At 40.7% G+C, this 72089-nt stretch overlaps 1 non-coding gene across 1 annotated transcript; it reads left to right on the plus strand.

Moving 5' to 3' along the window:
• The first annotated feature begins 35634 nt into the window (after positions 1-35634).
• Positions 35635-35797, plus strand: LOC119815983. Its single transcript, XR_005285652.1, has one exon. It is a non-coding gene; the product is annotated as a U1 spliceosomal RNA (small nuclear RNA).
• The last annotated feature ends 36292 nt before the right edge of the window (positions 35798-72089 follow it).

Consider the following 72089-nt stretch of genomic DNA (forward strand, 5'->3'; position numbering starts at 1 on the left):
ATATTTCATAGGTTATAGCAAGTAGGTAACTGAACTGCATGGATACTCTAAGATAGCTGATAAAGAGGATTCCCCTTGAGGCATAGATGTGGGAAGAACACGTCTGATTCTTATTGAGCTTGTTGTGATGGGAGAGTATTGCCTTGTGAACCAGGAGACGTTGATACTGGTAAAACTTATGCCATTGTCAAAGTCCATTTCTATGACAAATCAGGAGTTGTACTAGTTGACCAATCTGGTCACCGATTCAGTAGCAGAAAATCCCAAAGGAATGATCTGAATTGCTGATATATGAATAACCCAGGGCAGCTGGTAAAAAATGCAGACTGTGAGATGCACATGGAGATTCTATTGAACTCAGTGAAGGTGGGAACAGGGAAACTATTTTTAATATCTACTCCAGGAGTCTTAAGAAGCTTTTTGAAAATGTGTTCCTCTTTGAGATCTGTCAGATTAAAGTGCCAACACTCATTTATTTGTCTGCCCTCAGAAGAGAAATTTGCAAACTTCTGTAGTCTGATTTGCAGCTTCTTCAGGCAAAATCAAAAGGAAGAGTTTATAAAGAAAATATCATATAAATAGCAAAATGTTTAGCCTACTAAAGAAGAAGGGTCAACAGAATGATCCCAGGTAATTGCAGAAGTCACTTTGTATGCAGGCAGCGCTGTTAAACAGGGAAGGCGCTAATTACAAATTATTCTTATCTCACCTGCAAAGCCTTTTTCAATGTTCAGACATGAATTCTAGACATCACACGGCTCAGCACCCAAACACCAGGTATACACCAGGAAAAAATCAAGGTGATAACTATTTCATTTGTGGTTTTACAAATATGGGACCAGGGAGAGATACTCCCAAGGGAACTCTGACAAATGAGGCTCACCTAAATGTCAAGTAGGAGTGAAGCTGTCCACCTGATTATACACACACACACACACACACACACACACACACACACACACACTTAGCTTCCCTTTCTCTCTGGTTCCATTGGTTGCTGCTTCCATTACCTTTCACCGAGAGCACATACACATCATATCACAAGCTTAACCTTAATACAACCGCGTGTAGCATGCATGGTCTTGAAGATGCAGGAAGCCACCCTCACTAATGTGGGCAATGTCATACAGGTAGTGAAGGAGCTGTGGTCTCAGACTCTGGGTCACTATTATCTTACACCACATTCTTTATGCATCTGCAATGATTCCATTTTCTTCTGTTGATGACAGTTTCCTCTTCAGATTGTTTTTATTTATTTGGCTGACAGATTTGTTTCCCATTGACAAGAGAGCCAGCCTCTACTGGCACGCGGTGATATGACAGGGACATTGCCAGCTAGCTTTGGGGCCTTGTGTCATTCACCTGTCATAGAAACAGAATAAACTAGATTGTATAGATTGTATTATTATTGCCACTCAACTCACAACAGCAGAAGCAAGAACAATCATAAGAAAACTTATCTGCAGAGAATTTTGCTCTTTAAGTTATTGAGCTCACAACTCTTGAGTCTCGATTTGAACTCAAGTCTTCCAGTTATGAAGCTTAAGCATGGGCTGTTATGCTTAACACGCAAGGAAGGGGAAAAAAAACCACGTAAACTCTTATTACACTGCCCTGTATAGAACAGAGATTAAAGCAAAATAAAACAACCATAAAACAACAACAAAAATATCTGTGGATCATCTAGCAGGAGGCCAAGAGGCAGACATAACTTTATGTTCATTTCCTTCTTCACCTACTGTACAGATAGCATATGCTTCCTCTCCAGATGCATGAGTTACCTTCTTGTTGCTATGAACAAACAACTTAAGGAAGGGAGGGCTTATTTCAGCTCACAGTTTGGAGGTACTTAATGGCAGGGGGTGAAATGCACACATGGCAGGAGGTGTTGGCCAGATGCCATCAACACTCAAGAGACAGCGAAAGCAAATGCTAATGCTCAACTCACTTTCTCCATTTCATTCCTTCTAGGACCCCAGACCATGGAATTTTACAATCTTTGGTGTGGGAGGCCTTTCTGTCTATGTGTTGCTTTTATTGGTTAACGAATAAAGAACTGCTTTGAGCCTATGGCAGGGAAGAACAGAACTAGGTGGGGAAAGCTAGACTGTATGCTGGGAGGAAGAAGGGCAGAGTCAGAGAGACACCATGGAGCCACCACCAGAAATAGTCATGCTGAAACTTTGCTGGTAGGCCATGACCTCGTGGTGATATACAGATAAAGAGAAATGGGTTAAATTATATGTAAGAGTTAGCCAATAAGAAGCTAAAGCAAATGGGTCAAGCAGTGACTTAATTAATGTGATTATTTCAGGCTAAGCAGCTGAGAACCAAAACGTGGTTCCCTCCCTCCAACATATCTGCTTTTGGGGTAGGTCTTTTCAGTTTGAGTTGGGGTCTTTGATGTATTTTGAGTTGATTTTTGTGCAGGGTGAGAGATATGGATCTAGTTTCATTTTTTTTTATGTGTAGCTCTCCAGTTTGACTGGCACCACTTCAGTTTATTTTCTGAGTCAGAGTCTGTTACTGAACCAGCAATCACCTAGGTCTGCTTGTCCTTAAGTATCCTCCATGCCCATAGCCACCAGTGAGCCCCCATGCTGTGGGTGCAGAACACACTGCGCAGGTTTTCATGTGGGTGCAAGGGATCCAAACCCAGTTCTTCATGCTTGCACAAGTACTTTGCCTACTGAACCGTGTCTCCAACTCAAGAGAATCTGTTACTTTTACACTCGCTTATACTCAAGGAGGGGTAAACTATTCATTGTAAGTGCGTTTTAATTTTCACACAAGTTTATGACTTCTGCTTTGGTTAAGCCAATCTTAACTGTGGTCCTCTGTAGCCTCCCGCTTATTCACAATTGTGGGTAACAATTCACGGTGCAGTGTCGGTTCTTTCACAGATGTGTGTTTTTGTGTTTGTTTGTAATATTCTGCTTGTTCAGATATTCTGGTACTGAAGGGACTGAGGACTCCGTACAACCACTATATGTCTCTGAGATTCTGCTTCTTCATGCTTCTGGTCTCTTCTTTACATCTTACAGCATTAGGGTTTGCATTAGCTATGACCTACTTAGCATTAACGTAGCATTATAGATGGTCTGAGATACAGGTGGATGGTGAGATTTTTATTCTCTTGTGTACAGATATGCAGTTGTTTAAATACTGTACTTGGGGAGTCTATTATTTCTCATCTAGTTGTCTTCACACTGTCAGTTTTCCATGCATAGATTCTCCTCTGTCCTAGCCTACAGATCCTATGGTTATTAAAAACCAACTCTGCATTGTCCCTGTTATTGCACATATGTAATAAATACTGAAATCCCATGGCATTAGCCCTCTAGCTTTTTTAAAACTTTGTTTTGAATTCTATGAACTTTGCATTCCTATAAGAACCATCCTGTTGAAATGAAAGCCTGACATTTTGATTGAGGTATTGACTTTAGGGATGGCTTTGGAGAACGTTGATGTCTATACAATGCGGAAATTGCTGCCTTGAGCAGCACACCCTGCTCCACTTAGTAAAGCTTGTCTTTGTACAGCAGCGTGCGACAGTTCCCTGTGAGTGCACTTCACACACGTTTGGTCAGATTTATGCTTAAGTAATATATCCCAATGCTCTTACAAATGCCATTATTCTAAAAGTTTCATTTTTTCATAATTATTTGCTACTCACATACGAACACGCTGCTCATCTTAATACAGCTATCTTTTTATTATTACACCATTGTGAAATTGGCTTGCTAGTCCCAGCAGCATTTTGTAGATTCCATCAGGCTTTTGTATGCTGTCCCAGCTTTCAGTTGCTGTGATGAGCCCTATGACCAAAAACAATGTAGGGAGTGAAGGGCTTACTTCAGCTTATTCTTCCAGGACACACGAGTGCACTATTGAGGGAAGCAGAAACCATGGAGGAACACAAATGGCTCTTCTCCCTCTCCTTCTCCCCTGCCCCACCCCCTCTACCCAGGCTCTTTCTTAGGCTCCTGCTCAGCTGGCTTTCTCATGCAGCTCGGACTCACCTGTGTACTGATGTGTTGGCCACAAGGCAGTAGGCTCCCCTACATCAATTATCAATGAAGACGATGCTCCACAGAAAAACATGCAGACTGATCTGATGAAGGGAATTTTTCAGGGGAGGCTGCCTCTGTGCAAGTGTCTCAAAGTGGCTTCAGGTTGAACAAGAACCTGTGGCATGTGGATAGCATCCCATTCGCAAGTGAAGAGAGTTTTGTTTCTTCCTTTCAAATCGGATGCCTTTGTTGCCATGGTTTCACCAGACTGAATCTCCAGCATATGGAGAAACACAGGTGAGAAGCAAAGAAATCAAAGTAGCCAGACATGGTGGTGCATGCCTCTAATTCCAGCACTCGGCAGCCAGAGGCAAATGAATGCCTGTGAGTTCAAGACCAGCCTGGTCTACAGAGCGAATTCCAGAACAGCCAGGGCTACAGAGAGAAACCTTGTCTTAAAGAGAGGGGGCAGAGAGAGAGGGGGGAGACAGAGAGAAAGAGAGGGAGAGAGAGAGAGAGAGAGAGAGAGAGAGAGGGAGGGAGGGAGGGAGGGAGGGAGGGAGGGAGGGAGGGAGGGAGGAAGAGAGAGAGAAAGAAAGAAAGAAAGAAAGAAAGAAAGAAAGAAAGAAAGAAAGAAAGAAAGAAAGAGAAAGAAAGAATAGACACCATTACATTATTTTCTTAAGGGGATCAGCATTCTGTGTTTCCTCATTGACTGTGGCAGCTGTAGATTTAAGCATACCCTTCATAAAACTGAGGACATGTCTTCCATTCTTGCTGATTCCAGGACAAAGGCTCCTTACTTCTGTGCCAGGAATATCTGAGGTAGCCATGTCTATGTAGGCTCTGGACAGCCTCAGGAAGCTATACAATGACAGTGTTGCATGATGTAGCTTTTGCCTTATGGTCCAGATCTTTTCTGTTGTTATTGAAGCATGCCATGGGACCAATTTAGTGACACATGTGTACCCCTGGAAGTTTAAGACAAATATCCCCACGTGGGGGCAATTTTTGACCTGTGATAGAAAGGCAAAGATGCTCTTCTCATCTCGCCATGACCAGAATGTTCCTATGATACAAACAATTCCATAGCTACTAGGGGCATCAGACTGAAACGGAGTCTGCCTGTGATGCTTGGTGCCAAACAGATATCAGCTAGAATAATTCTTTTCCTTCATTTCCTTTTCAGTTTCATTTTCCCAGTCTTGCTTCCCTTGAACACGCTTATATATACTTGAATATTATTTCTAGTAAAGAATAGCATATAATCTATTGCTCTCTAGGAAGCCCCAGCTAGCAAAGTATGCAGATACGAAACTTGAGACAGAATGATTACTTTGATGATGTGACAGGAATCACTACTAAAGGGGGAGTCTGACCCATGGTGATGGGTGAAGCTAGTGCGATCGCAAGTGGAAGAAACTGAGTCCACTGTGATAAGTCAATGTTCTGAAGTTTTCTCTTCTGGAGTCCAGTGTTGTAGACAGAACATTTTCTTGTTTTAAAACCTCTTCATTGGATTTTCTACTGATTGCAGTTGAATTGCACCTACATTAGTATTTCAATTATCATTTGTCTTATATTACAAAATGGTTTTACATTGTAAGATTTAAAAAGTATGGAGTTGGAGAGATGGCTCAAAGCTTAGGAGTACTTGTTGCTCTTGCAAATGATCTGGGTTTGATTCCCAGCACCCACTTAGTGGCTCACAATCATCCATAACTCCAGTTCTGGACATATGATACCCTCTTCTGATATTAGGTACCAGGCACATGTGTGGAACACAGATGTGCATGTGAGAAAAACATACAAAGTAAATAAAAGAAAGTAAATCTAAAAATAAAATTAACATGTGACTATTTGTTTCTCTGTTTGTTTCTGTCGTTTTGCTTAAATGTTTTGGGTGAAAATTTCATGCACAGGGACCTGTTTTAAGTTATAATGTGAGGTAAAGCCCTGACTTTTTCTGCATTAAACAATTGCATACTCTAATCTGCTCAACTAATCTTTCATCTTTTACTTCTCCCATGATCTAAGAGGTTTTATCTTTTAATATAATCTCCTCTGTTTATGAGCTTAACTGGGGGTTAAGATGTGCTCCAGAACAGGAATATATCAATTATCTGTCATTAAGAGGTGGCATTAATGATTACCTGTCACCATTTACATTTTAGCTCATTGCACTTTCTGTATGGATTTGAGTTTTTCATTGCAAAATTCAAGTTCTTCTAGTACCATGAACACCATGTATGAAACTTGGACAATAGCAAGGTGAATATGGTAAAATGGTGGCAAAAACAAAAGTAGAGGTCATTAAAGCATTTGTCCAGTGAAAATACAATATAAGCAACTGAAGTACTCATCAAATGGTCAATCTTGCCCAAATGCATAAAACTGATAAGTGTTCAGGCAGACATTTTCTGGCAAAAGCTGGTTATGCAAGAAAGGTGTTGAGTAAACTCTTCTAGGTAAATGATAGTTCGTACTTTCAAAGAAAAGAAGTGGAAAATATTTAGGGGATGAGCTACCGCCTCATCAGCATCAGAGGCGCATCTGTTAATTGTTAATTTGACAGTCGGAGGAGGTTTGAAGGCACACATGCTGCAGTCGGTAAGAATGGGCTGTGTACCCGCCAAGTTCAGGATGCTTCGGACCTGTAAGTGAAGATGAGGGATGGGATTAAAGAGCTGCTTAGTTCAACTGCCGGGGTCTCTGGAGCTGACACAGAAGTCTTCAAAGAGGGAGGAGTCTTCTGTGAAAGGCATTGTCAGCCTCCGTGCAACAGACATGGCTCCCAAGGGCTGGAGCCGTTGTGTGGGGATGGGTGGGGGCTGCAGAGGGTGCCCAAGTTGAAGACCTTAGTGGGGTGACCTTAGTCTACTCCAGTGAGAACACACAGGACGGGGAAGCCCGCCGAAACGCCATCCCTCCTCATCACTGCGCTTATGAACAGATGGACCCAGGAGCTACATTTCCAAATCTGACTGTTCATAATTCTAATCTATACCAGTCTCTGTTTTTGGACATTTATACTGTTCTAAGTCACCAATCTGTCAAGTCTAGCACCAGTACCCTACTGTTTTAATTATTCTTTCATGATTTTTATTTGGAAAAAAAACATTTCTTGGCAATCTAATGCCTTTATTCTTCCAGATAATTCTAGAATCACTTCGGAGTAAATTAACCTGTAACCGACAATGGGGAGATGTATCGCAATTGTGACATGTGCTTTCCTGTTCAGACTTGGCACACTCCTCTTTTGTTAAGCCACATTCCACGCCTTTCAGGCCACTACTTTCTTCACGTGTTGTTAGAACTTTTACCCACAGCTACTTCCTAGACCTTTTCTGCTGCTGCTTTAAATAATCTTGAATTTATTGATTCTTTAAGAAGGAGTCAGGTCTTGAAGACGACGTCTGTTATGTGTTCCTTTTTTGAATATAAGGAAGCTTGTGATTTCTGTTTCTTCATATTATAAAAAGCTCTTGTTGCCTTTAGTAGTTTAAAATTAATTTTCTTACTAAGTAGTTTCTATCTTTTCCTGTGCTGTGACAAAATAAGGATTTCTCTTTCAGTCTCTTCAAAGTTTGAAGTGACATTTTCAAATTAGTCTTTGGAAAAATTTTAAAAATTATTTCTCCTTAGTGTTGAGTACATTTTCCAAGAAGACTGCTGATTTCTCAGTTTATCATTGTAGGATTTTCTGTAACAGAAGACAACTCTAAAAGTGTAGTTATTTCATAATGTTCTATTTTCTTTCCTTCTTTTTTGAAAATACAGTTGTTATTAAATATAATTGCATCGGTTTCCCCTTTCCTTTCCTCCCTTCAGACCCTCCCAAGTTCCCTTTATCCAACTCTTTCATGTCCCTTGACTCTCAAATTGACAGCTTCTTGTCTTTGTTATTGTTGCTGATATCTGTATTTGTAAGTATAAATACATAAATAAAATCTGCTTAGTCTGTTTTTGTTGTTTGTTGTGTACATGGTTTCAGGGTTGACCACTTTATATTGGGTAACCAATCAGGGAGCTCCTCTCTTTTGAAGAGGCTCGTTCTCCTTTTCCCAGCAGTCCTTAGCAGCCTGTGTCCAGGGATGGGACCCTGTGAGAGTTCCACTTCCGAATTAGCGGGTCTATTGACATTGACGTTGTTCAGGTCCTGTTTGTGTGGCTATTTCTGTGAGAGACTTGCACAGCGGACATCCTGGTATTCTGGCTCTCACTTTATCTTCTTTCTTAATGAGATTTTCTAGAGGTTATTTGATTATAATTTTCTTTTTCTAACAAACCAGATAGTATTGCTAAAAGTGTATGTATATAAATTTCCTAGTTCAAATCTCATTAATTTTTATTTCACATATAGTCTTTCACTTCCTTTATTTCCTAGGTTAGTACCTTAATTTCTAAAGTTTATTAATTTGACTAATTAATATAATTTTCATATTTTACTACTTAAAAACATATAGTTATATGAATTTACCATTCTTTTTTTAAAAAACCACAATTCACACATTTTGATAAATACTGAAATCACGGAATATATTTTGTAAGTTTATATTTATGCTTGTAGTTTTCTGTTAAACCAAGAGTATTAGAGAAACTGTATGGGTTGTACAACTAAGCTCTTATTCAATATATATTAATACAACATTACTAATCTTCATATTCTAAATGTCTTAATCTACTTAATGCATTAACTGTACAAACACATACATTAAAATGTCTTATTTTTCAGCAAAGATTTTGGCATATTTCTTATGGATTGAAATATATTTGGTATTATTAATTGGCATTCTAAATTTCTGTTTTCAAATGACATGTTTTAACAATTAAAATCGACTATACACGGGGCTGGAGAGAAGCCTGAGTGATTAAGCATGCTGACCAATTTTGTAAAGGACCAGAGGTTGGGCTGCCAGTACTTACACAGTGGCTCACAAACCGTCTGTAACTCCAGTTCCCGGAGTCCAGTGCCATTTATTTTACATGTGTATGGTGGTGGTAGTAGCGGTGGTATGTGTGTGAATGTATGCCTGTTTTCATGTGTGTAGAAGCCTGAAATTGACATCAATAAAGTGCTTTACCTATCAGTCTTGACTTTAAGAGTCAATCTCTTGATGAAAACCTAGAACCCCTTAGTTCTGGTTAGTCTATCTGTCTAGCTTGCTTCTGGGAATCTCTTTCTTAAACTCCAGAGTGCTGGGATAGCAAGATTCTGCCATTCCTACCTGGGAGTTATGTGGATTCTGGGGACCAACATTTGTAGTGGTTTGAATGAGATGACTCCTAAGGGCTCATATATTTGAATGTTTAGTCATCGGGGGTAGCACTACTTGAGAAGGATTAGGCCCTGTTGTAATAGGTGTGGCCTTGTTGGAGGAAGTGTGTCATTGGGGGTGGGCTTTGAGGTTTCAAAAGGCCAAGCCAGGCTCAGTGTCCTTTTCTTCCTGCTGCCTGTTGTCCAGATCTCGAACTCTCGGAAACCTCTCCAGCACCTGCTCCCTGCCATGAAGGTAATAGATTAAACCTCTGAGACTGTAAGATGCATTTGCTAAAAGCTGTTGCGGTCCTGACATGTCTTCACCGACTGCCCTTCACACCTCTCACCGGCACAGCAAGTGTGGTAACTCTGAGCCATTGCCCCAGCCCATGGAGAACTTTATAAAACAACAGCTAAACCTTACTGGGCTGGGAAGACAACTCGGTCAATAAAGAGGTTGTCATGCAAGTGTGAAGACTGGAGTTCTGGTCCCCAGACCCACCCAGGATGCTGATGCTCTCTAGCTCCTGCTGCCCCAATAGTCTCACCTAATTAATGAGCCCCACTAAGGAGGTGGGTAGCACTCCTATGGTTGATGCTCGAGGTTATCCTCCAACCTCCACGCCCTTATGTGCACCTGTGCATGCATTTACCCCCCCCCCACACACACGTAAGGAAGCAATGCTATTGCTGTAAGGCTGTGCTTCGGCTTTACAGACACAGAGGCAATGCAAGCTGGAGGATTATTGCACTTAAATCTTTAACTTAAATAAGAAAGATGACTTAAATCGTCCTCCTGAAGCTGAAACATGCCTCATTTGATGACTGGGGCTCCCTGGCCTACCCTAACTTCTGCAGGTTCAGTGAGAGACCCTGTCTCGGAAAATAAGGTGAGACATTTGAAGATGCCTGATGTTGACCTCTGGGCCCACATATACACCCCTAATTGCAGCACTCGGGAAGCAGAGGCAGCTGTATCTCTATGAGCTGGAGTCCATCTGGTTTATATGGTGAGTTCTGGGCCAGCCAGAGCCTCACACTGAGACCATGTCGAAAACAGACAAAAAACAACAAACAAAAAAAAACCTAATATATGAATGTTCTTTTTTTATGTTCACATGATCACACAGACACCTTACACACCACACACACACACACACACACACACACACACACACACACACACACAAACCTTCATTCTTACTAACAGGATAGAGAAAAGAACACCTTTGTAGTGATGGGGCTGCGGGCAGGCCTGCTTTTCATCCTGCCCAGCTCTCGGCCACCGGCTAGCTTATACCCCGAAATAACACACAAATTGTATTCTTTTAAATACTGCCTGGCCCATTATTTTCAGCCTCTTACTCACATCTTGACTAACCCATATCTAATAATCTGTGTAGCACCACAAAGTGGTGCCTTACCAGGTAGATTCTAGCGTACGTCCATCTTGGGCTGGAGCTTCATCGCGTCTCTCTCAGGAGAGGCACGGTGGTCTGTCTCACTTAGGAGAGGTGTGGCATCTGACTGAGCCATCTACCTCACTTCCTTCTTCCTGTTCTGTCTACTCCACCCACCTAAAGGCTGGCCAATCAAATGGGCCAGGCAGTTTCTTTATTAGCCAATGGGAGCCCTCCATCTCACCTTTTCAGGAATAACTCTGTGCTTTTTTTTTTTCTTTTAAGAAAATGTACTTTAGGCCAGGCAGTGGTGGCATATACTGTTAATCCCAGCATTTGGGAAAAAGATGCAGGCAGATCTCTGAGTTCAAGGTAGCCTGGTCTACAGAGCTACTTCTAGGACAGGCAAGGCTAGGCTAGGCTACACAAAGACATTCTGTCTCAAAAATATATAAGAAAAATGTACTTTGTCCTCCTAAATCTGCATTGGTAAGTTGCTCAGGCAGAGGATGAGCTCTGATGCAAGTTTCTATGGAGAAAAATGACTGTCATGGTCTCTCTGAAGTCAGGGAAGGATGAAAGGGAGAGAGAGAACACTGGTGTAGAGAGAGGGAAGAGGTGTTGGCGAGGTGACACCAGCGCGCATGGCTCTATAACAACCTCTCAAGCTCTTTACTATGGCTGTCTCTAACACGCAGGAGAAGAGGCTTTATACTCTCCTGTCACACGTAGTCACAAGGGTCTGAAAAGGTGGAACTGGCAGTGTCTACAAAAGGCAGAGAAGTCAGCAAACACCCTCAGGAGGAAGTCTGCTCCCTGGGAGTTCTCAGGCATCTCTAAGAAGGCTTTGCTTATCACTCTCAGGTGGGAGAATTTGAGGTAAAAGACAGTTCCCCTGGATCCACTAGAAACTGAGAGGATACAGCAGATATCTTTAGCAACCATCAACTGTACAGATTTCTCTGGAGGTAAATCTGTGGTATTCTAATTATCAGGATTACTAAGAAACTGACTAAATCCTCCTATCTACATGATCAGATCAGACACTTTCTTCGGCTCAAACATTTTTTTTAATTAATCATGATAATTAGGAACAGAGCCCAGGAGTCAAATGGCCAGGGCAAACATCAAGGCTAAGTGCAAGCTACAGAGTCTTGTGCAAATTACTTCTCATCTTGGTACCTTGGTTTCCTCCTTTGTACACCAGGTATAGACATTGCACTGAGCTGCACCGTGGCTCATCAGTAAGGAAGGATTACAGCTATAAACTTGTGAGCACACACCTCACAAAAACAGGGTCTCAGGAAGTCAGCTGTTATACGTATCTGGATCCCAGCTATTCTAGGGTCCTTTCTTCAGCGTGCATCTATCTTTCCTCTGTTATCATAATTGCATTTGCTCTTGCTTCGTAAAATTAGGATGGAACTTCTCATGCTCACCCTCTCCGTCACTCCTTTAATCTCGGGTGATGCCTTTGTTTTCCTTTGATATCAGAATCATGTGCTTAGCGCCCGAGTCTGTGTTTTCTTTTTTTTTTTTTTTCAAAATGTATGGTATATAGTGGCTGAGGAAGACACCAATGTTTTCCTTCCTGCATGCACACACATACCATTTATTAATGTACACACCATATACAAGCACACATTTTCTTTCAAATTAAATAATTTGCTGGGAAAATAACTTAACCTTCAAATTACTTGTTCTCTTTGATAAAGTAATTATGTATTTATAGGAACAAAATGAAGAGAAAATGTTAGGAACTTGTGTCTTCCTTGCATTTTCTTTTTTTTTTTTTTTTTGTTTTTTGTTTTTTTTTGTTTTTTTTTTCCTCATGGTTTATTTTTTTTTATATTTAAAAAATTTCCATCTCCTTCCCTCCTCCTCCCCCTTCCCTCCCCTCCTTCTCCCCCTTCCCTCCCCTCCCCTCCACCCAAACCTCCCCTCCCTCCCTCTCAAGGCCAAGGAGCCATCAGGGTTCCCCACTCTATGCTAAGATCAGGGTCCTCCCAACTCCCCCCTGGACCAGGATGGTGATCGACCAAGCTGAGAAGGCTCCCACAGAGCCCGTCCATGCAGAAGACTCAGAGCCCCGAGCCATTGTCCTTTGCTTCTCAGTCAGCCCCCGCTGTTGGCCACATTCCGAGTCTGTGTTTTCTGCGCTTGTCTCCTGTCTTACCTGTCTCTCACCTCATCCAAGGTCATCTCAGCACTGACCCCCATAATACAGCTGTCAGAAACTCTTTTAAGGACACTAAATGCTGTTGCTTCTCGTTAAGAGTCTAAATCTGTTTTCACCTTTTTGAATGTTGTTTGTTCTTATTATTTTGGTATGCAATAAATGATCTGTTGAAGTGTTCTGCATCCCACCAACAATCTCTTCCTCCTAGAAAAGAGGAGGTCAGTCCTGAGGTCTCCTACCCATGGGCGGACTGTTCCCCGTAGCTTCCATTTGTCTTGTTTGGTGTGGATCTCTACCTGAGGTTTAAACACTGGGCTGGTACACTCAGATTCTAAGAAATTTGCTCTCTAATCTGAAATTTTTTTTTATGTGATGTAACTTGGCTTCCAGAGTGAAAAGATGAATAGAAGAAACTCATGGAAAACCAGAAGCTATCTTGTTACCAATGTTTTCTCTGCGTCCATTTACAAATACATTCTCTAGGTCATCCTCTTCCATTCACTCATCCATGCAGACAGGCATTCAATAACTATCAACCGCATATCTACTCATACTAAGCACCGATGACAAATTGCCTGCAAAATATATTTGATCTCATTCCGTAAGAGGCACACACAATCTTATAAATACATAATTGTCAATTTCTGAGTACTGTTTGAGAAGGAGTAACGGGGTGGGTAATATATTCCAGAAAGGAAATAAGTCCAATCTCAATTGATTAAGGAAGACTTCTCTGGCATTGCCATTTAAGCCCATAATTGAGGGGTAACTGGAAGCATCTCAGTGGGAAGGGAGCATTCTAAATGGGCAAAACAATGAATGCAGGTATGGTGAGCCAGACCTGAAAGAAACTCTATGATGGGAGGACAGATGTGAGAGAAAGGATGGCGTGCAGTGCTCTAAATGGGGCTCCCAGTGCCAGGTGGGAGACCCTAGTCCTGCTACTAATGTTGGGATTTGCCCTACAAGTATTGAAATGTAACTAATTGAGTTGTAAGCAGCACAGCGTTTTTGCAGAGTCTCCCTGACTAGAGAGGCAAGCGTGATTAGAAAGTAGATCTTGGACACAGCGAAATCATATGAAGGCTAACAACCTGCACTAGAGATGGCCCCTTCTGTCAGGGTTGTTTGTGTAGCCATTGGACACAATGGGTAGTCTTGGGATACAATAAAAATAAAAATAGCAAGAATTAGATTGCGGACAGAGCTTAGCGGTAGAGTGCCCACCTAGGATGTAGAAGGCTCTAGATTTCATTTCCAATACAAGAAAAAAGATGCGATAAAAGGCTGGAGGGGAGCATAAGAGAGGGATGCAAGAGGGGGGCACAGGAGGAGGATGTAAGAGGGGACACAAGACGGGGATGCAAGGGAAGGGCCATAACATGGTTGTGTGGTCAAGGTTTTTACTGACACAAGTATAAAGACTAGATTTGTAGAGAAGAAAAATGTCATTTTGGGCACTATTTCAGATACGGATGCCATAGGCATTTGAGTAATAAAGCTGAGGGTACTGCCAGAATACAGGTCTGGCGTTCAAAATTAAGTTTGGGTCTAATTAGTGAGATTTAAAACTCTTTGGTGAATAGACTCAAGTGAGTGTCTAGTAAATTTACAAGACAGGAGTTAACTTTCAGTGAGAACTGAGTTAGTTCTGAACCTTGCAGAAATCTGTATTGATTGGGCTGGTGAAGAAAATAGCCAGCAACCCAGAGCTGGTTCACAGCGTGGAGAGAAAATCCAGAGAGTGGTGAGTCTGCCAAAGGTCAAAAGTGTCAAAGACGAATTTCTGGGACCAGGGTCCTTCCTGATTCTTGATCCAGAATTGAAAAGTTATGAAAGCTTCTTGTGCAAGAAGATGTGGATTGAAAGGATAATTGGTAAGGGGGAGAGAGAGGAGGAGGAGACTGGATAAGTCGCACTGTCTGGAGAATGTCCTACACAGTGAGATCCCCTCAACTGGGAAGAAAAATGCTGGAGTCCTCACGTTCACCCCCTTGCTCTTCCTCTTCACTAGCTAAGGACATTTGAACATGTTTTCTGTGAGTGATTTATCTATGAAATTGGGCTTAAAAATTTGGACTTCTCACATTGCAGCTGGTGGATTCAGCGAATTTTGATTTCACAAGTGTCCCTTACAGCGAGCGGCTGGTGCTGAAGAACATTGAGCGAGCAGAAGGGGACAGCTCGTCAGAATGTCACCCTAAGCTCCCTGGCAGTCTGCTCACTGCTGCAAAACTCTCTTTTCTCATATTTAAAATAGATTTTACTTAAAGGTACCAGACTCACTGCCCATTGTATGCCACAGATTTAAATTATTCTTAATTTGATTTGAAGACAAAATCACCCCCATCAACACAGACAAAAACAACAAAGCTTACTTGCCAGCTAAGGTCTCAGAAAACAGAAGATCTGCTCACGTGTTACTTCCCTGAACAAACAGGGAACTCTGCTGCCGTTCTTCAAGGGAGCGACCCCACAGCCCAACCATAAGTCCACACTGTGGAATATTCTGCATTGTTGGAATTCATCACTGTGAATAGCTGAGGCTTGACTCACGGAGCCCAGGCCTTTCTCCCACTAGCCTAACACATTACGATACAGCTGATTCAAAAACTTATCTCTGTGATCTTCTCTTCAGTGGAACACACTTCTTTCATACCTCACAAAGGCTAGACAGTATATAGAGGAGGGATGCATTCCCCGTCCCCACCTGCCTAGTTATCCCACAAAGGCCTCCGCAGCACAATGCAGCACCATCCACCCACCTGGCCTGCGGCTCTCGGAGCTATTTTATTTTTTAAATTGTTCTCTGCCCCCATTTTAAAAGTCTTTTGTTGTGTGTTACTATGACACTATTTTCTAGTTTCCTTTGAAGATTCTTAGTGTACCACAGGAACATTTTAACATCAATATAGAGAGAGCTCCCTGTTTAAAAACATTGTATATAATTCCACTCCATGGCTATATGATGATGTGTTTAGAGGCCCTAATCAACAGTCTTTCCACTAGGTTCCAACATTCTGTTATAAACAAGACACAACACTGCAGCTATGCCCCTCTGCACATGGGCAAGTATATCTGTGATATAAATTCCTGAATTTATTTTGGTGTTCTTGGGCCAAAGGGTATTTGCATTTGTAATTTTGACAGATACCAATAAATTGCCCTCTGTGGGGATTTTACACATTCAAATTTCCACCAGAAATATATAAAAGGAGTCAGCTTCCCACCGCCTTAGCAGCAGGCTAGGCTTTGATCTTATGGAATTTTGCCAAACTCGTCAGTTAAAAAAAAATGGCTTGAAGTGTAATTTTTACTTCTGTTTTTTATTGTATATGGGCACATACATCTTTTATGTAATGATCCTTGGGTTTCTTTCTTTCTGTTCACTGTTCATATGCGGGGTAACTTTTCCTCAGATATTTTAAATATAAGCAAACACCACCCACCTCATCTATAATTTTTACACTTTAACTTCAGACTTAGTTCTTACTGTTTTGGGCAGGACCTCTTCTCCCCTTAATTTTCTAGTAATATTCATATAAGTGTGCCCATTTAGAGAGGGGGTACACGAAACTATTATTAGAAGGCGAAGGAGCAGAGAAGATGTAATTTATGGCTGACATTCAAATTCTGCCTTTTTTTTAACCTGTGATTCTGGCAGACTCTCTCTACGTAAATGGAGCTTCATTTCTTTTCCCAGTTCTAAAAGAAGTGTGCAAATTGGAGACTGTGTGCAACCTTTCTATAGTGGGCCCCAGAACGACGGCTCCCAAGACAGTAGTTAGGGAAGTGGTAGAGCAAAGAAGAGGATTTCAGGGAAATTGTCAAGGAGGAGTTTGCCCTTACAACCACCTGCCAGTCATCTGGAAACCCAGTGGCAGATAAAGAAAGCAGTCAGCTCTCTGTCATGGCTAGGGGGAAGGGAGACGGAATGTCACTCTCAATAGAGACATTGACATGGTAGAGGAGATCCACTGTGACAAGCTCCCTGCCAGGGAAGAGTCTCATTCCCTAGGTGTACATATCTGATCCACCTCGTGCCTTAAAAATAGAAATGACAAGCCTAGTCCAGAGGCTGCTCAGCCGTGGGAAGGAAGCATAATTGCATGTAAAACTGGACCCTGGAATGCTCACATGGGCAAAGACCTAAGCCATACTGTCTTTAAAGATGAAATACAGAATATGATTTGAAACCTGACCAAGAAGCCCAACAAAGTAACACTAGGAGACCTTGGCTTTAGTCTAAGCTGTACCATTTATTAGCTGTGTGTTCTGACACAAGAGGTTGAAGAATTTCGGGGTTTGATTTCCTCTGTGGGAAAACGGAGGAGCACTTGGCCAATAGAAAACAGTTGAAAATTATTTGTGTACCTCCACTCAAGGTTTGAGTTGCCGTTGGGACTTTGGCCTTCCCACATGCCATGGAAGCAAGGTGTTGGCCTCTTTTTTTTTTTTTTAGCCCATCAGTCTATACACCTGTGCTCACAAGAGATGATCTAGCCCCACCCCGACTCCTACCCCTCGCCCCCTGCCTTCTTCTTTATACTCTTCTCTCTTTCCTTCTGACCCCCAACTATTTGCCTCACTTCTCCTTTTTATAGACAGGTGACTTTGCTCTTGGCACATCACTTCAATCAAATGACAAATGAAGCTGTCTGCCATTCGCCTCCCAGACTGCAGCAGGTGCCGTAGCTGAGTATCCTGCACAGACAGAGTCTCACTGCTGCTGTTATTCTCATGGCCGCTGGATAACCAGGTGTCAGTGTCCTTTCTCACTGCTGCTGTTATTCTCATGGCCGCTGGATAACCAGGTGTCAGTGTCCTTTTGGTGCCCTATTCTGGTCAAAGAATCCCAGACACGGGGAGAGATTCACAATGTCATCCAGCCTCAACTGTCGCTGGCTTCAGAATTCTTCATGTGATAGCTGGGTCAGAACAACATTTAGGGAGGGGTTTAACACTCGTCTGGACAAGGCTCCAGGGGTCACTAATTCTGAGGAATGACAATGCAGGGCTTTTGATTTGGCCTTTGAGAAGCAATGTGACATTGATCCACTACTTTTTCTTCCTCTGGTATCCTAAATTAGCAAAAAAAAAAAATTGTCAGTTGGTAGTCCCAAGCTAGTGTTTATTTAATAGTAAGCATACCAGACACAAACCTTAATTTTAGTAGGTATTTTGTGTGTGTTTGTGTGTTGCTGATACAATGATTACATTTTATGAAGCATTTTCCACTAAAATTGAGATAGTCCACAGATATGTCAGGATTGAGAGGTTGGAGAACAAGGATTCTATCACAATTGCCTTGTTAAATGTTGACTTTAGAAGACGCATCAAATATATTCAGACAAGGAAGATAATCATCCGTTAGAAACGGGTGCAGAAAAGGTTCATTTGCCAATATTGAAGAATATTCAAGTAAAACATGACTTCAATTTTTTTCCTGATGACTTCTGAGAATGCATTTCTCTTTAGATCCTTCATTATGTCATTGCAATAATGATGCTATTTCTAAGAAGTATCATTCTCTTTTGAAGGAAACATGAATTAACCTGACAAATAATTGTACTCTTTTCAATAATTTTTTCTCATGGTATTTGAACATATCTGTTGACTTAGGGAGGGAGGAAGCTATCCTCCAGTGGTCACATGAGCCAAACTCCAAGTTTCAGGTTAATAGGAGTCTCTTAGAGGGGTGCAAGGCAGAAAGGTTCAGGGGGAGAGGGATAAACTCGTTGTAGTCAAGTATTGACAGGGTCAATCCAGGCTAGTCACTGCTTACGGAACTGATGCTCATGGAAGATTATTTTCTGGCACAAATCTACATGTGGAGAGTTTGGTATCTGTGGAAAAAAACAACTCACCTACCGGACTCTGAAGGAAAACTGCCTCCCGAGACTTTTTAGCATTATCAGTAGCAATTTGCCTCACTTGGGGGCTAATGGAAGGAGCTGGGTCAGAGGGAAAGATTTGCCCTGGGTCTGAGGAACATTTCCAAAGTGGTGATTTGGGTGATTTGGGATGGAACTTAGAGAAGAACTCCACTACTTAACTTTCACTGCTAGGCGTGAGGAGACTAGTAGTTTGGCCTATTGCTGGTTTAGGCCATTTGAGAAAAATGGAACTAGCATAAAGCAGTGGAAAGAACATTGGCTCAAGCATCGGCAGATCAAAGTCCTCTGTGATTTAGCCGCCTTTCTTCATCAGTAAATGAGCATGATTACTGTTAATATTTCTTTGAGCATTAATTTTCCATGAACTTTTGCAAAGATCATATCTAGCTAGCCTTCATATCTTCAACCCACAGCTCACTGGACCTATTGGTTTTAAATTTCCATGTAATTAAAAGGCAAATTCCCCATAACCACTTTTCTCTCCCACATGTCTGCTGCATACCCTACCCATTTTCCTTGCCCTCCCCTTGAAAATGACAGCATTTTCTCTAGCATCACATGCCTTCATTGAAGGCTAGTTTTTCTAAAGATTTTTTTATGAGATAGGCAAAATGTTTTTCATAAAATTCCCCCAAACAGAGTTACCAAATAAGTTGCAAGACATCAACGTACATTTTAATTTCAAATAAGTAAAAGTGTTTAAGGATTAGTATCTCTTTATGTAACATTTAGAACAACTTATGCTAAAAATGTTTATTATTTCTTTAAAAATTCAAACTGGGTATCCTATATCTTGATCATAAACCCTAAAATTTATACCTTCACCATAATTTTCTCCTACTCTCTGGATCCCATAATCTCTCTGAGTTATTGTTTCATGATTCCTTTCTTCCATTATTACTCTCAACTGTGAATGCCTGTATCCATCCAATTTCCCTACTAGATTTTGAATCCTATGAAGGACAGAGTGGGTGTTACTGATTCTGTATCTTCTTCCATGACATCTTATGTTGCTTTTTATCAGTGGCTTCCTTTGAGACTCCTTTACCACCCATGTGTTTTCCCCCCAACAATGAAAGAACTAACTGCCTCTTCCAAGACTAAGATAACATAAGCACATCATGTTTGCCTATACCCATCAGAAAAGAGGATGGCGCAGTGAAAATTAGCACTGAGGTCCATAGTAACTGAGCAGTGTGGCTATTATGGGGAAAGTCATAAGGTAAGAACTAAAATGTTCCATGAGGTCATTTGCAAGGCTGAATTCTTCGTCTGTCAGTTTTGTACCACTTGCCCTTTAAACTGTAATCTCCACTTGGAAGAACACTGGGCCAATGCCTTTGGGTACTTGAAAAGACTTTCAAGGTTGCGATTACTTCCTATTCATATATAAATATCCAGGTATGTGCATTCTTGTCGCCAGAACCTCAGGGACAGCAGCCACATCCTTTCTCAAGATGAAGTCTGTCACTTTAGCTTCTGTCCCACAGTCTCTTTTCCCTGTTCACTTGAGCTCCATCCCCAGCTTACTTACCACTTCCCAACCATACTTTGAACATCACTCTCCTGCCTTTTCCTAATGTTCCTTCGCTCCACTTTTCCAGTCCCATCCGGTCATGGGGTCACTGGTTTGTAACCTTTACAGGGTGAAATATGCCCTGAGGATCCAGCCTGAGAGCCTGACTTTAAATACAATGAAATAATGGATCCCAGGATGATTAGAAATATTCTCCAGCATAGTGGCAGACCTACAACTCAGCATTCCTAAAGTCATTCTTTTGTTCCCTTTCACGTCCCTTCAGCCGTGCTCTCTTTAATGAGGGTCTTCCCCAACAATCCCAGTCAGATGTGTGTTGTGGCTCCTTTAAGCCAGGCAGTATTTTTGTTTGATGCTGTCTTCAGGCATTCATCCCTTTTTAGGCTGTGTTTCTATTGATGACATGCTTCCAAGAGAAAGCCATTACCTGTACAAGAGGAGGAAAACTTGGTACCTCTGGAGCACAGTTTCCTTACAGTCTGATGGTTCTATTTGGAAGAAACAAGTCAGAAGGATTTCCCAACAGACAGATCTCATGGTTGAGGCTTTAGTAAATACAAACACATGCCTTCTCTTGACCCTTGGCTACTGCCCAGAGTGAAGAGGTACTTTTGGGAATAGAAGTAGGGATACCTGGATTTTTCCAGAGATACAGGTTACATATAGTGGTGAAAACAGGACCTTGAGGAGGAATGACTCATGTGTGTTATTTAGCCTAAGGAAATCTGCTGCGTGGTGCTTAGGAGAGATACTCGAAACAAATGTTACCATGCTAGGGCAATTCCAAAGAAAATACAGACGTGATGTGTGAGCAGAGTCACATCTAAAGCCAGCCTTAGACAAGAGAAGCGACCCTGAAGGAAGGAGAGAATGAGTGGTGGCCAGCTTTGGCAAGGTCTGTGACAAGCTAGCTGAATGGGGGACATGGAACATCCACGGATTTCAATGTTAGAGTAAATTGGTCCACCAAATACTATTTTAAAAAATCTCACATCCCATAATTAGAGAGTAAACTTGGTCAAATTTAGAAAAGAAATTCCTATTGAAAGCTTATCATCAACAATCTGTTTTATGGGAAATAATTGACTTGAAAGGGCATAGATTTTTATCAATTCCGTTTTCTTTTAACTTTTTAGTGCAGAATGTTGAAATAGGAATGTAGGTAAAAAAGATAACTGTACATGGCTCATTTCTCAGTTAGTCATATCCTTATCTTCAGTGATTTTGTATTCAGGCAATGCACATTCTCACGGTTTCCACCCCATGCCAGGTGCTAAGCAGCCCCATGTATGGTAATAAATGAACTAGGTGTAACCTGTGTTCTTATTATACTTGGTTTCCCAATCCTAGATAATAAATAGTGTTTGTGGGAATATAACACAGGGATTAAAATGTCTAATAAATATTAATAATGTTGAGGTGGCAATATTCTTGTTGAGACCCTATTTTACAAATTCTATGCCATCTCATATGATATGAGAATACCATATATGACATGTGATATCAGATTGGAGAATCATACATAGGGCATTGGCAGCACCACAAAAGCCATTTCCTTCCCACCCAAACAATGCCTTGACTGAAGGCTCCATCAAAAGAGGAAAATTTCTTATGATCAGCTATATTCTGAGCACTTATGGCAAATTTTCAAAAGTAAATAACTTTTATCAAGATTTCAGGCTCATGTAAATAAATACTATGCTGCATATCTAAAAGATATTCTTAAAAGCTGTCACGTGCTGGGTGCTGCTTTCATTTCCATACTGCAAACTGTTTTTGATATGAGTTGCATTTAATCTACACAAAACTATAAGAGCTAGGCAGGCACTGCTCTTATCAGTCCCACATACATAGGGAAACTGAGGCACAGAAGGCTAAACAATTTAGCCTTAAACACAAAGATAGTATGTGGTTAGTCAAAATACAAATTCAAATATTTTGACTCTGCAGCTCACACGTTCCTGTCTGTGTAAGCTCTTAGTGTGTTTAAATATACATTTCTTTCTACAAATTGTACTGGCTGCTCCTCCTCTGGAAAAATTAAGAAAATCAAAACGTAAAAATGGTGATTAAAGGAACTTTCTTTTTTCCACTTTACAGTACCTTAAAATAAGAGTTGTAAGAAATTGAAAGACGAAGCTGGGCAAGGCTGACGTGCTTGTGAACCAACAGTGTACAAAAGTGAAGTGTTTGGCATCACTATGCCGTTGCAGGTCCACGGCAGTATCAAGATGGAGGCAGTTCCCAGCAAGCTGTTTTAGTTAGGGGTAAGAGTCCAGGAGAGTCTGCAATGATGCACCAACCGGGCCCACACTTAGTGACAGAACATACAGCATGGAAAAGAGGCCAGCAAAGAACACAGTAGCTCAAGCCAGTCATGACCTGTACCAACAGAACTCAACTAAACAATGACACGTGCGTGTCTTCTCTGTGGCCCTCCACGATAAGTACTTGAATGTCATCATCCCTGGTGGAAAGTTGACCACGTATAAGGGTCTCTGAAGTGATAGAAAGGTAAGTTAGTTGCTGGAAACAGGTATCTGGGTTGTCCGGGATACCTTGAATGAAAACTGAGGCAGAAGAGATTCCTTTTTACTTTCAGGAGAGAATTCCCATGGCAAGAACCACCATTTGACAAATTACTATCACGTGTCTATGAAATCAGTGATAAGAGCAATCACATGCATGAAGCCAGTTTGTAGCCAGATGTTTGTCATAATTTAAAGACAATAAATGTTTGCCACTTACGTTTTACTTGTGCCCTACTGTTGGAATTTATTAGAAATAAAACTCCGGCCCCAACTGCTTGATTTGTCTTCTTTGTGGCTGTGTTGAGTGACTGCAAGAGACTGACTACTCAGGGGTTTGAGGAAGTCCTGACGCTGAGGGCTGCCATGAGGCTCGGTACTGAGCCAGTAGCATATAACACGGTAACAAGAATTGTGACATCATTCAGAATTACGTAAACTACAGTAAAAACAAAACTGTCCATGTGTTTGAAAGTCATTACAAGCCATGCTGTCAACCCAAAATCCATCAAGCTGCTGGCTGGGGCCATAGCCTCTTTGTTGAGCAAGAGGAAGAGATACTGATGCTCTCTGGGCAATGGCCACAATGAAGGGCCAGATGTGGAGAGCAGAGATTTCCTTCACTGACTATAACTTCTCCTTAGGAACTCTAATAGGCATCTCCAAGTTCCCAATATCCACCATCTGAAGAATTGTAAAAGCCAGACAAGAAAGCTAAGCATTCGGAGTCCAACGGGATGGCGCTGCCCTCTCTGGGGCTCTAGCCAAATCAGCTCAGGAAAGTGACAAGGCATGAGTCCTCAGAAAGCAGGGGAAGTAGTCACTTCTAGTTTAGAAGAAGCAAAGTGTAATTTAAGGAATGTGTGCTTTGAATAAGTCTGTACATGACACCCCACATGCATTTATTCTTCCCAGTGATTATGAGATTTTTGAGCTGTGATGTTTGAGACTCATAGAGCAAATGGGGCAGGGAGCATGTATGAACTGGCCTTTGCCCTGAGCTTGCTTTTGTAGTTGAAATGTAAAGTGTTCTAATTGGCTCATGAAATAGCACACTTAGTCCCCAGCTGGTGTCACTATTTGCAGAGGTTATGGAACCTTTAGAGGGTGGAGCCTTGCTGGAGGGAGCGTGCCCCTAAGATATCTATTTGGAGGCTGCTATGAATCTACAGCTTCATATCAATGCTGAGTACTTTTCTACTCAGTTGGTTCATGGGAATTGGCCAGCTTCCTGTTCCTGCTGCCATGCCTTCTCTACATCTATGTATTTGCGTGTTTTTCTCATCATGATGATGCTATCTCTCTGGACCTGAGCTAAAACGAACCCTTTCCCCTCCCAGTTGATTCCGGGTGGGGAATTTCAACATAACCACAGCAAAGGAACTCATTTACACGGAAAGTCACAAGTCTGGGATTTGAGTCCATCTATGGATGAAAGACCAAATAAATCAGCATCTATAATGGCTCAAAACAATGAAATTCCATAATTAAATCTGAGTTGGACTCTGAAAACACTGAGGACAGTGCACCTATGTAAGGTAACATACTATATTTTTGTATTACAATTATTAATTGTTGTGTGTGTATCTGTTCCATGATGCATGTATAGAAGACATACAACAGTTTTGTGGAGTTGATTCTCTCCTTGCACCAGGGATCAAAGTAGCAACATCAGGCTTGTGAGTCAAGTATTTTATTCACTGAGCCATTATACTACCCCAGCACGGTACATTTAAAATGCAGTTTACAAAAGCAAGCAAGCAAGCAAGCAAGCAAGCAAGAAAGAAAGAAAGAAAGAAAGGAAAGAAGGAAGGAAAGGAAGGAAGAAAGGAAGAAAGAAAGAAAGAAAGAAAGGAGGAAGGAAGGAAGGAAGGAAAGGAAGGAAGAAAGGAAGAAAGAAAGAAAGAAAGAGAAGGACTTCCTTCCTAAGACTCGAACCTCACGCCCTCCTCCCCCTCCCCTCCCTTCCCTTCGTCCTCCTTCCGTCCTTCCTTCCTTTCCTTCCTCACTTCCTCCCTCCCTCCTCAATACACTCCCCTTTAGCAAACTCAGAAGAAATCAAACGTAAGAAGCACCATTAATAACAATTAAAATTCTCAGTCAGTTGCCATGAGTTATCTCGCCAGTCTTATCATGGTCAGGTCTTCAGGTTTTTAGGGCAATATTATCATGATCATTCTAGCGAGAGTGTCTGTCCATAGAGTAGGATTTAGAACTGGTTGGAAGATGGGTGTGAGCCAGAGACACCATACCCATTCCCTTCTGAATGTTTGTATGGCTCTCTGAAACTTAGGCAAGCCCCTAAGGGATCTTACAAATCATACATTGTCTCTTGCTTGGAGAAACAGAGTTACTTTGACAGTTCATTTACCTTGACTTTCAAGAGATTCTGTTTAGATGCTTTTTAGACAAGCACAAAATCAAATGCCCTGTATTTCAGAAGACAATTTCCCTGCTGCCTTAGATTTCTGACTTCACAGTAACCAGTCAACACTGTCGCTTCAGAAAAGTGACAGGCTTTGTTCTTAAAAGCATCTTCCTGCTGCATCTACCTTGTCCTTCTCGCAGCTCACTAAAGGAAGCCAGTTTCCTACTGGAATTCTCAGCTATAGCTCAGTTCCACTGTATTTCTGGAAGGTCCATTACAATGCACCAAATATAAGGCAAAACCCAGCTGGGCTCACACAAGGGTGGTGAGTCATGGGATGAACAAGGCTATTGACCAGCTACTTTAGGATTCTCAAATTTGTCTTTCAAACCAATTTCTCACGCATTCCCCTTTGTTCTTCTCGACTATTGTGAATTCCCAGTTGGTTTGGCATGAAGTATGACTTCCGATTCATGCTGGCCCGCCTTGCTTCCCATTTCTACTTTACATTTGCGTGATCTGTTCTGGGTCTGGAATCTATTACACGCTCGTGCTATTGCCAAGGAGCAAGAACGGATGAAGGTAAAGTGGAGGTTGTCTGCTTGGCTCTCAGTTTACGATTTCCTAGAGAACTGACAGGTATTTGTGTAGTATGGGGAGGGGGGTGTCTTGCGTGTGCAAGCCACAGGCTGAACAGACCCAATGACTCTCTCTGTCCGACATCATTTTCTGAGGAACGTTAGTCCTGACGTGTCTGCTCTTGGCAGCTTTCCTGGGAGGGCGAAGCAAGGCTATTCTCTGTAGACCTGACCTGAGAGAGTTTGTTCACGATACTTTATGATTCAGGCAAAACTGAAAGGTTAAAAATTAATTCTTAGTAAGTTATCTATTTCATTATGAAGTAGATTAAGCTTATATGTATTCAGGTACAAATTCTGTTCAGTACAGATTCATATAACATGCCTTTGTTCTGTTCCCTGTAGAATGTAGGGGTAAGTGTTTCCTAAGGACACCAATAACCTTGTCCTGTTCTCTGTAGCAGGCAGCAAAGCATCTTTGTCCACGTCTCACCTCTGGATACTCGTGCTAGCCCATTTTCATTCTGCTGATTGTTTCCAATTCCAAGAATCTTATGAATAATTTATTTTTTTCCATCTGTAAATGCCCAAGCTCCCATGTGGCCCGGGCTTCTAAAGAGAGCCCTGACTTGCCTTCTACATTGTTCAAGAAGCCAGCTGCTGGTATTACTTGCTGTTGTAGAGAGAGCTTTGATGTGTCTGCAGTTCCTACTCCAGTTTCAGGATTCTGCTCTGCCTGTGTTCTTTGCTGAGATGTTTGTTTCTCTTTTGCTGGGGCGAAGGCAAAGAATTCCCTTCCTATGTTGCAGAAAACCACATGAGCTAAGCATCCTTCCCAAAGCCATTAATTGAAAAAGCATTTCCATCCTATTACATCTAATGCCATGAACTAAATTTCAATGGCATCATGACATCTCAAATCAACTTAGGATAATGAAAGGTTCCCTTAAATATATTTTGTTAAAATGTTCTAGCATTTTCTAATTACTTTCACACATGGTATTTATTTATTTAAAAATATTAATTAGTCAGAACGTATGCATTATTCTTATCCTGCACATGGAACAACCAACTCTAAAAAGGTACACTGTTGTGTTTAAGTTAAAAAACTGTTGTCTCAACAACAACAACAACAACAATCACCCACCCAACCAACAAACAAAAGCTATTGTTTCCTTAAACTTAGCTCACGATTCTTGCCAGATGTGCTTATAGAAAACAATTGTGTGAAACGATTTCTGGCAAATAAAACCAGGCAGCCCTGGGGGAAACAGGCTATTTAGAGGATCCCACTGACAACCATTTTGTGAAGTAAATGCTCTCTAATGTCTCTCTTTTAAAAATCTGAAATTTCAAACAGCGCGTATCTGCTGAGAATGAGTACCAGGGACCTTCTTATTTTGTCTACTTAATCATCTTTTGCTTTTCTTCTGATTTTGGTAGGCAAGCTGGCTGAGTCTTAATGTATATAAAAGTCAACGGAAAAAAAAAAGGTAGACTGTGCCCCAACAAACACTTGAAGGCATTCAATCTGTATCTAGCCATCGGTTGGCTGCTTCCCATTGTCATGGAAACTCTTCCTCCAGGAATAGAAAACTCACCCATGGTCCCAGTAAGCCTTTACCTTTTCACCTGTTTTGCTGTTTAACCGTGACTCACCTGCTGTCCCCAGCCCTCTTGGGGACAACAACAAAACATGAATATTTTGTAATCCCCTCTCTTCTATTTCCACGTAGTATCTTTTACTGCAGCTTCCCCCGGCCCCTGCTGACACAGCAGGGCTCTTGACTCAGACTGAAGATAGATTATCAGCTCCAGGTATGTATTGAAATAATGTAGTCTATTAGCTTCCTTTCTCCTTGCTAGAATAGAATGCTTGACAGATCACTGGGTGGGAGGGGAGGAAAGCATTGTATTGGTCACGACTCCATAGGGATTGCGGTACCTCACAAGCAGAGGCGTCAAGGCACAGCGGCATAGACTGTAAAGCAGGACTTTGCAGCTTGTACTTGTTCATGTGATTCCAGACAGGAAGTAGAGGAATTCAGAACCAAGGAAAGACATAACCTCCCAAGACCCTCCCATCGTTGACCTACTTCTGCATCAGCATCACCCCAGCCCTCACCTCCTACAGGTGCCGCAGGCTTCAACATCTTGCCCCAAATTCAGGGCCAAGCACTCAGAGCATGAGCTTGTGAAGTCAATTGATTCAAATAATGATTCACAGGAAATCAGAATAAAAGTTTCAGTTCTTGGACTCCACCATTCAAATTCTGATTTCAAGCATTTGTTATACAGTGTAAATATGGTGGGCTTTGCTGTTTTGTTTACCTTTATTTTTTTTTATTCACAAGCTATTTAGATGTTCCTAACCCTGAATAAAATGGAAAATCTGTGATACATTTGATTCCGGACATTGGACTTCACCCCTAGTACTGAGATGTCCCTTTATATGGATTGAATTGTGTCTCTCAGATTTCATGTTGAAATTCCTACCTCCTCATAATATGATTTTATTTGTTGATAAGGTTTTTTATAGACATTGACAAATTACATTTAAGCCATTAGGCTTACTACATTTTGGATCTTAAAGGTGATCCAATGATTAATGTGTTGAAGGCTTGTTCCTCCATTTGACAGTATAGGAAGGTAATGGAAACTTAAGCAATGTGCCTTTGTATGAAATATTCTGGTCACTGAGTTGTGCCCTCAAGGGGAATATTGGGATTCTGGGGTCTCCTATTGTCCTCTTATATTTATTCTGAGCCATGAGATAAGTCGGCTTTCTTTGCCATTTTCCCACCATAACGTGGCTACCTTACTGCAGTAACAAAACCCATTGGGTCAACGTACTGTGCATTCAACCCTTTAAAGCTTTGAAACAAAGCAAACCTTTCTTGAGTTGATAATCCAAGGTAATCTAAAGTGTTTGCTACAGTAACAAAAAGCTGATTAACACATGGGTAGGCACTAATGCAGTGTGAATTCTATTCTGGCAGAAAGGGGACATGAACACACACACATACACACACACACACACACAGAGAGAGAGAGAGAGAGAGAGAGAGAGAGAGAGAGAGAGAGAGAGAGAGAGAGAAACAGAGACAGAGACAGAGAATGAAGAATTTCACACCAATATTAAGATAACCCTCTACAATTCATCTTTTTGTTTCCCTCGTAGCTCTCAGAAATAACCTTTTTTCTTCATGTTTGATCTCAGTCTTCTAGACTTTAGGACTATGCAGTAACACTTTTCTGTTGTTTAAGCCATCCAGCTTGAGGCGGCCTTTTATGAAAGTCCTAGATGAAAGATTTATCCTTAAAAGGCATGTTGCAATTGTTGTGATTCTAGAGCACAGCTGGGGAGACAAACTTGCCCCAGTTTATCCCATAAATCAGTTCTGAAGAAACCAGAGCAGTAGGTCACCCTCAGCATAGGACAATTGCAATGTATGTACAAGGGCCACTGAACCAGAAAACCCAAGTTTGAACCCTGTTTTTGCTCATTCTTGGCTAAGTTGCTTTAATCTTTTGCTCCTATACCTGCACAAGGACCAAAGTCATAGTTACATTCTGTAGACAGATGGTCGGGCACACATAGATGCCTCTAGCATTTCCTGACACAGAGTATGAGCTCTGAGTAAATATTAAATAAAATCAATCAATATTTCATGCATTATTAAAGTCAGAAAATACTCATGTAGATATTTTTACTTTCATGGAGGCAAGGCAATTAAGAGAACTATACCTCAAGAGCTAACATAGTCAAAGTTCTTACTGCCATTCATTCGTTCCAGTTATGATTGTTCAGCATTGACTGAGAAAAACTTTCTCAGACTGTCCATGCCTCTCGCATAGTGCATATTTACCGTGAATCAAAACATGGAGACATGCTGGGTTAGCCAATTTTCCATTGCTGTGATAAAGCATCATGGCTAAGGAAGTTTAAAGCAGGAAGGGTTTACTTGGGAATGGTTCCAGAGGGAGAGCAGCCAATCACCATCACAGTCAAGAAGCCTGGCATCAAGCTGAGAGCTCACATGAATTTTTTTCATACAATGTATTTTGATCATATCGTTTCTCACCCTCATCCCCTCCCAGACCTTCCCTGCCTCAATACCCATCCAACTTCATATTCTCCTTCTCTCTCTCTCTCTCTCTCTCTCTCTCTCTCTCTCTCTCAAAAGAAAAAGAAAATATCAAAATAAATAAACAAAAATATATAAAAACATGGAGTCTGTTTTGTTAGCTAGCTACTCGTGGCATGGGCACTATCTTAGGGTGCAGCTGATATACCCAGTGTCATTGCTTTGTAGAAAACTGATTTTTGCCTTTTTAAGCATTTATCATTGGCAAATAGCTTCCTGGCCAGGGGTGGGACTTCGTCCACTTCCCCTTTTCCATGCCGGGATTTTATCTGGTGTGAATGTTTGCAGGTCGTGGGTATGTTGTCACAGTCTGTGAGTTTACCTGTGTGTCAGCCTTGTTCTCACAAGTGAAATCTTGAAATTCCAAGGTAGAGACTAAGGAAGGAAGAATTGGAGGAGATTTCCACTAGGGTGGGAAGCCTAGTCTTGGCGTGGGGACCACATTGATATCTCCAGGCCTTTCCAGCAAGCATGGCTGATCTTCCCTACCTATGGCATGGCTCTATAATCTCTGAAGTGCTGACATTGTTCATTATCTTAGATACCAACAGATTCAATCGGTTTCTAAGGGATGGCCACTTGATGAAGCTGAATGTGCGACACACTCATCAAACCAAGACGTTACCATGTTATTCATTAGGCAAATTAATGTCAGGCCTCCTTATCTACTGAGCCATCAAGGGACAAACCAGCTCCTTGACAGCATTCTTTGATGAACAGTTATTTGTGGGAGAGAGAAAATTCTTAGTGAAAGCCCAGGGGATGTTCCAATGAATAAGGGCATTTTCTTCAGGGCAATGCGGTGTACACAGTAGAGAGGGAGGATATGATAAAAATTCACACTTGCTGTGCTGCCTGGATACCCTTGAATTGCATAGGGTATAAAATGCCTAACTGTGAATCTCATTGAACTTCCTAAGTCTAGTTCCCGACTTACCTTGCTAGCTCTGTTAGTAACTGGTAGACCTGAGCGTCTTCCTGCCCTCTGTCTCAGCACTTAGCCAGATCTTCACTTCTTTTCATGCTGTGGCTGTCGAAGGAAACACGCAAGCCAACCCTTCTCTGGGAACATCTCCCGAGTTCTTAGACAGTGTACACATGTAGCCCCCCTCTTTTCTCAAGTCCTAGACTGTGGCTTCATGTGACTAATAATCACTGTTTGGTAAATCACTTAAGCATATTGCTAACTAGCTCTTATAACTTTGGTTAACCCATTTCTATTATTTTATATTTTACCATGAGGCTCATAGCCAACCAGCAAAGTTGCAGCTGGCAGCTTGCATCTTTCTCCTCTGGCAGCTACATAGCTTCTCTGACTCTGCCTTTTTTTCTCAGCATTAGTTTAGTTTTCCCCACCTAGCTCTACTCTGTCCCATCACAGGCCAGGCAGTGTCTTTATTTGTTAACCAATTAAAGCAGCACATATACAGAAGGACTTCCCACACTAAAGATGGGACTCCATCCTCTACCATGGGAGTAAGAGGAAGTGATCACACCTTCTTCCATCCACAATAGCATGTTGACCTTGGAAATACCAAAATGGAAGATCAAGGCCCCAACTAAATAGGTTTAACACTAATATCTGCCTAATTCCAAGGCTATTATATGCTGTAATAAGGCTTGAGTGTTATAGACATGGGAGATCCTCAGGGCTGTGCAATTGTTACTGAATTCTGTTTCCAGGACAGCCATCTTTCCTCCCTATGAGATAAACAATGTTTCTGGGAACAACTGAGTTCCCTGCAGCCTTCCTCCTATATCACACCACACGCTGCCCCATGACATCAGCTAGAGGGAACAAAGAGGGGACAAGGAAGAAGAGCAGCAAGAGGAGAGTGGAGTCACCTGAAAGCCGCGAAAGCAACCGAGCGGCAGCTTTTCTTTGTGCTATTCTAAGCCAAATCCGTTGCTGGTGTGCCCACATCTCTGCATACAAAGTGCTGTCTGGGACGTGGTGCAGAAACTTTAGGGAGTAAGAGTCAAGAAATGGAATCAGACAGAAGCTGCTGGTTGGGGCGGGGAGTATTATGACATAACTTGGCTGACTAACTTAAGTATCTTACAAAACAGCACACAAACATGCAAAAGAGATACATCTTTTTCTATCTCTTTTCCAGACTCATATCTCCCAATCCAACTGTTTCATAAAAAGCCTCCCCTGGGGCTCTGCTCCTCAGTGAAGACACAGATTGGTGGATACCCAAGAATGACACAGACTTGAAATGAAGGTCAGTTCTGCCAGCCATAGTTTCTCTTCCAACTTACATTCTGTGATGTAATAATGAAGACGCTTCTGGAGAGAAGCAGCATTTACACCTGGGGCACAGGAACAAGGAGAGTAGGTTGTATCCTGGGTAGCTGAAAGGGATTTGACATATAAGGAAGTAGAGAAAGAGGGCTTGCAGGAGACAGTCCCTCTCAAAGTGAAGGCAGTGAGCTACTGCTAATGGAGAAGCAGCTCTGGAAGTCTGCAGGGTACAGTCCAGAGGACGAAACTTGGAAGGATGGGAGAAGAGCAGCTATGCCTGGTCAATTTATGTCCTACTGTTAGGAATTTTGCATTTATGTTGAAGACGATAGAGAAGCATTGAACTATTGAAAGTGGTGTGTGTGTGTGTGTGTGTGTGTGTGTTTGTGTGTGTGTGTGTGTGTGTGTGTGTGTGTGTCAGAAAGAGAGAGGGGGGAGAGAGAGAGAGGGAGGAAGAGGGAGAGGGACTTCAAAAAGTTCTCTGTGGCCATTAAGGGAATGAAGATTATGTTGACCATTTAAAAATTAAGGGGGAATGTTTATGAGACCCCAAGGGAAAAATGAGCAATGGTCAGTCAGTAGCTGTGGCTACAGTAAACTGAAGAGGTATGTTTAGTTCACGCACCCTCTAAACAGAAGTTCAGATTCAGTGGGCTAGACAAATGGCTCGATGGTTACGAACATGTACTGCTGTTGTAGGGAACCTGAGTTCAATTCCCAGCACCCTGTTAATATGGCTCACAGCTGCCTGTAACTTCAGCTGCAGGGGGCTTGGATGTCCTACAGTAACACACCTGCAATACTACCACACATACACATACCCACATGCATGCACACACATTTTACACATTTAGGCACACACATGTGTAATACATACCTACATACACATATGCACATGCCTACACAATTTTAAAACTGAATAAGGATTCAGTTTCTACAGGACAGAAGCAATAGGCTCGTTGCTACACCAAGACCTTCACTTTGTAGTGGAGTGACCTACAGCATGTCTATTTATTTGTCTAGAATGAACTCCTCCTGAGGGGGGAAAAAAAAAATTAGAGCCTGTAATCCTAGTCCTTGGGTGGTGGGGGAAAAAAGATTAAGACTTGAAGTTCATTCTAAATTGTATGGCCAGCCTGGGCTACTTGAGATTTTGTCACAAAAAAAAAAAACAAACAAAAACAAAAAAACCCAAACAACAACTATAAAGACCCCTCCAAAAAAAAAAAAAAACCCATAAAGAGAGACGGTTGGACTAGACATGCAAATGCTTTCATCTCCTAACACAGTCTCAGACATGCTCTGAACCAATCTGAACGGCATCCCAGGAAATTTTGGTTCATGGAATCCCTAACGATCTCATTATGAAGTGTCCCATGGATAAGAGCCCAGGACAGTTAAGGCAGAACTTGAGGAGACTGTTACTAGAGATAATAACAGTGTTTGTTTTTACACAACACTATCATAGCTATAATCACCTATAATCTGTGTTAATCTTCATCATTGGGAGGCAGGAGTACAGTGCTCATTATCCACATTTTAAGAGGGAGATTCAAGGCTCCGGAGACTTGCCTGGAATCCCAGAGAAGCCATGTTGGTGTCAGGATTGGCATGGTGTCTCTGCGCCTGATAGGCTTTTTCCAGACTGGCCCCCATATTCCCCATCATCCGTGGCTAATGAGAACCTAGTCCATGAATCTGGTCCTGAGGTTAACAGCCACAAAGATCCACTTCAGCTTGGTTTCTAAGACTTCAGGAATGACCTTGAGTGTGTACCATCTATTCACACAGTAAAGAAATGTTGCAGGAAGAGTCACCTTGAGAAATGAGAGGCCCTTGATACAGTCACACATGAACAAACATCCGAAGTTCTGTCATTTGTTGTGTGGCCTGGTTTGCTTTCTCTTGATGTAAAAAACACCATGACCAAAGGCAACCCGAGGAAGAGAGAGTGTATTTGACTTACTTAGTCTAATCATGATCCATCTTTGAGAGAAGTCGGGGCAGGAACTTAAACAGCAGCGGAGGCAGGAAGCAACCAGAGGAAACTTGCTAACTGGCTTGCTCCTTAGGTTCAAGTTCAACTGCCTTGCTTATACCTCCCAAGACCACCTGCCCAGGGCAGCCCTGCTCATAATGGGCTGGGCTTTCCCACATCAATCCTGAATCAAGAAAATGGAGGCATTTTCTTAATTGAGGCCCCCTCTTCCCAGATGATCCTGGTTTATGTCAACTTGACAAAAAGAAAAATTGACTAGCACAATGTGAATTCTTATTGTTTCAAGGATCTTAAGGAACTTAATTCTTTATTTTCAGATTGGTTTCCTGGCTTAGAATGAGATACTGTCAGGTGATAATTAAGGGAAGTTTGAAGTTCAAGAACCCTTCCTTATCATCTCTTCCATGCTCTCTCATATCGCAGCTCTCTTTGGGGACTGGTGACCAACTGAAAGATAAGTTTCCCCATAGACTTTGTATTCTTTAACAGTTGGATCAGATCATCATGGACTGTTTCTATATCCTCCCAATTCTCTTGCTTGGCCTGGCTAAATCTACCGATCTCTCTGCCCTTTGCCCCCTGTTATATGTTCCACTCCAGCTGTTCCCTGATTGATTTTTATAGAAGGAGAGGATGGGAGAAAGGAGAGAGGACCATATATGCAGAGTGTACAATGGATGCCTACTGGGTGCTACATTGAAGAACTGCTGTGTGTGTGTGTGTGTGTGTGTCTGTCTGTCTGTCTGTCTGTCCATGTTTCTGTGTGTCTGTCTCTCTCTGTCTCTGTCTGTCTGTCTGTCTGTCTGTCTCTCTCTCTCTCTCTCTCTCTCTCTCTCTCTCTCTGTGTGTGTGTGTGAACTTTGGATAATATAAATGATGAAGTGATTATATGGGTAAATTCAATATTATATGGGTAAATAAGGTGGGGTTTTGAACCCAAGAATTTCTGGCTGCAAATCCTTTCCACCTCAACAACCTATTTTAAAATCCCATGGGTCAGCTTACTGTTGTTCAAATAATGTTCAAAATGCACAAAATGGTTTACACCTAGCACTCACAAACAAAAAATCAGAATCAAATGAAGGTTGGATGATAATATTACCAACATTTATACATATTTTTCATGGTTTTCCCATGACTATATATAGTTTCTACTTATTTCCAATGAAAAACTGAGGTTTCTCCTGTTCGAAGCATGGACAGTTAACGTCAGAGCCAGGATTTGAACCCAGAGATCATGCCCTACATTTGGGACCATCTCCTGGTCTCACATGAGTCTTTCACAGTCTATGATCAAAACCAATAATGATGGCAGATACCACTTACAGATACCATTTTCTTCAACGTTATAATGGCTTCAAAGATGCTGACATTATTGGTTAGATATCCACAAATATTGTCTCTAACATAATGAGCAAAACTGCTACTCAAGAAACATATTTTTTAAATGCAGGATGTCCTTAATAGGATTTTTTTCTTACTCTTCCCTGGCAGGGGAGATACAGTGGTCATGAAGATAGTTTCGCATGACAAGGCTTAGCCGGCACACTCTCGGTGTGCTCACCCTGACAACTTCCCCAAACGTGGGAAACTCAACTTCATAATTTGTGGTAGTGGAGGATTATATTTGCACTCTCCCCTGGAAAAAAAATTCTCCACTCCCAAATTAAAATTCTTTAAAGAAACTGAAGAAAGGTCTGTGGAAGACTTCTCAGGATATTCGTGAGAAAGACACCACCCTCGGTAATTATCAGGAGCCTCTGAAATCAGACTCCAAGGTCTTTCATCAGCCGGCCAACTCCCCGTGAGCTTGGCACCATCAACTCACATGCACTCTGCAATGACTCAATTTATGATCAGCAAACTTGAATTGCAGGCTGGTCCCCAGAACAGCACCGTCAAGTTTCTGTTTATGGAACGTGGACACTGTGACTAAATCATGAGTTTGTTCCCTTTCTCAGTCATACTGTGTCTCGAGAATGTTCTTAAGTCTGTACTGTGGAGTGTGATGACTGCTTTCAGGGGTGGAAGCGATATCAGGGTGATAATTTGTTTGTTTCTTATTTCAGCATATGGTTAAGAACTTTAACTAACTGAACCAATCTTGATAGGCTGAGTAAATGAGAAAGGATGAAGACATGGGAGGGTACCTACCATGTGACAAGGGTGGAAATAAATCCTTTCTATTTCGAGGTATTTGTGTTCTTGTCTCAGTTAGTTCTTGAAATGATTGAGTTAATGAAGCCACTCATAAAGGGGAAAATGTCTCCAGGGCACAGGTTCTCAACCTGTGGGTTACAAACACGCGCAATAAATTCTGTCTTCTGAAATATTTACATTATGATTCATAACAGTAGCAAAATTACAGCTATGAAGTAGCAATGAAAAAGAATTTTATGGTTGCAGGTCACCACAACATGAGGAATGTGTTAAAAGGTTGCAGCATTGGGAAAGTTGAGAACTACTGCAGAATGAAATTTAGAGGGATTAGAGACATTTCAATTCTCCCTTGAGAAATAGGAGAGATTTCCAACAAGGATTCTTGAATCTCTTAGTCAGCCTATGACGTTCTGGACCAAAGTCATCACCAAGATTCAAATGAGAATACCATCTTCCCTGACTTCATCCTAACTACCTGGGTTTGTCATTAAATTTTGGTAAACTATCATTCATCTCACTGTGGTTAATCATGTGGATCTTGCTACACTAATTCAGCCCTTGTATTTTAGCAGAAAGTAGAAAATATTCTATATGAAGAATTGTTATGCAATTGGGTTTTTTTGGTATGTGTGTATATGATAAAAATAGAAGGTCTATGTGCAGAGAGCCTGGTCTTACTGAAGGAGCAGAGGGAAACAGGAGAGAGCAGCGAGGGGAACACAGAGAAGTATTGCAAATATTCTCTCAGACATAGAATCTAGACCTCTACATGTTGTGTATCTGTGACATCAAGGCAGAAAAAATTAGGGTATTGTGATGGTGCTTAGTCCAGTCTAGTTGCTGTTCATGTAAGAACCTTGAATATATGGAAAGAATACCAGGGCTGCTCCTCTCTGAGAAAGTGTCGGGTGAGAGGTAGAATAGGAATGTTCATCTGAAGGCCAAATACAGAAACCTCAGGGAAAACAAGGCCTGCAGACATTGCCTTGCTCTTGAACTTCTAGCTAGACGTCAGAAGTTGTTTCAGCTACATTATATTCCACATGACCATAGTAAAACCATGTATCATCTTTGTACAAGTAGATTCAGATGAAAAATGGACAGGAGAAGTAATTGAGTAATTGTTGATACTATTCCCAACAGGTAAAATATGTAAGTCTTTCATATTACTGTGATCAATCAAAATTTCTGTTCCATCAGGACAGGGCTTAAATAGCTGCTAAGTTGAGACTACTAAGAGTGGTCATATATGGAACCACTCCCCACATATGACAGCTTGGTGTTTGAAATGTGGCTAGTGCTATTAAGAAAAGCAATTTTGTTTCATCTTAAGAAACTTGTCATATGTCTTAGTTAGATTTCTATTGTTGCCATAAGCACCATGACCAAAGGCAACTTGGAAAGAAAAGAGTCTGTTTGGGTTACACCTCCGTGTCACACTCTTTCACTAAAGAGCATCAGGCAGGAATCCAAGGCAGAAACTTGGAGGGAAAGATTGACGCACGGCTGTGAAGGAATGTTGCTTACCAGCTTGCTCCTTCTGGGTTGCTTAGTTTCCTTCTATACCCCAGGATCAGTTGCCTAAGGGTGGCACCACCCACAGTGGGCTAGGCTGTCCCAGATCCCTCATTAATCAAGAAAATGCTCATGATGTAGAAGCATGGTCCAGATAAACCTTTTCTTCTGCAAGCTGCTTTGGGCCTTGGTGTTTTATCACAATAGAAACCTAAATAAGACATCATATCAGATAATATGGCTCCCAGTCACACGGAAATATTAAGTACTGCTTTGGTTTTGTTCAGAAGGATTCAAGAAGACCTTGTCAAGAATCAACAGAAGCTACCTCGGTTGAAATCCTGCAACATTTTAGTAATGTATTACATGTTGCTTTGAAAACATTGTTGTGGTGGTTGGTAAGACATGGCCCCCAAAGTGAGTGGCTCTATTAAGAGGTGTGGCCTTGTTGGAGTAGGAAGTGTGTCACTGTGGGGGTGGGCTTTGAGTTCTCCTATGCTTAAGCTATGCCCAGTGTCACCGTTCACTTCCTGTTGCCAACGGATCAAGACTTAGAACTCTCAGCTCCTTCTCCATCACCATGTCTGCCTGCTTGCTGCCTTGTTTCTTCCACAACAACAATGGAGTAAACCTCACAAACCGTAAGTCAGCCTCAATTAAATGTTTTCCTTTATAAGAGTTGCCATGGTCACGGTGTCTCTTTACAGCAATAGAAACCCTAAGCCAATTGTCTACAGTTATACCACCTTGAACATCCCTGATCTTATCTGAAAATACTTATATGACTTTGTTAAAGAAAAGAGAAGAGAGAATATTTTAGACATGGCAATTTTGCTTGAAATGTATTTCTATACCTAAAAAGACAAAGAGATTACAGAACTTCAAACCTGTAAATCTTAGAAATAGGTGTTTTTAAGTTCCTGATTTTGTCAAAGTGGATTGTAAAGTGCTTGGCCCTGTCAATGAGGACAGATACACAGAGCTTCAGCATGCACAGGGATTCTCTCACAGACAACAGAAAGAACAACTCATATAAAAATGTTCTTGAAGATAAGCCTTCAACCAGAAACCCTGATAGGCTGAGAAAAGCTAACACCATAAAAATAAGCAGGGATAAAATTGTAATTTGAAAAGCTTTCAAAATAATATACTAAAATATTCTCAAGAAGATAATTGAGAAAAATCACATTTCTGACAAGAAGTTGTGAAGCAAAAACAGGAGATTATGAAACAAGACTAGGCAGCTATTTTAAAGATTCCATGTGGTAAAGTGGAAAATAAAATGATTTTTAAGAAAAATAACCAAAAAGCAAACTAGTAAGCTAAATGTTAAACTAACTATTTGGAAGCTAAAAACATGAAAAATAAAACCAAATGTAATATGAAAAAATTCAGAAAGTCTAAGTCTAATCTTAGTATCTCAAACATAGAAAATTGACAAAAGAAAGAGAAGAGGCAATATTAAAAATACTATATCTGAAAAATCCTCAAAGTAAAACAAAAAAATATGAGTTCCTAGGATCATGAACCCAAAGAGGATTGCCAAGTACTGTATTCCTAGACACTGAGATGTAAAATGTCCGAACATTAGGGACACTGGCATTTATAAGCTACCAGAGAGGAAAGGCAGATTAATGAGACTAGAGTAACAGCAACAGCCATCTCACCCGGCTCAAGGGGACAATTTCCTCAGTGACAGAGATTCAGTTTTCACCTTCAGAAAAGTACGCAGTTACCAGAAGGGCTTGTAATCAAACCTAGACACTGGATCATAGTCTAGTGTTCTCTTCCCTGCTCCACCAAATAATTGTCATTTGATTTTGTGCTTAGCTAGAGAATATGTGTTCTCCTTCTTACATGTTAATATTCTACATACAACTCATTATATATGAAAATAGGAAACAAAGTGACTTATTTGAAACACATCGCACACCTATGCATCTGAGAAGCACAGGAATGTTTGAGGTGTTCAAAACATAGTCTTCATTCATATCTCTTTGAGTGTGTGTATAGACGTGTGTGTGTGTGTACATGCATGCTTGTGTGGGTGTGTGTGTGTGGGGGGGGTTGTCTCTGCCCTCATGAAAGAAGAAAAGTTGAGCCAGGCAGCCACAAATAGGAATTACAGGACAGGTAGAAGAGATAGTATATCTTGTTTCATTGCACCAGGGCTTGGATTCAGAAATGCTAAAGATGTCACAGTAATTAGGTTCTTTTGCAGAACTCAGAGATTCCTATGCTCTGTTCTCCACTCCCTGCATCACCTAGACTAAGATGAACGATGTGCCTACTGGTGACTTTTCTTTTCTTCAAGACCAGAGGTCAGTCTGACTTCAAGAGGAATCTGGCTCATCTCCTTTCCTGGGTATTTACATCCTAGATGGCAGAGTCTACCACCAGAAGAACGTCTCTAGCACATTCTACCTCTCTTGGTATTTGTTTCCATGATAGTAGTACCTGGTGTTTCTAAATCCTCATCGTCTTCTCTTGGATCTTCTAACATAACTCTTCTATTCTGAGAAAGAGAATTTTGCTGGTCTTTCACTCTTTGTGCTGACCCTTAGAATGTGCTACTCAAGAGAAGATGCTCCCCCACCCTTCAACCCTAATGGGCCAAGTCCAGGCACATGTTTTCTATGAAGTCACATTGAGCCTGTAGTGATTGTATTTTCTCCTTTGTTCTCCCAAAACGCTGTTTATTTAATACGTCTTGGCATTTTCTGAATCATTCTGACTGCATTTCTGATCGTACTAAATCTTAGTACATATCTATTACTTTATATCTGGTATTGAACTTTATCCACACAAGAAACAGAACTGTTAAAAACTCCCTGTTAATAAGTAAGAAAGCTGAAGGACACCAACTAAGTAACTCACTAAAGACCAGGAAGCAAATAAGTAGCAAAGCTGGGACAGACCAATGAGAGCAGCACGTGACTGTCCAGTTAGGCAGTGTGCCAAGGAGCCCAGTAAGATTTGCTCTTCAATCCAAACTCTCTGCTCAACAAGCCAACAGCATGATCTGCACAAGGGCAGGGATAGCTTTTTGTAATTTTTTAAAAGCAAAACCTAATGTGTCAAAGGTTAACCGAGGGACATATTTGTCTAAATCTAAAGTCCACATTTAATCTTACAGTATTCCAACCTTCATTTGAAGGACGAAATAATAAGTCTAAAGGAAAATCAATGGTTTCCTCAAATTCACAGAAGCGGCAGAACATGAACCTAAACTTTAGACCCTCTTTAATTTATTTTTTGCTCTACTTGTATTGCTTCTCACCCAGTGATCACTGCTTCATGACTATTCATCTGTGTTTCATGCTCCCAGGAAACTATACAGGCCTCGAGGTCAATATCTCATCCTTTACAGTCCCAGCTCCATATGCCCCAAGGCACAGAAAGTCTCATGGATGTCCCTTGACATGAATGGAATGTTTCTCTGGATGAAACTGCTGCCTGGCCATGCAAGAACCTCTGCAACAGCAAGGATTTTGAGCAATTCACATGTTGGTGAAATGTGGGGAATCTACCGGTCTATACTCACTAAGTGACACCAGCCCCTTACCAAGGAGTGAGTCTAGCCTACTTAAGGGCCCTCCTCTTTTCTCTGGCTTCCAAACAGTAGCAGCTCTTCTTAGAAAAGTCTATTTATTCTTTTCTTTCTTCCACATGACTGCTTCATTCTTTAAAGTAGTATAAAAAGGCATGAAGAATGATCGTGGAATCATGCCTCCGAGATTCCAAGAATAATAACTTGTCTGGAAAGGTTAAGGTCTGTGATAAATAACATAAGCTCCAGGCATGTTTATGGAGTCAAGAAAAGCAATATTATTTTATATATCTACATGTGCACATTTATATTTTAAGTAAGAATAAATGCAGGTTTCTAGTATGTCACATGCCTGAGGTGCCAGAGATGAGGCTGGTAATATGTTGAGGGCCTGAGAATGGATTCCTGGCCCACCCCTGAGTCCTGGCACTTCCTCTCCTTCAGCTGCTGTGCCCTGGAATATGAAGGGTCTGTGGCCGTGAACATTCCTTCAGCTAGACACAAATGCTAAGTCAGATAACGGCTTCATCAGGTCTTTACTAGTAAGGTATCTTGGTGAGTTAAAATGAATTGTCCTATTTATCCTTTAGAAGGTAGGGGGGAAAGGTGTCTCCTGGTCAGGTAAACATTTAATAAAATCATTCCACTTGCTAATGAAAACGATGGAAACATTCAGTTCTGATCCAGTCCATGGGCAACTGCAATGACCCTCCAAAGGACCGGCTCCCCCAAATACGTGCCTCTTCTGCCGGCATTAAAATTAGACACATCACTTTGGATCATGATACAGAACTCTCTGGCAAACAGGCTGGAATCTAGACCCTTTTAGAGAAATGACATCTTCCCAAACTCCTAGGACTGAAGGAGAAAAGTCCTCATTATTCCTTGCAGCTATCTTCTGTCTGCATCTAACTACAACTTAGCAGGCCTTGGGGGCTTGAGTAAAACTGCCCCTATTTGTGGTTGCAATTTCAAGAAGAAATGACACAAATACAAAGTAATTTCTTTTGACAATAACGTTCATTCCTGGCATTTGTGAGTCGCTATGTCAACACACAATTCACTACCACATTTGTCCCTTTTTGGACAGGTATGTATTGCCCTTCCCTACTACTTTGGGCTAATTTAAGAGTGTGTCCAGCAAGGTGCTGGGCCGACACAGTTCTCTGAGTGAGATACGGAAGTATTGCTGTCTGTCTTTCGGTAAATGAGCTAATCAGAAAGCTGAAGTGACTTTCCGAAAACAACAAGCTGCCGTAGCTGCTGAGATGGGCTTGTTCTGTTCTCCTCATTCCCTGCAAGCAGACCAGCCTCATGGCCGTTTTCAGTAGAGCCATACCTACGCTGCTGTTACAGGTTTCCCCAATGGTACTAAAGAGACACATATACTCACTGGATTTCCCTCGGAAAGAAAATTACATTACATATTATAACCAAATTTATGGCCTACTCATCGGAGATATGTGTTCACTCTCTCATTCTCCTTCTTCTTTATCATTAGTAAGTTCTTTTTCTTTTTCATCCTAAAGCCCTTTGTAGATTGAAAACTCTCTTCTAAATACATGAGTAACGCTTCCACTGCTCCTTAATGATCCACGTCCGCACACTGGTTCAACACAAGTCCCGGTTCTGACTGCAACTTTAAGGTTGGAGTTTTCTGGGAAATACTTGGCTATTTCACTATTCTATAAATTTCAAGAAATGTAAATGGTCCCCAGAATCAGAACAAATCGAAACAGCAAAAGGATGATTTTTCAACGTCTGATTTTATAATCCTGGAATCTAGGGAAGAAAAGTCTCATTTCTGGCATTGGACTTCCCATCTGTAATGAGAAGTTAAAAAGTAATGAGGAATATAGATCCTATTTATGTCTTTTATTTTCAAAGTTATAATGATAGTCATTTCTCTAAACTATTGATTTTGATGTAGTCTGATCTCTGTCTTGCTTTAGGGAGAAATATGGAGAATGTTGCTTATGTTTAAACAGAACTAGACCAACATTTTCCTGTTTGTTGCAGATCTATGGAGGATACCAAACTGGACTTACTGAAGAGAAGGTGTCAGTGGCCAGCATGCAGAGAAGCCCCGAGGACTGCTGGGTGCTGCAAATAGCCAAACCCAGCCTCCTTCTGTGTAGGATGTATTGTATCCAGTTGGAGATGCCTCAGACAGCGGGGTTGATGCTCCTACCCAGGTTTCTTCCCTTTATGTCTTGTAGTGGGAAGCGGCGGGCTGCGTTCCCGCCGCCCAGTTCCCAGCAACCGGCTAGCTTTCCGCCACCCGGCACCCGGCTAGCTTTACCCCCGGAAATAATTACACGGAAACTGTATTCTTTTAAAACACTGCCTGGCCCATAGTTTCAGCCTCTTATTAGTTAATTCTCACATCTTTCTTTAACCCATATTTAGTAATCTGGGTAGTACCACGAGGTGTGGCTTACTTAAGTTTTTAAGAAGTGGTTAACCTTTTAAGAAGTGCTCCTGGATATTAAAAAATTGCAGATTCACAATAGGACAGATTCAGACATAAAAGACTTTTAAATGAGTCACAGTGTTGGATGAATGTATGTAGGCTTGAGAGAGAGAGAAGAAAATATAAAAAATAAAGTTAATGCCTAAAAAAAGGGGTAAAGTCTTTAAAGAGACAGAGTACAGATAGTTATAGATTAAAAGAAGTAAAGTGATAGAGTAAAAATAAGCCACGTAAAAATGGAAAATTCACAGAGAGTCTGGATTATGTATTTTGTTGTGTTTTCTTTGATTTTTTTGACTGTAAAGGAGCTAAATACAGAGAGACATTTCATTATATGGGCTGCCAGTCTAGACCAAAATGGACATCTTAATGGTATGACTTCAGGATTTGGATCTAAGAACATGATGCTTTGGAAAAGAGTTTCTTCTTTTGTTTTCACAGAGGACGAGACTCTGTGGATTGCTTCTATCCCAATATGGTATGATAGACCACGCCCTCCTGAAAGGTTGCTGTGAACATCTTCAAAAAATTACTTCACTCAACTGCCAACTGAGAGGAACCTAGCACACAGGTTACACCATGAAAGACCTAAATAACAGCGCCCCCATTCAGCAGGAAGCAGTTTGGAGAGAAAAAACTGCGCCCATTTTCCCAAATATTGTTTATAAATGTTCTTTTACATTTAAAGGGGGAGATGATATAGATATGAATTTGCATTGGTATAGATTTTAAGGTCAATTTTGTTATATGTATATGTATTTCTGATCTTGATTAAGGTATTGTAATTGTGTAGTTCATTTAAAAATGTAATGTATAATTAGGAAATATAGGTTGTTAATGGATAATCATTGATAATAGTTAAGCTTGTAGTCATGTTATTAGATTTTATAGATATGTAGAGATATATTTCAGTTTGATAGACATTCTTCATATCTTTCAAAGACTGCAGAATATGGCATTTAATGTTTTAATAACTTAGGGTTTTTCATGACAATGAGACACGTCTGCTCCTGGCAGCACCAATCTACTTCGAGAGGAAGATGGGCATCGAAGAGGCTACTTATGGAGTTTGTTAGCCATTTGGGCAAGAAAATGCTCTTGCCTGGACTGTTCCATAAACTGGACACAAAGAACCCGCAGAGAGAGGACTGCTGAACTTGCCTAAAGGTGAGATGGTCTTTCGGGGTTCAGATTCATGAAAGAGTCTGCGAGACGTTCTGCAGGACACAGCAGAAAGTGACTGAACTGTCTTTGGAATTTCCTGCTTCATGAAAAAGTCTGCTGGACACTATGGGCCTGAAGGCTGAAGATGGATGCCCCAACGGTACAGAGGAACTTTGGGTGACTGTCTAGGCAGCGAGTTGTCTCTGTCATTTCTAGAGTTTGAAAGTTACAAATGACTTATTTACTTAGGTAATATTATATCCTTCTGGAGTCTTTGATGGAGTTGAAGAATAAATAGATAGTTATAGATTTCCTTAGTTATGATAAAAGATAAAATAGATTTAAATATTGTAACTGTAATACTTGCTTGATAACTGTTTTGTTATATGTAATTTTGCTATGTTAAAGTTAAAGCCTTTCTTTTTTGTTTAAACAGAAAAAGGGGAAATGATGGAGGAGTGTTTATGTGTTACTTTCATTATTAATAAAGAAAACTGCCTTGGCCCTTTAAGAGAAAATTAGGTAGGTGGAGTAGACAGAACAGAATTGTGGGAACAAGGAAGTAGAGTGAGAGAGACGCTTCAGGCAGTCGCGTGGTGAGTCTCCATGCTGCTCCTCTCCGAGATGGATGCAGGTTAAGATCTCTCCCGGTAAGCCACACCTCGTGGTACTACCCAGATTACTAAATATGGGTTAAAGAAAGATGTGAGAATTAACTAATAAGAGGCTGAAACTATGGGCTAGGCAGTGTTTTAAAAGAATACAGTTTCCGTGTAATTATTTCGGATAAAGTTAGCCGGTTGCTGGGAACTGGGCGGCGGGACGCAGCCCCGCCGCTTCCCACTACAATGTCTTAAGCCACCTATTAAGGTTTTGTGTGAAATACCCAAATGCCTTGAGCCTATAGCCTACCTGAAAGGTTTCCTTCTATATCGGCCATTACCTGTTTGTGGATTACAGTACCAGAGACTTGAGAAAATGTCCCTCTTTGTCCCCTTTTCTTGCTACAAATGATTTTCTCCAATAATCTCTTATATGGAAATATTTTTAATTAGAGTATTCATTCTTAACTTCAAGAGTTTCTGTCTTTCAAAGTCATTATGAATTTGTGTATGTCTTTTATATGGAGTCTTGCTCCTAAAAGCAGTTTCCCTTTTAAAAGCAGAAAATAATCTGGGTTTACTTTAGCCGTGAAAAGAAGATACTGGGTGTTAGAAATAGGAGAAGGATGTGATAAGCCATGCGGAGGGAGACTCGACTAAGACATTAGCACTTCCAGGAAGAGTTGATTCTATTGCAATAGTACAATGCTGACTTTTACAAGATAAAATAAAAATTATTTCTGAGCAAAAAAAAATTAAGACTAAAGGGAAAACAAGGGAGGAAAAAGGAGAGAGAAAGAGGGAGAGAGAAAAAGAGAAAGAGAGAGATGGGCATAGGTGTTCATCATGCCTATCAACCCCCAGAATGATCAAATAAACCCCAAAACATATATGAACTGATGCAAAACTTATTTTGTCTGGCAGCATCCTAAAGAATCCAAGAAAAGAAATAAACTGTTTTTTTTTAAAAGATTTGTTTATTTACTTATTTATGTGTATGTGCTTATTCGCATGCCGATGAGGAATGTACATCCAACTACGTGTGTGTGTGTGTGTGTGTGTGTGTGTGTGTGTGTGTGTGTGTGTGTGCATGCGTGCTGGGGGTCAGATGTCATCCCCTATTATTCTTCACCTATTCCTTTGAGACAGGGTCTCACCTCTCTGACCTGGGACTTGTATCTTCTCAGTGGAGTTAAGCCATCAGATTCCAAAGATGCTCCTGTTTCTGCTTCCTAACGTGCTGGGGTTACAGATATGGGTAGGAGTCTGACTTACTGCCAGGGATAAAAAGATCTGAGCTACTTCCCCGTGATTATACAGTAAGTGCTGTTACTAACTACAAATATTTCTCTCCAACCATTGTGAAGTAAAAACTATTTGAAGTAAATATGTTGTCTCTAAAACTTGGGAAAGTGACATAAATTTTCAGTTAAATATAAGTACGATACAAACAAGTGAATATGTTCTCACACCAACATAAACATCAGACTACAAAATCTACTCACAAAGATTTCATGTTGCATAAATAGCGCACAAATACTATACAATGATTGTGTTTACTATATCCAAGTCTAAAAATATTGAAAGCTCTAGAAAATATTTTCAGCAAATAGGAAAGTAAAAAATATTAAGCAATGCTAGCAACTATTCTGGATTCTTTTCAGGTTGTAAAAATCTCAAAAATCATTGCCATTTGTAGGACATAAAAGAGGTGTATATATACGAAAACACACTTTTCCTTAAAGGGGAAAGATTACTGAAGACTGTGTGACACTGACTAGCCTGTGATCCACAGAAGTGGGGAGGTCTTTAGGGAGAGACGAGATACACACATGTGCTCACCTGCAGCAAAAGTTGGTAGAAAATAACTAAAACGTGTAATTTTAAAATGTAATAAAACCAATAATTTCTAAGGCGTTGTATGAGAGGATAGAAATAAAGCGAGCCACAGACACAAAGCCTTTCAAGCGCTTTTTAAGTGAATCATGTTGTACATTCATCAAAAAGGTGAGCGAAAGGTGAGAGAGTATAGAAAAAGCTGAGCTGAGTTCAGGCCTGAGTTCAGCAGAGACTACCAGCAAGGCCCAGAATTCTATCGCGATTCTCCTCCTCTGTCTGGCTTGGCCCCCAAAGAATAAAAAGCTTGAGGAAACTCATGCTGTACTGTGAATTTTATGGCCCAGGTAAAGACACCTGGTAAAACTCTGCTGGGGGTGGGGGTAGTCAGAAAAGTCCCTTTATCTTTGTGTAGGAGAAAGGGCTGTGAACGGTTTGGGGCAATAGACAGCCTTGACCACCAGAAGCAGGATCATAGAGACTGTCCTATGTGCTTGACCCAGGGGCCAAGCCCTTTTCTCTGTTGGAGCCAAATCAGGAGAGCAAGGAAAACTTATTCCCCTCCTGCTCAGACTAGCAAGTGTTGTTTCAAAATAACAGCCTTTTGTGGGTAGAGACGAGTGGAAAGAGCAGAGAAAGACTCCTGAGTTTGGGCACAAAGCAAAACACCAATCTTAACAGTGAAATAGATTGATCAAAGTCAAGAGTAAATTTTAAAGCAAGAGAAGCCAGACTTCAAGCTAGGTGATTGAAAACCTCTATCATCATTATTAAAATCACTGAAAGATAAACCTACTTCCTATTTCTATTCTCCAAAATACTTTTTATCTTATTCTCTACTGTCTTAAATCTGATACTCATCTTCAAACAAAAATTATGAAACAGTAGTCAAAATAACACTCTCAGAAGAAGCACCAATCACCAAACTAGACTCAGATATGACCCAGGTGTTTCAATTACCAAACGAAGAATTTAAATAACTTAACATGCTACAGGATTAAAAGAAAGATGGAGAGCATGCAGAATATGTATAGTAACTTTGGGGGACAAATGTAAGAATGGAAACAGTAAGATTAAATGAATTTTTTAAAGAGCTAAACATAAAATAAATTGAAAAATGTCCTCATTGAAATTATATAAAGAATAAGTACCAGGAAAGAAATAAGTGAACTCTTTTATATGTCAACAAAAAGTAAACAAAGTTGAAGAAAACTCTGAAAAGGAAAAGTCAGAAGGAGACAAGCACCCCAAATCTGTGGGAAAATATCAAACATTCTATGTACATATAGAAATAAATACTTCAGAAATAGAATAAGAGAATTAGTTTAAAAAATTGGAGGCAATATAAATAAAGTAAAAGAACTTCGAAATGTAGAAAAACAAGTGAGTCAGAATTAAAAAAGTCTTCAGGGGCTACCAGTCATGATAATATCTGATCCTGCATAATTCATATTCAAACTGCTGAGAATCAAAATTGAAGTGAAAATCCTGAAGGTAGTAGGAGTAAGTCAATTGGATACTTTAACATTATATACAGAGAGAGAAAGACAAGAACGACAGAAGACCGTGTATCATCAATTATACAAGTCACACGACAATAGAGAGCAATTTTCAGACATCCCTCTCTTTGTTAGAGTTACTATTGCTGTGACGAAACACCATGACCAAAAGTAACTTGGGGAGGGAAGGGTTTATTTTATTCACAGCTCCATGTACCTGTCCCTCTTCAAAAGTAGTGAGGGCAGGAATTCAAACGGAGCAGGAACCTGAATGAGGGAGCTGATGCAGAGGCTACAGCGAGGTACTGCCTACTTGGCGTGAATTCAGTTACCATTAGAGTCACTCCGTTTATTTTATAAATGACATCAATGTCACTAAATCACTGTATCAATGATGTGATCATTATAATTAGAGTTTGTTAGAGAAACTAAACGTAAGTCTGATTTCCAATCTCATGTCTCCTCTTAGAGCTATAGAGTGTGGCGATTCAGCCCTTCACCCTGGGCATCAGGGAGAAACACACCCACTGAGTTGGGTGTCGGTCAAAGCAGGAACTAACTCATTTTACCCAGGCCTCATGAGGCCCAACAAGGCCCCACTTCTTTCTGAGGAGATTGAGGTAGTCTGGGTAATGAGAAACACATTCTTCAGTGGTGTAGCCACTAATATGATAACCTTGGTTAAGTAAATAGTCTTTAGCCCATGTTCATGCATGCAATGGGACATACACATATACACATATGTATGAATGCACATATGTAAGCACACACAACATGCAGGCTAACATACACATGTACATATGCAGACAACCACACATGCACATATGCAGGCACACACGCACATACACACACATGTAGGCACACAACAACACATGCATGTCCACTGCAATCACACACACACAGAGACACACATAAAACACATGAAAGCAGGATGGCGACTTGCTGGTGAGGAAGGGCTAGGTAATAATGAAGAAAGGGTAGAGAGGGTAACAGAAGATTAATCAAAGTTGTATGTCATATATAATATATATGTATAGGAAATCATAAGTGGCACAAAAAGTAAAGTTGAAATAGGAGCTGAAGAGCTAATTTATCCCCCGAGGTCAGATGCCTAGCATTCATGGAAAATCTAGGCATAATGATACAAAGCTATAACCCTGGTGTGGAGAAGGCAAAGGCAAGAGGACTCTGGGTCTCACTGGCCAATCAGCCTTCCTCATTTGGTGCATTCCAGGGTTAGTGTGAGATTCTATCTCAGAAAAATCCAGAGACATGATTGAAGAGGACATCCAATGTCGACTTCTGTCTTCCACACGCATCTGCCCACATAGTTATTGTGCAATAAAAGATGAACTAAAGAATTCTTCAAAAAAGCAAAGACTTAGATGTTCTGTACTAATAGTTTTACACAATATTTTTTTAAAAGTCATTTGGTTGAGGGAAAAAATGGCAAAGAATGATGTGGATCTACAGGAAGACTTGAGAAGCAATGGAAAATGGAAATTGTATCAATTAGATAAGTATATAATTCAATTTGTTATTATGTCTACTACTCTACTGTCTGTCTAAGGCAAAATTATCATTTTGTGTTTACAGAAAATAGTAATAGCACAGCATGAGAATTAAAGCATAAAGGATGAGGGGAAAGAAGACCATAATGGCGGGATGAGCTTTATTGCATGTGAAGTGGCACGGCGGAATCTGAAAGAGGCTTGACTACGTAAATATGGACAATGCACTTCCCAGGGAAAGTACTGAAAAGTAAATTTAGGAAGAGGAATAAATAGCAAGCCAATAATATAGATAAAATGCAGCCAGTTAACCCAAAAGGGCAGAAAATAAATAAAGGAAGTCGAGCCAATTTGATAACAACTAGATATTTGTCAAAAACCAAACATCAACGACAGCATTAAATACAAATGGCCTACACAGTAATTAAAGATTTTATATTCAACTAGATGAGAAACACTTTAACTATAAATACATGGATTAGGGGAGGAAAGTTGGGGATTTCAGGTGGAGCTCAGTAGTAGAGTTTGTCTTAGCAGTCACAAGGTCTTGGGCTCCATCCCCAGATCTGAAAAATAAAGACAGTGGAAAAACAAGATAGATCATTACAAAAAGCAGCACTGAACTGGAGAGACTGTGGGATGTTTTACTCTTTTGATTTTTGAGGGGCCCACCACCAAGCTCCCAAATAAATCACACACAGAGCCTTTTTCTTATTTATGAGTCCCCGACCTTAGCTTGGCTTGTTTCTTGCCAGCTTTTCTTAACTTAAATTATCCCAACTACCTTTTGCCTCTGGGCTTCTACCTTTTTCTATTTCTATATACCTTTCTTTACTTCTTTTTCTGTGGCTTGCTGTGTAGCTGGGTGGCTGGCCCCTGACATCCTCCTCTCCTGTTCTCTTGCTCTTCTTCTTCCACATTTCTCCTCCTATTCATCCTCTCTGCCTGCCATGCCCACCTATCCTTGCTCCAGCTATTGGCCATTCAGCTCTTTATTAGACCATCAGCTGTTTTAAACACACAAAGAACCACAGCTTCACAGAGTTAAACAAATTTAGCATAAACAAAAGCAACACACCTCAAAATAATATTCCCCAACAGAGACTATTTTAATATTAAGAAGAGTTGCACATTACTAAAGATTAAAAAGGACATTACAAAATTGTAAGTGGCCAATTCACCAATAATATTTAACAGTCTTAATGGCAAATGCAGCTAAAACAGCTTCAAATGCATAAAAGCAAACACCAATACAGCTTACAAGGGAATTGGCCAAACCCAGAATTGCATTTCGAGAATTTACCACTCCACACTCAATAATCAGCAGAGGCATGCAGAAAACAATAAGGGCACAGAGGATCCGAAGAACGGTATTAACCAACTCACACAATTGACACTAAGAGACTACACATCCCACGCGCGTAGCAGTAATCTATTGAAAATTGAATTTGTAATGAAAAACCTTAAAATAAAGGAATCTCCGGGCCTATCTGTCAATTGGAAGGTTTCCTTAAGAATCATCCTAAGCTTGTTTCAGTGCAGCTCAGACTGAAGGAAAAGCATCTCTCTCAGAAGGAGTAGGTGAAGAAAAGTGTAGTGGGTACAAAAGGAGAAGGCAATGAACCTGAGGAACATGAACTTGGCAAAGGAATGGACATACATCACTGTAGTAAAGAGAAGCTGGAGGAACACGCTGACAAATTCTGATCTTGTTTAGAATATGCTGTAGCGTTGTGTGAGTGTGTACATGAGTTTGATCGTGCTCAAGTGTGTGTGCAAGCGTGTGGGTGTGTGCAGTTGGCGGCCAGAGGTCAACACCTCCTTCCTTAGTTACTCTCTTATTTCTTGAGCCTGGTATCTCATTGTATCTGGAGGCTGCCAATGTAGCTACAGCTTCTGCCTCTCCTTCTCCAAAATGGGGACTACAAGCACCTTCCGCTGCACCCACATTTTCATGTAGGGGATGGAGGCCCAGCTTCCTGTTCTCTTGCTTTTGGACACTTCACTGACAGTCATTCCCACAGTCCCTGAAGCTTTAAATTGTTCTGAAAGTAGGTGAACACTTTCATCTTCAGACTTCATTATAAACACTCGTTCAAATATTCATGGTAAGCATGAGTTTGCATGTGTGTGAAAAGCAAAATGGTGTATAAAAAAGGAAAATGTCAATCCAACAGAGAGTAAGAAAAAAATAGAGGGAAGAGCAAGGAAAGTAGATGACATAAATTCACAAGAATTTGCTAGTAATGACAATAATCGTAGGCATGCTACGATTTCTCTTTAAGAGACAAGGGTTGTCATACTGAACTAATTAAATGGGTTATTATACTGAACTCCTTCAGTTACTGGCTGTTTATGAGAGCTGTGTGTTAGTAAAGATGGAGAAGATTTAGAAAATGGTAAAAGGTGAAGAAATCCATGGGTTGCTCCCTAACCAACAGAAAGACTATGAGACCATGCTGAAAGGAGCCAGAATTTGCTTCCAAGACAAAGAGCATTTCAAAAATAAAGCCAATTCTAAGAGAAAAAAAAAAAGGATTTGACCTGGCAGGCGAATACAAAACATTTAAATTTACCTGTCCATGACAAGATAGCCTGAAAACGTAAAACACCCAAATCCATATTACCATGAAGAGAAAAGAACAGAAGACACATTGTAGAAGCAAGTTTCAACAGCTCTCCTAACAGTGGATCCGATGTTTGAACAATTAGGGTGGTCATGAGACACAAAAACCTTTTCTGCTTTTTTTTCTTTTTTAATTCTTTAATTGTTCCACATCTTCTGGCTAGCACCACCCTGCTCTGATGACCCCGAGCCTGGGGGTGGGTGGGAATAATACAGATAGTCTATCTATGACATTTACTTAGTCTCAGCATTTTTAACAGCTATGGATCTCTGAATAACCCCTACCTTCTGCAGTAAGAAGCCCCCTGAGAACAGCATAAATCTATGAATACAAAGGCAAGTATTTAGAAGGGAGTTTGACAACTTGACCCATTTAGCAAAACAACATCAATAGGTTCTCACGCAACTCCTACACCTTCCCTAGCCATGAGGTTGTCACCATGTTTTCAGTACCACCTATGAGCCCTGTGGAGCAGGATTCAAATCTAATCAAGAGAGTGATTAGTTACCCCAGTGAGAGAACTGTCCATTGAGTGAGGAGGCAGCCAACAGAATGGGAGACTCTTTGCTAGCTATATATCTAACAGAGGATTGGAGTCTAGAATATAAAAAAAAAATACTTTAAAAAATACCCAAACATCAAGAAAGCCTAATTGAAAAATGAACTGTGGTTCTGAGCAGAAATCTCTCAAAAGAGGAAATACAAGAGGCCAGTGAACGCATACGGTATTAAACAACCTTAGCTATCAGGGAAATGCTGGTTCAAATGAAGGCTGCTGAACCTGCGACCCACACCCGGCCTGGTCATTCATATCACTCTTAAGAATCAGTTCCTGCTGCGTTGTGACCACAGACCTGATACCCTCCTTAGGAGCCAAGCTCTGCTGACCCCTTACCGTGATATCCTGCCTTGATACATCACTCCATGTCTTATCAGCATTACTGAACTGATTTTATTGGTCCTTTGTGGTTTCTATCAGCATCGTATGGCAGCAGCCCAGCCCTGATGTTTGTAACAGGCAGTAAACCTTATTGCCCAGTTACCATTGGGTGTGCTATGGTTCAAGGGTTTTGTGTTTCCTGCACAGTCAAGTTTGAAGTCATTTTATCCACTTCCCTCTGGCTTCTCTTGACAAGAAAGGTGATGATGATTTTTATTATCATTATCTTTATCCCTTTCTCTGCCTTTGCTTTCATTTTGGTCTTGATTAGGGGTCTCGTGTTTGCAAACAACACAGACACTACCGTCTCAAGGAAGTTCTCATGCAAGCCCCAGGCTTCCCGAGAACACAAAAGCAAGAGTTCAATTGAAATATCAGATGTTCTAGTGTAAAACTATCAGGTCAGTTTGCAATTGTGCAGTCACAGGTGACACAATGAGACGAGACTGGAGCATCTGGAGAATGATGCCATAAGACTTTCATGCTGTCTCAGGACCTGCATCTATTGTCACTCAGAGAGGCTGCAGTGGAGCACAGCAGAAAAGGAGCCACATTCTTAGATTTAGCTGTGAGATGGTCGTGTATTTCAGAAAAACAAAGTGAGACTAAACACTAGTAACCAGAGAGAAGGAAGTTTAGGGTGTATGATGGCAATGGAATGAGATTAAATACGGACTGGACCATCTAACAAATAATGCTATTCTCGGGGGACATAAGAATCTTGAAGTAGTGGGAAGAACATATTTCCCAAGTGTTAGTTCATCATTGTTCTGAGCAGGCTTTGTGCTCGCCTAAATGTGTGAGGTCACAGGACATCTCCGTTTTCTGCTTGCAATTTTGTCATCTGCCCCACGGTTTCTCCCTGCCTCCTCTATCAGCTACCATGTTATCCACGAAAGCTCATGGTCCCTCTTTCCACCGCACATACAGCAATTTGCATGCATGGCTGTACAAATACATATGCACACATACATGCTTTCACAAAGGCCCCAAGGATGAGGCCATCAGTTCAGGGAGGCATCTTGTTCATTTATAACTCAAACATCATTTCTAAGTCTGACCATTCACCTCATTTCCATCTTGGCTTCAAATGGCTTTTAATTTTCCTTAGAAATTAAATCAGATCTGGAATGAAATAGCTTCTTTTATTGAAATGCTTACTCTATGCCAACCTTCTTCCAGGAAGTTTAATTTATGTCTTCCTTCATCATTATTATAGATATGTGAGACCAGCCACAGTATACCCACTTAAGAGGAAGAAAACAAGGTTTAATAATTTGTCAAAATTATACAACCGAAAGGAATAAGTATGTTTTAAATGATGTTTCCTAACTACAAAGTAAGGGATGGAGATTTTATCACTGACATTAACCAGCTTCCCAGATGTATATGTAATCCCATCACCAGTATGGCCTGTGGCGTGTGGTGTGTGGCGTCCTTTCTGTCTGTCTCGGCTGCATTTCCTCATGATTGGCTTTTGCTCCCCAGGAATCTCAGAGAATCTTCTCTTGTCCCTTAACATGATCAATGGTTTTTATTTGAATATGAGCTCCCTTGAACGCCAAAACTGCATTCTATGAGTCATCCTGTAGTCCTGGGGACAGATAATAACATCAAGAAGATGCTACATATCTAGTAAAGGAAGAAGCAACTATAATGATTCTGGTAGCCCAAGTGAGTTCACAGGTACGTTAACTCAAATCCCCTGTGCTGCTGTGTGCTTGACTTCTTTCTGTGAAGCTGTAATGGAGAGCGGAAGACCAATGTATCTATCGCAAAGCCATGGGGACAGTGTGACAGGCCAAGATTCTGATCATCTCTTTCCCTCCGCTAATGGAGTGGTGAAGGACAGAGCACCGCGTACTGTACTTAATGCAGGCTCTATTCAGTGAAACAATGATTACAATCAATTTGACTACTAATGTGACTTATCTTGTAAATTGCTGGGTCATTAACTTCAACAACATCAATGTGCTGTCACTATCCAATTCCACCAAATTAGTGTCCGAGGTAATAGGAGAATGAATGTATTAGTACATTATTGGTGGTTAATAGAGACAGCAAGCCTTTAATGTGCTGCCGAGAGCAGCTGAGGCACGGGGGATCAAGACAACAAGGCTAAGAGATGGATGAAGAGATTAGGGTTTGCAATGAGGTGGCGTAGCGGCGCTGGGAGAGCCTCTTACCTGCCCGCAGTTGGAGCCTCAGCGGGTAGAAGAGTGGGGCGCTGGCGAAGAAAAGTGCATATTCCCTCCCCTTGAAGGGCGAACGGAACAAGACTATGCCATTTGAAGCATCTATACACAATGGGCTGGATTTATGGTCAGGCAGGGTCCTATGAAGCAGAGCCTTTTGGTGTCAGCCCAGTGCTTTGTGCAGGCACCTTGCACACTCGGGAGGTCCAGCCTCATAATGTGAGTCTAGAGTTGTAGCTGTCCTAAATCCTGTTTGAACTTTATTGTCAAGATTTCATTCATAGCCAACCTTAAATTTTTCTTTGGTAACTATTTCTAAGGGGCATTTTAAAACATTTGCTTCCTAGAGATGCCCATTGTATATTATCCTTCCTCGTACGGAATTCTGCTTCCTGTAATAGCAACCAACCCACAGAATCATAATCCTTGACCCAGTGATGAATACTTAACTGAGCTCAGTTATGTGTATTCATTGTTGGGAGAATGGAACTGAAGAGACAATTGAGGAGCAGCTAGTGTCAGCCAGCGGAACAGTAACTGCTCCAAGGTCAAGTTGGCTCCAGAACCCAAGTCAGATCAAGTCATACTTGTGGGAGAGGGGCACTCTAACAGACTAGTAGAAGATGTTCTAACGGATAAAAAGGAATGCAAGTGACCTGGAGAAGCTGAGTTCTAGAGGTGAAGAATGGGTGCTTGACAACGTTTCATATTCTATGCATAACCCCCACTGCATAAGTTGTGTCTTATGACCTCCACTCCCTCCTCCACTCCCTCCTCTTTTCGTTTTTTTAAAAATATTTTCTTTATTAATTTTTAGGGTGTGAGTGTTTAACCTGTATGTATGTCTGTGCACCATGTGCATGCAGAACCCAGGAGATCAGAAGCAGGGGCTGGAGTCCCTGAGACTGGAATTAGAGCAGGTTCTGAGCCACCATGTGCGTGCTGGGAACTGAAGAATCAGAGTCTTTGGAATAAGCAGCTAGTGTTCTTAACTGCTGAGCCCTCTCTCCACCCCTTCTAACTTTCCCTAATAAAATTTCTCTATTGGGTCTCTCACATTCTGATGTGATCACTAAGACGATCCATTTTCTTCATGAGTTGCAAGTTTTGACTGATTGTTTGCCATAAGCTGCACATTAAACTTTGTGGGAGACACATAAAATACAGAGAGAGGGAAAGATGGAGAGAGGGAGAGAGAGATAGAGAGGGAGAGAGAGAGAGAAAGAGAGAGGGAGAGATAGAGAAAGAGAGAGAGATGGAGAGAGAGAAAGAGAGAGAAATAGGGAAAGAAAGAGAGGGGGAGGGAGAGGGAGATCTTTTGTGGAGAACAATCATAACGTATCTCACAGTATGAAGAAATGCATCTTTCTATGTTGCAAGAAACATTTCTGAAACCCAGGGTCTCTGATCCATTATAGTTACTTCCTATATTTTAGGTCCAAGGTTGAAAATGTAGAATGGAATGTGCTGTGTGGGATGGCAAACAGACAACTCAGAACCTCTATTCACTGGCACCATCAGTAGCAACCACCGACTGGGGGGCTCCTGGGCATCTGTTGCCTTTACAGCTACCAGTGAGGTAGTGACTACAGATCCTTTGTTTAAAAAACTGACCCTAGAAAGCCATAAAACTTGCACTAAAACCCAACTGCATGTAGTCTTTTCTCATTTATCTCCCAATTGCCTTTCCCGTGTTTACCTCCCTTTTCAGAATATATTCCTTTGCTCTCATTCTCGGAGAGCCTTGTCCTTCTTAATTGTTTTTGTTGGGTTTTGTGTCACTGAGCCAAATATCAGAAATAGTTTACAAAGAAGACAGATTTATTTATTTTTTTTGCTCAGTTTCAGACTCTTTGGTGTTTGCTTGATTAACTCCATGTTTCAGGACCTGAAGTCGTGATGAAAATGAGCGGCACAACAAACTGTGCACCTCACAGTGATCTGGAGGCAGAAAGAAGTGCACAGTGTAGTGACAGGGATCGTCCGCCATCCTCTTCTGGTCGTTAAAGTCTCCATGGTTTGTTCCGTGCAGTTCTCCATGTTAAGCATCTCTGGTCAACATGATGGTGTGATTTTCTCAGCCGTAGTACTTTCTCAGAGCCATTAGGTTGACAGTCAAGACAGCATCACTCCAAGCAAACACTGTTGTCCACAATGCACTCTGTATTAGTAGCCCCTGTCTTGAGGGAAATTTTAATCATTTTCCATCTCTGCTGGGAGGGAGTTTGTAGAATACCTGGTTTGAGCATCTAAAGGGGGCAGCAGCATCCTTGGTTCCAGTGGTGTGCAAACCAAGGGAGGTACAAATAAAAGACAGCATCTGTTATGATTTGAGGATGACGTGTCTCCCTGCAAGCTTATGTGCAGAGGACTTGGTCCCCAGTGTAAGTAGTATTTAGAGGTATGGTTCTTGGAAAGCAATTCATCAAGTGGCCTATGACTTCATGATGGTAGTCATACACTGATGGATTCATAATTTCATAGCATAATTGAGAGTGATAAAAACTTCAAGGAGTGGAGCTGCTGAGAGAGGCAGGTTACTGGGAAGTTCAATGTAGAGCTTGTAAGCCTGTGTCTTGCCTGCTGTCCCTCCTTCCCCCTCCTTTTAGGGATTACCAGGAGGCGAACATCCTTTTGCACATATTTGCCCAGGGTTATGAAGTTTGACTAACATAGCATGTCCATGGCATCTTGAATCTTTAGTCTGTTATGACTGCAAATAAAGATTATTTGAAAACGCTGTTATACTTTGATGAACTCTTTATTAATGGCTTTATACTATTTTTGAATTTATATTCCCCCTTATTCTCCTTGTTATACTACCATTCCCCCTTATTTTCATATATATATATATATATATATATATATATAATATAGGAAAGCACCTTTTGTTATAATTTGGGTTGTGGACACTTTGTCTCAGATTATGCGGCATTCCCATCTATAAAGAAAAGATGCATATTTTACTTACACTGAACATATGGCAGATACCACCCAATATAATCAATGTGGATCCTCTGTGGGTATTTCTGCCAAGGCCCACTCTGCCTTGTGCGTAGGGAGCTGTGAAGCTGGTATTACAGCGTCTATCACTTACAGTCATAGAAGGTGACACGTTTATCTATTATGTGTCTTGTGGTTTTGGATTAGAAATTGATCCTTAATAGAGTTTCACATCTTGGCACAGAATTTTCCCCATGGAGGCTGCCACCAGGTGACAGACACGGCGAGTAGGGCTGCTCGGCGTGCCGAATCCACCATCCCAAGACTGAGGACATGCACAAGGTGTAAAACATTGTTCTGTTATTAAATAATTATAGATTCCTGGGTTGCCACAAAGGGCCACGGGAGATTGAAAAGAAATGTGCAGCTAAAGCCACTCTCCATTCCCTGAGACTCCCCCAGGACTAACACCTCACCCTACTCTAGTACAATAGCAGAAGCAGGAGTTTGACACTGCAGTAATATACAGGGGATAATCTAGCCTCAACAGCCACATACACCCACGTGTGTGGAGGGTGAGTGTGAGTGTGTGCACTTCTGTGAACCATTATGAGACTGACAGCTTTGAACAGCACCCAGAATGGTCAAGATAATCAGCTGAACCACACCACCGAGATGTCTACTATTCTTTAGAGCAGATCCAGGGGCCCTATTCCTGGATACTATTAAGCTAGTCTCATTCTCTATGTGGTTGCATGAAAGTCCACAAATGAAATCTTGCAGCTGGCATCACATTTGAAATTGTCTTTCAATTTGAAATTGTTTTCTTGAGGTGTGTGTGTGTGTGTGTAGCTGTGTAGTTTGTTCATTTTTCTTTTTGCACTTTTAAACTTATTGTATGAGTACGCATGCCCCAGCACTAATGTAGAGGTCAAAGGTCAACTCAGTAGAGCTAATTCTCTCTTTCCATTTCTGCATGGTTATAGAGAACAAACTCAAGTCGCCAGGCAAGCATGGCGAATGTCTGTGGTCACCAAATGCCTCACGATCTCTCTTCCCTTTCCTTATAAGGTGGTGTGGATAACTGCAGCTTATTCAGCTGTGCATCACTGAAGGACATGCAGTTTCCAGTCAGCATGTATTAGAGCAAAATCGGCTACGAACATTAATGCACATGGTCCTGATTTAAGAAGATTCCATTTCTTTGAAATATGTACTCCAGAGTATAGCTTCTGGATTGTTAAGTATTATTTCTCAGTTTTGAAAGAAACTACAAAACTATTTCAAAGCAGCTATGTTAGTTTAGATTCCGACCAGCAATGTATAAGTGATGTAGCTTCTCTATGGCTTTCCTACCATTTTTCTCTACCACCTTGTCTTTTTTAGCCACAATGATAGGTGTAGAGTAATACCTGCGAGTTAAATGTACATTTAGCTGGTGGCTGATGGAGGCAAACATCTTTCCCTGTGTTTGTCTGTCATTTATATGTTTCCATCAATGAAGTATCTTCATGTGGCACATGGCTTGGTTCATTTTCTATTTTGATTATGTTTTCTTGTTAAGTTTTAAGATACTACACAAGGCTCTCGAATATAGCAAGCATTGACTCTACATCTCTAATTGGAAAATAAATTTTTATATTTCTACAACAGGAAGGTGGGGTGGCTCAGAGAGCAAAATCTGTTGTTGAATGAGACAATCAACCTGAGTTCCACGTTCATAACTCAGAGTAGAAGGAAACAACTGAGTCTGCATAGACACACATATACACACATACACACACACATACACACATACACACACACATACACACATACACACATGTACACACACATATACACACATACACACACATACACACACATACACACATACACACACATACACACATACACACACATACACACACATACACACATACACACACATACACACATACACACATACACACACATACACATGCACACACTTATCATACACAAATACATGCAAATAATAAATAAAATAAAAATTTGTATATTAAATTCTAAATAACAATATTCCATCTTGATCTAATTATTCGTTTAGAAATGATACCCAATATTCTGTATTTCTTTTTGCGTTTAATAAGTAATCATCAAACGAATGGCCTGCCCACTTCTGCATATTAGTAGGGTGGATGTTCTGAATCACACCTGGCCGTCCAGTTAGCATGCCTCTGTGGCATTTACTCCATCTTACATCTCCAACATCAACTCCACTTCCCATCCTGTTCATTAAACTCTAAGTCCCATCCCCCTTAGCTTCCCACTTTTCTTCAAAAACTGTGTCGGAATGATTCTGTATAGAATGCTTTTCCACTGTCTCCATTTGGAGTGTTCCGACTCTAACTTTAGGATGCAGAGTAAGTACCATTCCCTCTGTGCTGCCTTCTCTCATTTGTCCAGGCACTTAGTCATTTCTTCCTCATAGGATGACAAATAAAATTAAAACTTGTATATTGAATTCTTGATGAGATTTTATCTTGATCTGATTGTTCCTTAAACTCTTAGGATAATGTTGTTGGACCTCGGTTGTAGCATTTATTGCCTTAGTAGTTCTCTTGGTTTCTTAAACATTTTTTTAAAGACTGGGTCTCATGTAGACCAGGCTGGCCTAGAACTCATTAAGTAGCTAAATATGTCCTTGAACTCCTAGTCCTGCCTTCACCTCCCAGGTGCTGGGGTTATAAGCGTGCGATACTACACCTGGTTCAAATAACTAATGCTGCATTTTATCTTACAGTTTTCTTCCCTTAAACGCATTTGCGAGGGCACAGCGAATGTGTGAGTCTGATGTCTTCTGCCAAGTGCAATGGGGTACCTTCTACTCCCCGCAGCATTCCAGTGGCATGCTTTCAAACTACCAGCTATGTGTGCTCAAAACCTTGTGGGTGTAGGTGAATATGCTGGCTAGTTTGTGTCAGCTTGACATATGCCAGAGTCCTTTGGAACAAGGAACCTGTATTGAGGAAATATCTGCACCAGACTGACCTGAAGGGAATCCTATGGTGCATTTTCTTGAGTGATGATTGATGTGGGAGTTCTCAGCTCACTGTGGATGGTTCTATACATGGGCTGCGGAGTTCTGGGTGTTGTAGGAAATCAGGATGGGCAGGTCAGGTAGAGCACTCTAGTAAGCAGGGTTTCTTCATGGGCTCTGCTTTAGTTCTTGCCTCTAGGTTCTTAGCTTGAATTCCTGCGGAGACTTCCCAATGTGATAGTGTGTGTGTGTGGCCTGAGAATTGTAAGATGAAATAACCCCCCTTTTTCCCCCAAGTAGCTTTTGGTCATGTTGTTCATCATGGCAGAAGAAACCATAACTAACAGAAATTGGCACCAGGCCATGGAATATTGCTGTGACAGTCCTGAGCATGTAATTTTTGGAGGTATGTGGAAGGACTTTGGAATTTGGGGCTAGAAAAGCCACTATGTTCAGAGCTTTTGAACTGCTGCAGGATCTTGGAGGACAGAGTGGAGAACAATGCACAAGATGGAATCATGACTTATGAAGTCTCAGAGGCAAGCAAAAACCCTACTGGTACTGTCCGTGTGCTCTTTTGAATTAAGAATTTGTGGTATCTTGTCAGGTGGATCTGAAGAATTAGCGGTGGTTAACAAGAGACCAGTATCATTTAGGCAGACTCCTCTGGGAAGTATTTGCTCAGGGATAACCCATGGAAGCTATGGTCCAGAAGCAGCCATGACTGTACCTCATGCTGTATAAGAATCATTTGTTTTTGAAGGCATAGGTGTCATGGAGACCAAATGAGGCTTGACCCCGTGAAAGGCCAGTGGGGAAGGTGTAGCCTTGGCTGCTATAGAAACCCCGGAATTAAAGCGGTCATGGAAAGAAGTTCAGGCTTGGCACTGAGTGACAGGGTCAGAGTTCCTGAAGGTGCAGCCCAATTGCAGGACAATTTAAGTGAAACACTGAATTTTATTTATTATTGTGTAACTAAGTTGTCTGTTATTTAAATGGAGTAAATGTGAATATAAATGCCAAATATGTGTTGCTTCCATGAAAGTGAACTAATTGGTATGGGCAATTTTTATAAATATCATTAAGCCCAAAATGAGCAAAAATATTAAATCTAATTAAAATTACCACACAAAGAAAAGCCTAGAACACACATACACATGCATGTGCATACACAGAGGGGAATCCCACACCACATATGTATATATGCACACACATACACATACAAATATTCAGAGACAGAGAGAGAGAGAGAGAAAACAAAACAAAATCTGAGAGACTAATTTTCCTGATTGGTGTAAATGTAGAAATTGTCAACAAAATACTTACAAACCAAATTCAAGAACACATTAAGACCATATATCATGAGCATGATGATTTTATCCCATGGGTGCAAGATTGGTCTAATACTTCAAATTAATAAACTTAAGAAACCATATTAATAGACATGAGGACAGAAATCACATAATCATCTCAATAGATGTAGAAAAGACATTTGACAAAATCCAATACATTTTATGATAAACATTTTGAAGAATCTAGGATTAAGCAGGGCATCAATGTAATTAATAAAAAATAAATAAGATCAACTTATAGCCAATGTCACACTATTGAGAACACTTGAGAGCCCCTCCTTTAAAATCAGAAGTGAACATATGCTTCAAAGGAGAAGTATTAGACTGGCTTGCAAGAAATGCTCAAGGTAGCCCAACAGGCATTCTGGAGACTCTGAGAACCCAGCTGATGTTTAGTCAACAGGGCTGGAAGCTTTAAACATCAGACCTCGTCTGGTACTAAAGGCCTGGAGGATTCCTGGAGAATCACTGGTTTTCAGTCCACAGAAGTTGCTGAAGCTGGGTTCCCATCTCAAACAAAGGAAGGAAGCAACTGGGTAGATGTACTCAACCAGCAAGGAGTGAGGTCAATCCAACACGTGCATCCCTGCTTTGCCCCGGTCTCTCTCTATCTGGGAAACCATGGAGAGGTGCTGCCCACTCTAGTAAGGTCTCTTCCTCCTTAATCCAATCTCTCCATAATGTCCCCTTAACTACCCATCCAGAGGTAACACCTCTTAGTTGATTGCAGATTGAATCAAGTTGGCAACCGGTATTAACCATCACAAGTGTGTTCATGTGTAAGTGGGTGTAAGAACTCAAAAGAGACTGGAGGAAGAGAAAGAGAGTTTGACATATGGGGAGTGGAGAGAGGAATAGAACACATGGGACACAGGAGTAGAAGGGGTCAAAGGGTAAAGTAAAGGCATGGCAGGGTGCTAGGTGAAAGGGCTGGCAAAGAGGATCAATCAAAACAAAGTATGAAATAAGGCTCATAAGAGAGCCTGTTACTTTGTATCCTAATTTGAAAAAATTTAAAGCGAGTCAACTGGGTACGGGTGAAAATTATAGAAGGGTAAATATATAAGAACCAGAACTTGTAGAAATATTCAAAATACATTGTTTGATGCAAGCATGCTCACATTTCCTTTTTTCAAAGCAAAGTTAAGAGTTCACATGAAGATGAAGATGATGCATTTGGATGTGATTTATAAGATCATGTGAGGCTCGTGGTCAATAAGCCACTAAGGGCCTTTGATTTTAAAACTAATCAATGATCTCTGTATGCTAAATACATAGTACTCATGGCATCCACAAGCTTTCAATTCTGTTTAACTTTCTTAGAAACAAAGTACTGGTTTGAATTATATTACTTAGCAAGGCTTCTATTCTGTTTTTTACTGAAGCTTATCATTCAAAATACCTTTGTGTTCACAAGCTGTCTGAGTAGAGTGAGAGCTTCCGAATGTCAGAAGCCTGGCATTTTGCCTGACACATCGAGAGTACTCAATAAATTATTGTTGAATGAGTGAAAAGAAACCTTTTTTTATATAAAAGCAAATTTATAAAAATTAAAAGAAAATTGTACCTCATGTTCTTCACGCAATTATTCAATCCAGTTCATTAAAAGAATTATTCGCTCCCAATATCAATAGTTAATTCTGAAGAGGTCATTCTCTCTTCCTTGGACAACTCTATATACTGAAAATTTGGACCTCGTTAAGTTAACAGCATTAGCTAGTCTTGCTGTGTGTGTGTATAAAATATGATCTAATAAATTTAATTAGAACTTGCCGTAAAAAATCAATCTTTCAGTTTGGAGATGTTCTGTTTCTTAACTATTATTATTTCCTATAAGCCTTCTATAAGATGGTCATGGTGTGACTGAAAATAACCTGGACGGCCGAGATGAAACATTTAAACGCATGTGTAAATGTAACCCTATAAATTTCACTTACCATATAGAGCATTATTCATTAAACAGCTTTTAATCAGATAATTTCATGGTGCAGCTTCCATAGCAACAGTGTGAAATCCAACTTGCCTGGTGAAGTCTTTGAATCAACTGTTTGCCAAGGAACCAAGGGAACATCAAGCTCTCCGGGGGCTTCTTAGCCTGACCCTTGAACCAATTAACATGACAGAGATCTGGGAGGCTCTTCTTAGCTTCAGCTCTGTTATTACATGATTTGACTGGCTAGTGATTTTTAAGGTTGTTATGCATTGACGAAAATAAATTAAAAGAGCTACTCATGCCCTGTATTGTTGATTAGCCCTGGCTTTGCTCCCGCCCTCATTGCTCACTTTGGAGAACGTGTGACACAATCCATCTTGATGTGTCAACCATCTTGTCTTTCAACTGGAAAGCGGGAAGTGACAGCTCGGTGTATTAAGAAGTCTCTGCTTGAATAAATCGGTGTCAAGTTTTATTACATATAATCTAAGCTAGGAGGCACAACACAACTGCTCAATGACTATAGATTGAACAACTAGGAGGTATATCACAGTGCTACAAGATCTTGAAATGCAGATCTGGAGTCTGCATTCTCTATAAGGCTAAGATCCGCAAAAGAGAACACAAAATGACCATACCCATTTATATAGTAAGATCCTTATGGTGTTGAAAGGAACCAGGCTCTGTCCTTATGGACTGCAGCATGACAAGGTTGTTCTAAGAAACTGCGCCTAGAAACACCAAGACTTTCCAAAGATTTAAAGACATACAGTTGGAATAAAATGAACAGCTTGAGTGAAGACAAGTGTACTTATACCTACATTTAAGAAAGATATAAATGGAATTAGGATCTATTTTGAGGTAAAAAAACTAATCATTTATTTAGTAAAAATTATGTCAGGATCACTAGAATTTTAAAATGTGTACTGATAATTGCACAACATGCTAGAAGAAGTATTTTCCATTCTATATTTTGCAATCTTATGGAAAAAATTTATGATCACCATATTTTAAGAGAAATAAAATAGAATATAAAGTATCAGAATATTTCACAAGATATGTGGGTTTAAGTTATGGATTTTTGAGGTCTCGGGTCTGGTTGTGAATGTATATTACTGCATGTTATGGCAAGATAAATTTAAAGTATTTCTAGAGAAGATTTTCTCCAAATTTTGTTAATAACAAAAATCATCGAAGAACTGTAAAAAAAAAAAAAAACATATTGGTTACCAAGCCTTTCTCTCCAAATAGGAGGGGCCTAGAGTTGTGTGGCAGATGTTGCGGCACACCACACTCGTCTGTGCTCTATGCGCCACCATAGAGTTCATGAACTGGGCAAGGGGCTGGAGACTGAAACACACAAACACACACACACACACACACACACAGAGGGGGGGGTAATCCTTGATGCCAGAATGACCCAAGAATGCCCCCTTTATTGTGTCCAGGGCCAGCTTATATAGGGATAGCCACACCCCAGCCAAACACACCAGAAACCATTCCCCTGCCATCAGGAACTCCTGAGAGTCTCATGCTCAGAGCAGCTGTAGGCACTCAGATCAGGGGGAAACAAGTTGTTTTCAAGAAATTCAGGATCTGGGGGTTCACAGCTCCCAACAGGATGTCTCACCAAAAAGCTCCTGTCCATGTGTCATTTACCCTAATTAGAAATGCACAGCAGGATCTGTAGGTGCAGCTATGAGGTATGAAAATTGCCAACAATGCACAAGAAAGGTCATGAAAACTAAAATTAGCAGAGCAGAAAATTAGTGAAGATGAGAGGGTATGGCAAGAATCTAAACATCAGGACCCACAGCATGGTCCTGAGCATGGGAGAACATCAGAGAAAATACTTGGGGTTAAATCTTTGAGCATCGTTATCAGTAGGCCTTAAAGATCCCTATGACATAGGAATGGATGAAATGCACAGTTAATGTTTGCCTTAGGGTTTCTACTGCTATGAAGAGACAGCATGGCCATGGCAACGCTTTTTTATTTTTAATTTATTTATTTTCGGTTTTTCAAGACAGGGTTTCTCTGTGTAGCCCTAGATGTCCTGGAACTTACTCTGTAGATCAGGCTGACCTCAAACTCAGAGATCCATCTGCCTCTGCCTCCCAAGCACTGGGATTAAAGGTGCGCACTACCACCTACTGGCCTTGCAACTCTTATAAAGAAAACCATTTAATTAGGGCTGGCTTAAGGGTTCAGAAGTTTGATCCATTAGCATCATGGTAGTGTACAGGCAGACATGTGCTGGAGAAGAAACTGAGAGTTCTACATCTAGACTGACAGGCAGCAGGAAGACAGAGTGAAGCAAAGAGGTCTGACTTGAGCTTCTGAAACCTCAAAGTTCATCCTAGTGACACACTCCCTCCAGCAGGGCCACATCTATTCAAACGAGGCCACACCGCCTAATGCCACTCTCTAAGCATTCCAATAGATGACCCTATGGGGGTGGGGACGTTCTTATTCAAAGCACCACAATGTTATAAATACAAATTAGTGAGGAGAAGTGGGATTCCACCTGAGCAGTTTGGGAAGAAAAGACTTGTCTTGTGTGAGACCTAAAGAATAATTAAAACAAGAACTTCTTCAGGAAAAAGATAATCTTATCCTCCCACTGGGCACTAATTTTTAAACAAACCGTGGATGGTAAATGAATAGGAGTGTACTGTGAGCCAAAAAGCTAGGTCCCAATGCTAATGTAAAATATGATATAAACTGTACCCTCTTTTGTTTGCAAAATGGATGACAATTATGAGCACAAAAATAAACAAAACCTCCACTGGCTGATAAAGTTTTCACTCCTTCTCTTGACTTGCATTGCAATGTTATTAGAAACATAAAGGAAGGGTCCAAACACTCTTTCAAAAACACATAACCACGTTCTGGCCAGACGAATGCTCATCTTAGCTAACATATTTGCGAAAGAAATTATGCTTTAAGGTCAGAAGAGAAAACACACACATGTCTGTTCAGTCCTACTTTGAACAACCCCTCTCCTAATTAGAGATTCTATTACTACAAAGAGATAGCATGACCATGGCAACTCTTCTAAAGGAAAACATTTAATTGGGATGGCTTACATTTTCAGGGGTCTAGTCCATTATCATCATGGTAGAACATGGCAGCGTGCAGGCAGACGTGGTGCTGGAGATGTAGCTGAGAGTTCTACATCCTGGTTCACAGGCAACAGGAAGTAAAATGACACTCTGGGCATTGCTTGAGCACGTATGAGACCTCAAAGAGGCACACTTCCTCCAACAAGGTCACACCTACTCCAATGAAGTCACACCTCCTCATAGTGCCACTCCCTATGAGCTTATGGGGGCCAATTGTATTCAAACTACCACAGCCTCAGTTGCAGCAAAGGTCCTGACCCTCTGTGGAATACTGGAATAACCCGAGAGCTCACAGGGGAAGTGGTGAACCCACACACTCACGCAAAGTTACCCAGGAGCTTACACCCAGCCAGACCCAAGAACCACTAAAATAAGAATCCTAAAATCTACACTGCCAAGAACAGGGTTCAGGCTCTGTCTTGCTCCTTGCCAGAAGAAATCAAACTGACATTTATTTTGTGCCAACTTTGCTCCAGGCTGTAGTTGTAATAGAACCATGGTCAGCAATGATTTTTTTTAACTATGTGGGCAAAACCAAAGATGGGCTTTAAGCTAAAGCCTCTGACAGCTGCTTCTGTTTAATGGCAATTATGACAACTTAGACATCCTCCCTTTCCATTGTCAAACCTTCTTCCTGAGAAATTGCCAGTGACCCTATGTTGCTTAAGGCAAAGCCCGAGTCTTCACCCAGGTGCATCCAGGCCTTTGTGATGAGGCTACAAACATTTGATTCAGTTTGAGTCTCAGAAACCCATCTATATAGTTCCCTGCTATCCGATCCCATTGATGTGGGATACCCTTCTGTGTATGTGTTGCTTTTATTGGTTAGTGAGTAAAGAAGCTACTTTGACCTGTGATAGGGCAGAATAGAGCTAGGCAGGAAAACTAACTTGAATGCTGGGAGAAAGTAGGCACAGTCAGGGAGAAGCCATGTAGCCACCTGCAGGAGATAGATGTACTGAAACCTTGCTGGTAAGCCACAGCCACGTGGCAATACACAGATTAATAGAAATGGGTTAATCTAAGATATAAGAGTAAGCCAGAAATATGCTTAAGCTATTAACTAAACAATACTAACTAACAACAAGACTAGATGCTGTTGCAAATAATATAGTTTCTGTGTGGTTAGAGCCTGAGCAGCCTTCACCAACATCCCATAATCACTTCTTTCTTCTTCCTACCTTTAGTTTGTTTTTATCCATATTTGCCATATAAAAGTTCTAGTTTTTACAGTCCTTATCTAGTTTTAGTCCCAGTTCAGTACCTACTTGACTCTCAATTGTCCAACATCTCATAATTTCTATGACTTTTCTTCCCATATTTGCAGAGTCAGAATGGAATTGTTAATTTAAAAAAATGTTCAGCATTATTATGATTGTGTGATCTGGCTGCCTGAGACCAAATGCTTTAACTAGATGAACATATGACCTCTCTAAGCCATTGATATGTCTGAGCCTCAGTACTCTATTGCCTAAGATGAGAGTCATTATAACAATGGTTGAGAAAATAAAATATCAGAAAATGCTTTGTTATCTCTCAAGTGTTTTTAAAAATGCATAGCTGTAGATATTTTCAGTTATTGGCTTATTATAAAACATTTGTATTTGTGATTATACACAAATACTTGCTATAATCATTGTGTGTGTGATTCTTGTGCTTTTTCTATGTTTGACTGTCTTATTCTAGTTTTTTTTAAAAATTTGGCCTGTTTGTTTTCAAAAGAAAGAAAGAAGGCATACAGTTGGATAGGAGGGGAATTCTCTACAAAACATTTTCAATTAAAAAATCAAGTATAAAAATCCAAGTCATAATTTTTTTTGTGTGTACTTTAACAGCATTAAAGGAGACAGGTCTTATCCTAAGTTCTAGGTTCTTGAAAGAGCCTAAGCTTACATATGAGATAAAAGAAAATATGAATACAAATATTATTATTCTAATTTATTATTTAATATATATCATTCATAAGAAAATATTAATTCACTCAAGAGAAAATTTATCAATGCAAGGTGTAATTGTGGAGGGACTTAAATGTTTTCTGTGCATGTTCCAAATCCTCTAAAAGGAGATGATAGTAAAAAACAGTTTGTGAGACATGAAGGCTATCCCAACAGCACTTGTAGATTTCCTATGCACATGTGTGCAGAAACACCAACATCTTTTGGGACAAAAATTGGCAGTATCTGTTGCATCTCCATGTCAGAGATGTTTGCAGCCACTGTTCACTGCATTTAGAAAACTGTGTGAACAGAATGAATAATATGGGCACACACATGAATTTACAATGTACAATGAGTTTAATACAATTTCACGATTAAATTTTTAACCTATCTTTTACTTTTTGAAATTGAAATGTAATCACATCACTTCCCCCTTCCCTGAAAGCACTAACACCAAGCATTCTGTTCTCAGAGAAGCCCAGCTCATTTAAGTAATGCTTTCTGGACTGCTATGGTTATTAGTATTATTGTGTTCTTGTGGCAGAGTCCCATGCAGACAATAGAAGACCATGCCACATGAAACAACCTTAAACTCTATTCCTACCGCTTTTACCTCCTAAGTGCTGTGTGCACCACCACACCCATACTTTCCTGTAATTTTAGAGTTCACAGGATAGAGAACTCTATCTGGGATGGAAGAAGCCAAAGGCATTCAGGACAAAGGGCTCAGGAGTACTTTGGAAGTATTGAGGCAATGTGGGTCTACTTCAAAAGTAATTACTATGCACTTATAAATTTAGCTTTGATTGGGTGTGGTCTATAGAAATCAATGATATAATAAAATGTAAATTATGTTTTTTGGATAAAAAAGCTAGCTTTCATCCTTTCTCCAAGGACTTTATAATTCAAAAAGCGAAAGCACAACAGTTCAGGATTTATCTGTTTATCTGTTACACTTTTTCTTGGCTTCTCCTTTCGTTCTCAAAATCACACCAGCATAGATAATACACTCCACATCCACTTTAAGGCCATGAGTCAAGGCATTGTTTTTCTCTTTTATTGGATGACAACATCAGGCAGCAATCCTGACTTAATTGGCAGGACGGAGAGAAGCATTTAGAGAGGCTTCCTGAAATCCTTCAGACACAAAAGACGTGCACATCAACGCTTGGTATAAATCATCTCATTTCATAATCCACTTAAATACAGAAAATACAATAGAACAATATCTTAGCAATGAGTCATCACTGCCCCAAAATGTCCCTGTTTGCCTTTTCTTAGCTTTATTACATTTGTTTAAATAATAGGATTGGCAACTAAGAAATATTTAATAGTTGTGTTCTATTCCTTTGAGTAACATTAATAAACATCCATTAAGTGATAGCACTGTGGTAATAGACACAGCAAAATTGGGTTGAATTTCTCCTATAGCTTACAATGTGTTTGAAAAGATAAGGTCCATACTTGTTAAAAGAGAAAAACAACTATGTAATAATGGTAGGTAATTAATGATCTGAGAGTTTGAAAGAGGAGCTGACTGTGGGTAGAAGGATTAGAATTGGTTGGACTGT

The sequence above is a fragment of the Arvicola amphibius genome, chromosome 5 (assembly GCF_903992535.2).
Source record: "Arvicola amphibius chromosome 5, mArvAmp1.2, whole genome shotgun sequence".
In the NCBI taxonomy this organism is placed as follows: domain Eukaryota; kingdom Metazoa; phylum Chordata; class Mammalia; order Rodentia; family Cricetidae; genus Arvicola; species Arvicola amphibius.